The sequence below is a fragment of the Lacerta agilis genome, chromosome 8, assembly GCF_009819535.1.
Source record: "Lacerta agilis isolate rLacAgi1 chromosome 8, rLacAgi1.pri, whole genome shotgun sequence".
NCBI classification, from domain to species: Eukaryota; Metazoa; Chordata; class Lepidosauria; order Squamata; family Lacertidae; genus Lacerta; species Lacerta agilis.
Window position 1 is genome coordinate 2,540,780 of NC_046319.1, and position 71,904 is coordinate 2,612,683.

The 71,904-nt window shown below is 46.6% G+C and overlaps 1 protein-coding gene and 1 pseudogene across 1 annotated transcript; both read right to left on the reverse strand.

Annotated features, from left to right (window-relative positions):
- Positions 1-28,010: 28,010 nt before the first annotated feature.
- On the reverse strand, positions 28,011-54,369 carry ARID5A (AT-rich interaction domain 5A). Its single transcript, XM_033159018.1, has 7 exons — positions 54,288-54,369; positions 43,216-43,373; positions 35,595-35,784; positions 34,850-34,902; positions 32,907-33,004; positions 31,231-31,393; positions 28,011-29,915 (listed from the first exon to the last, which is right to left on the reverse strand). Exons 1-7 carry the CDS (start codon positions 54,289-54,291, stop codon positions 28,392-28,394), a joined length of 2,190 nt encoding a protein of 729 aa, XP_033014909.1. The 5' UTR covers positions 54,292-54,369; the 3' UTR covers positions 28,011-28,391.
- Positions 54,370-63,746: 9,377 nt separating this feature from the next.
- Positions 63,747-65,207, reverse strand: LOC117050843 (annotated as a pseudogene).
- Between the last annotated feature and the right edge of the window lie 6,697 nt (positions 65,208-71,904).

Here is a 71,904-nt window from a genome sequence, read left to right on the forward strand (position 1 = left end):
GGTTTGAGTCATATCTATGGGTCTGGACAATTATTATTTCAATAGGAGTTCATTTTTATGCATCCAATTGCTTCGAGCTGTGCAATGTTAATATCTGCACTGCAGCTTAGATACGGATCCACCCTCCAGAAGTTGCAGAAGAAGATAAGAAAGGAGAGGCATCTGGAGGAGCAGACTAGAAGATGGCCTTGAAATTGATGACATGGAATGTTCGGGGATTGAACCAGAGACCGAAGAGACACAGAGTTTTTCATAGTTTGGAAAAGAAGAAATTGGATATTGTTTGTTTACAGGAGACCCATGTAGTCCGACAACACAGAAGGATTTTACAAAACAAAAAGCTAGGCCAGGAATTTATTTCATCGGATAAAGTCAAGAAGAGAGGAGTTGTAATTTATGTAAAAGAAAAATATAGTCCAAGACAGTTATTTAAAGATGAAGAAGGGAGATACATTGCTATTGAAATTAAGGTACAAGGCGAAAAAAATCCTAATTCTGGGACTTTATGCACCAAATGATGGAAAGTCAATTTTTTATAAAAAGATCCATGACTTGCTATTGGACTATTTGGATTACAAAATAGTTTGCCTCGGTGATTTCAATGGGGCAGTTTCAACATTAATGGACAGATCTCAAAGGACAAAAATTACAAATGATGGGGAACTGCCTAAAACTTTCTTTGAAATGGTGGACAATTTGAATTTGGTAGATGCTTGGAGATTGAGAAATCCAACTGAAACAGTGGCAACTTATTTCTCAGAATCTAAGAAGTCATGGTCGAGAATAGATTACATCTGGATTTCAATTGAATTGGCACCAAAAATACAAAAAGCAGAAATTGGTCCTAAGACTTGTTCGGATCATAATCCTGTACAATTGAATTTAAAAGTTATTTCCAAGGATTCTTTCAGATGGAGAATGGATGATGCATTGATGAGAGATGCCAAGCTGATAGAAAGAGCTACAAAAAAGATGAAAGAATATTTCCAAATTAATTTGAATACTGATGTGGAAAAAAGAATAGTATGGGACGCAAGTAAAGCGGTGATGAGAGGGTTCCTCATAAGTGAAAAAACAAAAAAGAAGAAACAGCAAAATGCTGAAATGGAAAGACTTTTGAGATTAATTAAAGGAAAAGGAAAAGAACTAAGAGGACACCCTAAAAGTCAAAAAATACAGAAAGAAATTAAATTCTTGCAGTCCCAATATGCTAAAATCTTGAATCAAGTACTTGAATGGAAGATAAAATTGATGAAACAGAGAACTTTTGATTCAGCAAATAAATGTGGAAAGTTGTTAGCTTGGCAGTTGAAAAAGAGGCAAAAAGCAAATACCATCAACAATTTGGTAGTTAACGGAAGAAGTGTGGAGAATCCAGAGGAAATTAGATGGTGTTTTCAAAGATTTTATAAACAATTGTATAAGGAAGATAAAATAGAAGAATTGGAGATAGACCAGTTTCTGGGGGAAAATGGATTACATAAGGTCCCAGAAGACAAAATAAATATGCTCAACCACCCGATTTCCACGCAAGAGATAGAAGATGCAATTAATAACATGAAGATAGGAAAGGCACCAGGACCAGATGGATTAACTGCAAAGTATTACAAATCATTAAAAGACTGGCTGTCACAGCCTTTGAAAGAAGTTTGCAATGATTTGCTAGAAGGAGGTAGGGCACCGGAGACATGGAAAGAGGCCTATATCACACTGATTTTGAAACCAGATTCTGACAAGACTTTGATGAAAAACTACCGTCCGATTTCGCTTTTAAATGTGGATTATAAAATATTTGCTAATGTCATGGCTATGAGATTAAGAAGAGTACTGAAGGATTATATTCATAAAGACCAAGCAGGTTTTTTATCAGGAAGACAAATAAATAATAATACGAGAATCATTGTGGATATTTTAGAGAAACTGGGAAAAAACATAAATACGGATGCAGCACTGATGTTTATTGATGCAGAAAAAGCTTTTGACAATATATCTTGGACTTTTATGAAGAGTTGGGCAGCGATTTCTTAATGGCATCAACGCCATTTATACTGAGCAAAAAGCAAAAATTAGAATTAACAGTGTGATATCGGAGGAAATTAGAGTTGAGAAAGGAACAAGGCAAGGGTGCCCTATCTCCCCTTTATTGTTTATCACGGTCCTGGAGGTCCTTTTGAATATGATAAGACTGGAAAAACAGATTAAAGGAATAAAGGTGGGTGAGAAGGAATATAAATTACGAGCCTATGCAGATGATTTGATGTTATCCCTACAAGAACCTGAAAGCAGTGTCCCCAAAGCCTTAGAAATAATTGAACTTTTTGGACGTGTAGCCGGCTTTAAATTAAATAAGGTGAAGACCAAAGTATTGACTAAAAATTTGAATCCGGTGCAGACGCAGAAATTACAGGATTGCACTGGCCTTAATTTCGTTAAAAAAGTAAAATATCTAGGAGTCAATTTAATTGTAAAAAATCTAAACCTGTTCAAGGATAATTATGAAAAAGTTTGGGCCGAGATAAAAAGAGACTTAGAGACATGGACAAGATTGAAACTGTCATTGATGGGCAGAATAGCTGCCATTAAGATGAATGTATTACCAAGGATGCTGTTTCTATTCCAAGTGATTCCAATATTAGATAAACTAGACTGTTTTAAGATATGGCAAAAGGACTTGACGAAGTTTATCTGGCAGGGGAAGAAACCAAGAATTAAATTTAAGATATTAACGGACTCTAAGGAGAGAGGAGGTTTCGCCCTGCCAGATTTAAGGATTTATTTCGAAGCGGCGGCCTTTTGCTGGTTGAAGGACTGGTTTAAACTAGATAATACTGACGTGTTAGACTTGGAAGGTTTTGATAACGTGTTTGGATGGCATGCGTATCTTTGGTATGATAAGGTAAAGGCCCACAAAGCTTTTAAGAACCATATAGTTAGAAAAGCCCTTTATCAGGTTTGGATGAGAAACAAAGACTTACTGGAGAAAAAGACTCCTAGATGGATTTCACCTGTGGAGGCCAAGGCGTATAAAAGACCCAATATGTCTGCGAGATGGCCAAGATATGTGGATATACTGCAGCAAGAAGGTGAGACTTTTAAGTTGAAAAGTTACGAACAAATGAAAGAAGAGGTCACCGACTGGCTGCAGTATCATCAAATTTATGAGACTTTTAGATTAGACAAAAAAATTGGTTTTCAAGTAGAAAAATCAAAGCTGGAAACAGAGTTAATTGAACCGAACTCCAAAAACCTTTCCAGGATGTATAATTTGTTGCTAGAGTGGCATACAAAAGATGAACTGGTTAAATCTGTAATGATAGACTGGGCAAAAGATGTTGGACATAATATTATGATGGATGACTGGGAGAAGTTGTGGAAGGAAGGTATCAAATTTACTGCTTGTAATGCATTAAGAGAAAATATTATGAAAATGATATATAGATGGTATTTGACACCAGTGAAGTTAGCTAAGATATATCATGCCTCAAGGTATATCTGTTGGAAATGTAAAACGGTGGAAGGTACCTTTTATCATATGTGGTGGACATGCCCAAAGGTTAAGGCTTTCTGGGAGAAGATTTATAATGAACTTAAGAAAGTAATGAAAATTACCTTTAGCAAGAAACCAGAGGCCTTCCTTTTGAGCATGACCAATCGTGAGATACCCAGTCAGGAAAGAGTGTTTTTTATGTATGCCACAACAGCTGCTAGAATCTTACTTGCAAGAAACTGGAAAGGTGAAGAGCTCCCGACAGTGGAAGAATGGCAGATGAAGCTGATGGACTCGCCGAACTGACCTCGAGACTCCGAGACCAGAGGGAGGAGAAGGTGCAACAGGATTGGAAGAAATTTAAGGACTATTTTAAAAAACGTGAAAAGTTAGATATTTGAAGCAGAATTGGCTTGTTTAAATGGCTTTTGCTAGTTGATGTTAGATGAAAATAGTATACGAGAAGTAATGTTATGAATGGTTTAGAATTTTAAAAAATGCTTAAGGATATGTTTTCTAAGTAATGAATTTATATGATTAGTTAGTATTTTAAAGATTATTAAGAATAATGGTGAATGTTAAGAAAATAGTTACAAAGTTACCAAAGTATATTAGTATTGAACGCAGCTGAGAGATCGGGGGAAGTCCCCCAAAGAAGATAAAAACTAGAATTAAACAATGATAATTGATTGTTCCAGTGTTTCTGTGTAGGTATGTATAAGTTTTCTTTTATTTTTTATCTTTTGTTATTTTTAATGTCTTTATTGTGTTCTTTTTTAAATTTGTATTTGTGTGATGTATTGTGTATTTGTTGTTTAATGTGGAAACTAATAAAATATTATAAAAAAAAAGATACGGATCCACCCTACTGATATTTCTAAAGAAATTCTATTGACTACCAATATGCCTTCAGAGCCAAATTTTAAGATGGAAAACATTCTTAAGCAACTCAGAGGCCCCTTTCTTTCCTCATTTTTGTATTGCTTCCAGAAAACCCTCCTCATCCTGGCTGCCTTGTGCGTCACCCTCAGCTTGGGTCATGGATTTTGCTTTATAGCACCACACAGACGAAAGATTGTCAATGGTAAGGTGAACAAGCAGACTGGTCATCTGGGCAAACAATTACGTTGTGCTCAGAAGCAGAAGGTAGAAAAGTGGCTTTCTATGTCCTACAAGGCATGAGGGATGAAGATACAAATGTTATCATCATTTTAAGAGAAAATTTCTAACATGCACATTTTGCATGCACACGGGGCTGTGCCCTGTTCTCTCTACTCACCCACTGAGAGCCCAGGCGGAGCCAAGCGCAGAACAGCCTCAGTGGCTGCAGTTCCAGCTCCTTCCTCTCCTCCTGCTGCTGCAGAGCGTAAGGATATGGATATGGAAGCAACTCCTGGCGATGGTGGTGGCAGGAGCAGGAGGTGCCTTGGCCATTGAAGCCATGCTCCCACTGCGCTCGGCCTCCTCGGGAGGAGCCGGGTTGGAGCTGAGTGTGGCGCAGCGCAGCTTCAATGGCTGCAGCTTCTCCTCCTTCTGCCACTGCCACCGGTCTGGGGCTACTTCCAGCCTCCTTCCCCTCCACTGCAGGCAGAGCAGAAGGAGACTGGCCTTCTTGGGAGGCCTTTGGACTTGGAGGGGGGGGCTTGGCAACCCTTCCCAAAAATATGGGGGGGGTGCAAAAAGGACTCAGCCCTTAGGAGATGGCGCCTCTGCTGCTTGATACAGGGTGTCCTCTCTGGGTGGCAGGGTGTTGCTGGTCCCAGCCCCAAGCAGACATTCACCACCTGCCGCCTGAGGGGCTGCCTTCCTTTATATACCGGTAACTGTGGGACCAGAACTGCTGGTTATTTTGAACGTCATTGAACTACATCCACTCCATTATGTTTCATTTCTCTGAACAGAGACGAGGTTTATTCTCATTTTATCTTAAAGAAAGAAACCACCGCATAATCTCAGGTTTCCCGGCATCCCCTTGACAGCAGCAATGCATTCGTTAACCAGTTGTTCATTTAATAGGGAAGCTTTCAATATTTGATTAATTATTGTGTTTTAATATTTTGCTGGAAGCTGCCCCGAGTGGCTGGGGAAACCCAGCCAGATGGGCAAGGTATAAAGCGGGGGTCTGCAACCTGCGGCTCCGGAGCCGCATGCGGCTCTTTTACACCTTTGCCGCGGCTCCGGGGCGGATACGCCTGTCCACTTCTCCAGCTGGCCAGCGGCAGCGGCCGCCCTCCAGCTGGCCGGTGGCCCGCCCTCCGGAGGCTGAGGGTGCTGCTGCTGTGCTGCTCTGCTCATGCGCCGTGCCTCATTTCTGCCAGCGCAGGCGCAGCAGCAGACAGCAGCAGTTTCCCTTCAGAGGTGTGGCTGCTGCTGCTGGTGTGGAGCTGCTGCTGGCTGCTGCATCGAGGCGACGACAAGGTAGGCAGCTGTGGGCTGGGCCAGGGGCGGCGGGTGGTGGGCGAGGGGGGAAGCCCTCCTTTTAAAAATGGTCGAGGAAGCTGCGCCTGTTTCCCTGCCGCTGCCTCCTTCACTCCTGGTTCCGCTCGCATCCTCAGACCGCGCTCACGCGTCTCTCTCCGCCCCGGAGCAAGGCCGGGACTCGCCCTTGCCCGGGACCCGCGTCTCAGGAGCCAATGGGTGCATGTGTCGCGAGGGGGCTTGGAGGCTCCTAGGAGCCCGAGCACGCACAGCAGGGACGTGGCTGCTTCAAAAGGCTGCATGGAGGAAAAGGCAGTTGTGCGTTCTTCCGCAGCAGCGTCGAGCGGAGCCGCCGCCGGACCTCACCAGGCAAGGTTAGTCACGTCGCCCCCGCCTTCCAGGGCGCAAAGCTGGGCTGGCTGGGCAGAAACCACCATCGAGCTCTCTGCCTGCCGCGGGCGGGAGGCTTTGCAACCCCCCAACGAGTCCCTTGGGGTGGGGGACTGGGGAGGGGGAGTCCTCTGCCGCTGCTTCCTCAGGTGTGTTGCTTAGGCTGCCGGGCGGAGCGCGGGAGCGCAAGTTGGCCGCCTGCGCCGCGCCCTCCGGCTGTGGCCTCTCCAAAGTGGCCTCTCCAAACGTGCGGCGCCTTGGCTTTGCCCCGGTTTGGTTGGAGGAGATCCGGGGGATTCCTCCTCGGTGGCTGAAAGAGGGGCTTGTTCTCCCACGCTTTCTTTTCTCCCAGTTCTAGGTCACTCGACCCACAATAGCACTTCTTTAGTCTCCTTGCCGCACGCGCTCTGGCAACTTTTCAGGCTCCGGCTTGCGTAAAAACTGGGAAAGCTTTCTCTCGCTTCCTTCCCCCCTCCCCTCTCATTTCCTTCCCCCCTCCCCCTCCGATGCTGCTCTCCAACCACCTACCTGCTTGTCACAAGTTTTGACCCCCCCCCCCACTCCTTGGAAGGGTTTCATTATTGGAGCTGAGCTTGTCCCCTGCTGAGGTAAATGACTTATTGCTCTGCTTCGACCGGGGTGGGTGGGTGTCCTGGTAAAGAAAACCAAACCTGAGTAACTTATGCAGAGGCAGAATTTACTAGGTGGGGGAGAAGCCCCTGTCGTGACTTCCAGGTGTTTGGAAGCACGGAAAGCCCACCAAAAAGAAAACTTGTGAAAATGCTTCCTTCGCGAGGGCAAGGAGTAATAGGGGTGGAGATGGGCCGAAAGTCCAAAGGAAATGATTTCTTGAAGGGGGAGGATGTACTACGGGAGGCAGAATAAAGGGCTGATTCTCACAGAGACATGGGTAGGAGAATGACGCCCCAAAAGGTTGCAGTTTTTCCTCTGTCCTGAGTGTGTGTTAGGGGAGCCTTGACAAAGCACTTGTTGGCGTGGAAGAGAGGAGTCCTAACTTGGATCTGTGTTCATGTGCAAAATCTATCGCCATTGTCATTAAGGGGGCAGGGAACTCCCCTAAAAAGGTTTGAACACTATGAACTACTACAGCCACCTGTATGCAAGTCAGCACAAACATCACAGGCTTCTCTGGTGCAATTCTGTGCTTTATTTAGCAAGAGAGGAGGTTGGAAGAGGTGAGCATAGCCTCTGGTCTGGAATATTAAGGGTAAAAGACACTAAGATTATTGTAAAAGCCAGCAGTCTTCAATTAGACATGGGACAAACATTTAACACAAGTGTGCAGTTGAGGACTCAAATTTTACAAAAAACAACAACAAATCAAATATTTGTATGCTGTTGCAACCCACCTTGGATCAGGCTGTGACCTGGTAGTGGTCCCCAGGTTGGATAAAAATGAATGTTTTTTTTTAAAAAAAAAATCAAAAAAATTGGTTTTTTTAAAATTTAAATCAGATTTTTTTAATTTAAATCGGATTTTTTTTTATTTAAACCAGATTTTTTTAAAGAAATGCAGTGTTATATTTGTTTTAAATGTCGCAGTGGTTTTGCGGCTCCCAGTTTCTTTTTTTTTCTTCAGAAACGGGTCCAAGTGGCTCTTTTTGTCTTAAAGGTTGCAGACCCCTGGTATAAAGAATAAATTAAATTAAATTATTATTAGAGCTGAATGTGGTCTCCATTAGCACTTTCAGATCAAAAAGCAAGAGTAAAATGGGATTGCTGGGTTCAGCCATACTGTTGTTTATTGTGGACAATAAGCTTCCTGTCCCTCTATTAACAGTTTTCTGCATGAGGTTCTCCAGATCTCAGCCTTCCTATGTTTTCCTCTCCCTCAGTTCAGATTTTCTCACATCCCTCTCCTTTTTGGAGTATCCATGGTATGAGGCCCATCAAACTGCAGGTGTTGGACAAATTTTCAGGGCATCAAAGAACATTTGACTATGAAACTCAGAGGGAAAGTTTTAGAAGCAGATATAATTTCATATCTGATGCGAAACATTTTGGCCCAAGACAGACAATGGCTTTTAGGAAAGCCAAAACCAGCCTGGCTGTCGTCTCTGCTCAAATAGTCTAAGAGTAGGTTTTGCTTTTTAAAACAATACAAAAACTTGCAAAAGCTGTTTACCAGGGAGGAAAGTAGAATTCGCATGCACTCCACAAGCAGTGATCCCTTTCAAATTAGTGTTACATCCCCTGGAAATATTTGGTCTTCAGTGCTTGTATTTCAACAATACTTTTGATAAGTAAGCACAACCCTTCCTGCAATAGCCTATTAGAACAATAATGTGACTCCTTAGCACATCAAGCATTACCTGCAACGTGCAAATTCTGCCATGTCCTTTTCCTAACTCTGCAGGAAGGAATGCAAACATAATTATATTAAAATTAATTCTAGAGCTTGGAAGCAACACATGTATTTACTTGCAGAATGTTGACACTGATAAGGTGCTGTGGTTTCTAAACCTCTTTCTCTTTTCACCAAACAATGCATCTAAGAATTAATTGCTGACCTTGTGTAACTTGAGGGTGAGGAGGAGCCTTGAGCCTGGGATTCTAGGTGGCCATCCAGGCCCTTTTATGTAGCCCTCAGGACCCCCCCCCCCCGGGCCACACACACCACCAACCCAGCTCTGCACCCTCTAGGGTGGAAGGATGGGGTGCATGCGTCCTCCTTGTCTTTTGCTTCCCTGGGTGGGAGATCTGTCTATAAAAAGCTCTGGATCTCGTTGGGCTGGAAGGTGGCCTGTCCAGTTTTGAACTCTGGTCCCACCCATTCTGGGCATGACTTTAGATAGCTGAAACACCAGCATAAGACACTAAAGCAAAGTGCCACTGAGAGAGGCAGTCCTCTTCTTCTCCTTCTTGCCCAGGCGTAGCCAGTCGCCATTATTGGAGGAGTTGGACCAGATGGCTCTTCCCTAAGAAGCTGTAATGCCATCGCTCACCATGAAACTGAATTGCTGACTTTAGGAAGACAAACTTGTTTGTTGATCTCTAGCCGAGCAGTGTTGGCACTGACTAGCAGGAGCTCTTCGAGGGCTGGGGCCAGGGTCGTCTTAAGCATATCTGGTGCCGTGGTGCAAAGCTCCCTCCAGTGCCGCACCCCCCCAACCCCGTTTCCCAGAGTTTTTTTTAGAGAGGACGTCGCTGCCGGCAGGGCTGGAGGAGGTGGGCAGCGACTGGAGGGCGGCTCTTCCGGTGGGGAAGAGGCGGAGGAGCTGGACGGGTGCCTCCCGGCTCAGCTGGCGACTTCGTGCCGCGGTGGCCACAGCAGACGGAGACTCTGGCCATGGCGCTGCTTCGGCAGTAGTCAGACTGGGGACTGGGGGCGGCTGCCGAGATCATATAACACCGGTCCTGAAAGACCTACATTGTCTCCCAATACGTTTCTGAGTACAATTCAAAGTGTTGGTGCTGACCTTTAAAGCCCTAAATCAGTGTTTTTCAACCACTGTTCCGCGGCACACTAGTGTGCCGCGAGATGTTGCCTGGTGTGCCGTGGGAAAAATTGAAAAATTCAAGATAATTACTTTATATATAGTCAATATAGGCACAGAGTTAATTTTTTTAACATTTTCTAATGGTGGTGTGCCTCGTGATTTTTTTCATGAAACAAGTGTGCCTTTGCCCAAAAAAGGTTGAAAAACACTGCCCTAAATGGCCTTGGTCCAGTATACCTGAAGGAGCGTCTCCACCCCCATCGTTCTGCCTGGACCTTGAGATCCAGCGCTGAGGGCCTTCTGGCGGTTCCCTCACTGCAAGACGCCAAGTTACAGGGAACCAGGCAGAGGGCCTTCTTGATAGTGGCCCCCGCCCTGTGGAACGCCCTCGCAGCAGATATCAAAGAGATAAACAACATCTGAAGGCAGCCCTGTTTAGGGAAGTTTTTAATGACTTATGTTTTAATGTACTTTCCATCTCTCTTGGAAGCCTCCCAGAGTGGCGGGGGAGGCCCAGCCAGATGGGCGGGGTACAAATAATAAATTGTTGTTGTTGTTGTTGATGATGATGTTGTTGTTAAAGCGTTTTGCATTACTTTCTACCTCAACAGCACCACCTTCTTAGTCTACAAATGAAATTGAATACAAACAAAATGCAACATAAAGCTGATTTAATTATATACTTTATTATAATAATGTAATAAATGAAGAACATACTGATGATCCACGTCAATTCCTGAAATGAAAGAAAAACTGTTAGTCAAGATCCTCTGGAAAGGGGATCCCTATCTCAACTAGGGCCAGGGCCTTCTCAGTATTGGCCCCGACTTGGTGGAACAGCCTATCACAAGGGACCAGGGCCCTGCGGGATTTGGCATCTTTCCGCAGGGCCTGCAAGACGGAGCTGTTCCACCTGGCCTTTGGGTTGGTTTCTGTTTAATATTTATGCTTCATCTTTTATTGGTGGGTTATTTTGAAATTGAGACCTGCAGTTTTAATAGAATTTTTAAATTTGTATTTTAATCTGTTATTTTAAATAGATCGTTTTTATGTTTTTTGCTGTGATTTTAATTGATGTTAGCCGCCGTGAGCCCAGTTTTCTGGCTGGGAAGGGCGGGGTATAAATAAAATTATTATTATTATTATTATTATTATTATTATTAATTTCAAGAACAGTCACCCACAACCTTCCCCTCTTTTGTCCACCCCAATTAAGAACGCAGAATGAACACGGACTTTCAACTTAGAGGGTGTTCTCCCCGCTGCATGCAACTTTCCCCTTCCTCTTACCTCTACTCTCTGGGTGGGGGTCTTGGCAGCAGCCGCAGCGGTGCCGCGAGATGTTCCTGCAAGAAAGAAGGAATCTTTGTCACAGACCAAACGCCAGGGACAGAGCTTCAGAAAAGCTCTGGCAGGAAGTCTGAGGTGGGCAAAGGGCTCTTGGGCTCTGGGAGAAGAGGAGGCTGGACCAGACGAGCCCTTGGCCTGATCCTGCAGGCCCTCCTTGTGTGTTTCCTAAGGCCCCCCTCCTTACCTCTGCGGCGAGAGGCCTTCGTCTCGGCCCCATTCCCTCCCGGGATGCGGCGGCTCCCAGCCTGATCCTTTGCCTTGCTGCAAAACAAACAAACAGAGACATCAGCAGGCGCCTGGCTCCCAGCCACGCTATAATAGCCCCAGTCTGGGCCAGGAGGGTGGGGGACCTGGCAAGGGGGCATTTCCTCCTACCTGATGTTATTAGTTGGCACAGGTTCTCCTCCACCTCCATACGGGCATCTCGCCTGTGTCCCGGCCAGCTTGGTGCAGAAGCAGCAGCCAAGGTCTCTGAAACGACTCTCGATGTACCTCTCATCGGGGGAAACCTTGGCTGCTGCTTCTGCACCAAGTAGGGCCGGGAAGGGGCCATGCCCGTATGGAGATGGGGGAGTGGGGAAACCCTGTGAGGGTCAGGGGCTGGGAACCGCCGGGATGGTCTTTCATTCTTCATCCCGGGAGCCGGAGATGGAGCCTCATCCCTGGAGGCGTGGCCCTGTGGAGGAAGCAGGACATCTTAGGAGAAGGGGCTGGGATGGACCCAAAACGACCACCCCATTTTTGATTTCACAAGGACCCCACCCTCCCTTCCTTCCTTCAGTCCCAGTACCTGATGTTCGCCACGTCGCTCCAGGGATTTGGCCAGAACGAAGTACCGGTGAACGTTGGGGAAAGGCTCCCTCTCTGGAAAGAAAAACGGAGGAATCAGCAAGCGCCTGGCTCCCAGCCATGCTAGCACCAGTCTGGCGCACAAGGGAGGGGGGACATGGGAAGGAAGCATTCCTAAAATATAGGACACTCAATTGGCATTGCCACTTACTTGAAGTGGGAGCCTTTCCCCCTTCGTTCTGGCCGGCCTCTCGCCTAAGGAAGAAACAGGCTCAGTTAGTCTGGTTGGCTGGAGGAGCCGATTTTGCGCCCCACCCCTCACCTGCGCCCCTGGCGGGGGCCCACCTCACCACTCCCTAGCTACGGTCCTGCCTGTAAAGGGACCCCTGACCATTAGGTCCAGTCGCGGACAACTCTGGGGTTGCGGCACTCATCTCGCTTTACTGACCGAGGGAGCCGGCGCACAGCTTCTGGGTTATGTGGCCAGCATGACTAAGCCACTTCTGGCGAAACCAGAGCAGCGCACGGAAATACCGTTTACCTTCCTGCCGGAGCGGTACCTATTTATCTACTTGCACTTTGATGTGCTTTCCAACTGCTAGGTTGGCAGGAGCTGGGACCAAGCAACGGGAGCTCACCCCGTCACAGGGATTTGAACCGCCGACCTTCTGATCAGCAAGCCCCAGGCTCTGTGGTTTAACCCACAGTGCCACCCGCATCCCTCCATAAAAGGATAGGGATATCTAAATCAGGCCTCCCTCCTCCAGCTAGCAAGATCCCTCGGAAACACTTCCCCTGCCACGGAAGATCACAGCTTACCTCCGCTTGTTGGCTGCACCGCTGGGCTGCTGCTGGGGGATCTTGTTTTTGTTTAAACTACGGCCCTGCGAAGGAAGAAGGACATTTTACTCTCTAGGGGACAGGGGTCCCATGGGGCGTCCTCAATTGTTTCCTTCTGGGGCACATCGCCCTCTATATTATCTGCCCCCCTCCTGTCTGCCTTCCAAGCTTCCTCCCTCTGCTGACATAGGGCCCCCGGGGGGAGAAGCCCCCAAACGTCTGCAGGGACAGCCTGAGCGCTGGCGAGGGTGCCTGGCCAGTTGACCCAGGGAAGGAGGGGGACAGAACAAGCACCCCTGCCAGGCTGCCCATGCCCACGTCACCACTGGCTGCCAATGGTTGCTGCTCCCGCCTGGCCTGACCCCTGGCTTGGAAGGAGGGGGGCGAGGGGCTGGGGCGAGACGGGCCTGCAAACCCCCCCTAACCACTCAGGTCAGCACCATGACCTCCCTGCACATGTGGGGGACAGATTCCCCATGGAATTCACCTACCACCACAGTCAGGGGCGATTCCTGGGGCCTTCGGAAAAATCTCTTGTGCTCTAGGAGACAGAAAGGGAAAAAAAACAGGAAGAGGTTAGAAGTGGGAAAACAGAGGAAGAAGTTAGAAGTGGGATGATTCGGGATCCACCCTGGACCTCAACCTTTCTCTTTTCCCTCCCTGTGTCAAAATATACTGTCCCCCACAAAGTCTGAGGGCCAGTGGACCGGCCCCCTGCTGAAAAAGTTTGCTGAGCCCTGAGCTAGAAGCCTTTCCCTTAAAACCAAAGGCTGTGTACACACCACCCCTTGGGGGCTCCTGCAGCATGAAAAGGGGCTAAGTCTGCAGAGCTGCATTGCTGAGAGGCAGGGACCTAGCAAGCTATCTACAGCTTTCAACAAGTCAAGCCAGGGAGCCAAGCCACATGCATCATCATCATCATAATTAATAATAATAAAAATAATAAAAATAATTATGATGATGATGATGCCACTCATCTCCTCTAGGCCTCTTACCTGCAGGATCCATTTTTGATTCTCTCTCTCTCTTGTATCTCTCTCTCTCTCTCCCCCTCGTCTCTTTCTCTCCTTTCTCTCTGTCATCTGACAGGCATCCCCCTTGCAGGGCATTATAAGGCTTGCCTGAAAAGCAGCACTTTGTGACATCAGCTGGCAAACAGGGGCCAGGCTGCTGGGTTGTCAGGCAGCTGAATCAAGAAAAATAAAATCAGGGGGGGGGTCAAAGTGTGCTGGGATGAGGCCGCCATGGGTCAGGCCAGATGGTCTCTTGCCCCAATTTCCTAGGAACCAGGAACGGGAAGCTCAAGTGCTGCTAACAGGGTGGCTTCACAGAGCAGGGTGGATAAAACATTGCTCCAAAAGTTGGGTCCCTCCCCTGGATGTACATTTCCAAAATATAAGATGAAAAACAAAATAAAACCTACATGAAGCAAGAGTGTTTTGTGTTGTGTAGGCTCCTGTTTGGTGTGAGCAAATGGCTTGAGATACCTATTAGGTCCGTCAATTACCATACAGCAACACAAAAAAACAGCGGCAATTTGTTGTTGACAAAGGACAGCTGGACATATAAAGGGCCCCGTTGCTTTCAGTTGCTTAGGGCTTCATCAAACTTAAATCCGGCTCTGCGTTGGACGTCCGGCTTCCAAAGAACGTTTGCAAACCAGAACACTCACTTCCGGGTTTGCGGCGTTTGGGAGCCAAAACGTTCGAGTCGCAAGGCGTTCGAGATCCAAGATACGACTATAGGTTCTTTTAAATATATATTTTTTAATGATTTCAGCATTAGGTTTTTCTGCGCTGAGTGAAATTGTCTTAAATAGATGCTCTTGAGCAGTTGTGGAAAGATTTTCAGTATTTCCAATAAACAAATGGCAGTGAGTTAAGCCATCAGACCAAAACACCCTGCAATACTCCCAAATGTTTGTCAGGATAATAGTACTTGCTAGGGCTGAGCCTTCAAATCTGCTGCAGTGCTAAACACATTGGCAATGAAATGTATTTTTAATAAATTCTATACAGGAAACCCCTTCATGGATCACTGCCTTGTCGTGGCGAAGGGGCTTGAATTACTCAGGGAAACTATGGACAGGTCAAGATGGACAGGTCATAGTGGAGAGTTTGGACCAAACGTGATCCACCTGGAGTAGGAACTGGCAAGCCACTCCAGTATCCCTGCCAAGAAAACTCCATGGACAAAGACAACAGGCATATAAAAGATATGACGCTGGAAGATGAGCCCCTCAGGTCGGAAGGTGTCCAACATGCTACTGGGGAAGAGCGGAGGACAAGTACAAGTAGATCCAGAGCTGATGAAGCGGCTGGGCCAAAGCCGAAAGGACGTTCAGTTGCGGATATGCCTGGAAGCGAAAGGAAAGTCCAATGCTGTAAAGAAAAGTATTGCATAGGAACCTGGAATGTAAGAACCATGAACCTCGGAAAGCTGGATGTGGTAAAAAATGAGATGGCAAGAATAAACATTGACATCCTAGGCATCAGTGAACTAAAATGGACAGGAATGGGCGAATTCAGTTCGGATGACTATCATATCTACTACTGTGGGCAGGAATCCCGTAAAAGAAATGGAGTGGCCCTCATAGTCAACAAAAGAGTGGCGAAAGCTGTACTGGGATGCAATTTCAAAAATGATAGAATGATCTCGATACGAATCCAAGGCAGACCTTTTAACATCACAGTAATCCAAATTTATGCGCCAACTACCAGTGCTGAAGAAACTGAAATTGATCAATTCTATGAAGACCTACAACACCTTATAGAAATGACACCAAAGAAGGATGTTCTTCTCATTATAGGGGATTGGAATGCTAAAGTAGGGAGTCAAGAGATAAAAGGAACAACTGGCAAGTTTGGCCTTGGAGATCAAAATGAAGCAGGGCAAAGGCTAATAGAGTTCTGTCAAGAGAACAAGCTAGTCATCACAAACACTCTTTTCCAACAACACAAGAGACGACTCTACACGTGGACATCACCAGATGGGCAACATCGAAATCAGATTGATTATATTCTCTGCAGCCAAAGATGGAGAAGCTCTATACACTTAGCAAAAACAAGACCTGGAGCTGACTGTGGCTCAGATCATCAGCTTCTTATAGCAAAATTCCAGCTTAAACTGAAGAAAGTAGGAAAAACCACTGGGCCAGTAAGATACAATCTAAATCAAATTCCTTATGAATACACAGTTGAAGTGAAGAACAGGTTTAAGGATTTAGATTTGGTGGATAGAGTGCCTGAAGAACTGTGGATGGAGGCTCGTAACATTATACAGGAGACAGCAACAAAAACCATCCCAATGAAAAAGAAATGCAAGAAAGCAAAGTGGCTGTCCAATGAGGCCTTAAAAATAGCGGGGGAGAGAAGGCAAGCAAAATGTGAGGGAGATTGTGAAAGATACAGGAAATTGAATGCAGATTTCCAAAGAATAGCAAGGAGAGACAAGAGGGCCTTTCTAAAGGAGCAATGCAAAGAAATAGAGGAAAATAACAGAATGGGAAAAACCAGAGATTTGTTCAAGAAAATTGGAGATATGAAAGGAACATTTCGTACAAAGATTACCACAATTAAGGACAAAAGTGGAAAGGACCTAACAGAAGCAGAAGACATCAAGAAGAGGTGGCAAGAATACACAGAGGAATTATACCAGAAAGATATGGAGGTCTCATACACCCCAGGTAGTGTGGTTGCTGACCTTGAGCCAGACATCCTGGAGAGTGAAGTCAAATGGGCCTTAGAAAGCCTTGCTAACAACAAGGCCAGTGGAAGTGATGATATTCCAGCTGAACTATTTAAAATTTTAAAAGATGATGCTGTTAAGGTGCTACACTCAATATGCCAGCAAGTTTGGAAAACTCAGCAGTGGCCAGAGGATTGGAGAAGATCAGTCTACATCCCAATCCCAAAGAAGGGCAGTGCCAAAGAATGCTCCAACTACCGCACAATTGCACTCACTTCACACGCTAGCAAGGTTATGCTTAAAATTCTACAAGGCAGGCTTAAGCAATATGTGGACCGAGAACTCCCAGAAGTGCAAGCTGGATTTCGAAGGGGCAGAGGAACCAGAGACCAAATTGCAAACATGCGCTGGATTATGGAGAAAGCTAGAGAGTTCCAGAAAAACATCTACTTCTGCTTCATTGACTACGCCAAAGCATTTGACTGTGTCGACCACAGCAAACTATGGCAAGTTCTTAAAGAAATGGGAGTGCCTGATCACCTCATTTGTCTCCTGAGAAATCTCTATGTGGGACAAGAAGCTACAGTTAGAACTGGATATGGAACAACTGATTGGTTCAAAATTGGGAAAGGAGTACGACAAGGCTGTATATTGTCTCCCTGCTTATTTAACCTATATGCAGAATTCATCATGCGAAAGGCTGCACTGGATGAATCCCAAACAGGAATTAAGATTGCCGGAAAAAATATCAACAACCTCAGATACGCTGATGATACTACCTTGATGGCAGAATATGAGGAGGAATTAAAGAACCTTTTAATGAGGGTGAAAGAGGAGAGCGCAAAATATGGTCTGAAGCTCAACATCAAAAAAACTAAGATCATGGCCACTGGTCCCATCACCTCCTGGCAAATAGAAGGGGAAGAAATGGAGGCAGTGAGAGATTTCACTTTCTTGGGTTCCATGATCACTGCAGATGGTGACAGCAGTCACGAAATTAGAAGACGCCTGCTTCTTGGGAGAAAAGCAATGACAAACATAGACAGCATCTTAAAAAGCAAAGACATCACCTTGCCGACAAAGGTCCGTATAGTTAAAGCTATGGTTTTCCCAGTAGTAATGTACGGAAGTGAGAGCTGGATCATCAAGAAGGCTGATCGCCGAAGAATTGATGCTTTTGAATTATGGTGCTGGAGGAGACTCTTGAGAGTCCCATGGACTGCAAGAAGATCAAACCTATCCATTCTCAAAGAAATCAGCCCTGAGTGCTCACTAGAAGGACAGATCCTGAAGTTGAGGCTCCAGTACTTTGGCCACCTCATGAGAAGAGAAGACTCCCTAGAAAAGACCCTGATGCTGGGAAAGATGGAGGGCACAAGGAGAAGGGGACGACAGAGGATGAGATGGTTGGACAGTGTTCTCGAAGCGACTGGCATGAGTTTGGCCAAACTGCGGGAGGCAGTGGAGGATAGGCGTGCCTGGCGTGCTCTGGTCCATGGGGTCACGAAGAGTCGGACACGACTGAACGACTGAACAACAACAACAACATACAGGAAAACCCCCAATAATGAGCCCACCCATTCCCACCACCTGGAACTAAGGACCTGGGTTTTCAGATCAGAAAACAGCATCTTCAGGTGTTCCAGTTCCTGACTGTGGTCCTACCCTGTCTTTTATCTCCCCCCCCCTTAGCACATATATGCTCAGCGAAGGAACCAGCTTCATGAGTCACGATTATAAGCCTATTTATTACAAAACTGACTAATTTGTTTTTGAAACAAAGATCTCTGCTTGGGGCAGAGAAAGGTCTTTTGCAGCCTTTTTAGCTTATACCTAGGAGCTTTTGCCTGTGCTTCGCCAATGAGCTGCTCCATGCAATCTTAAAAAGGTAAAGGTAAAGGACCCCTGACAGTTAAGTCCAGTCGCAGAAGACTCTTGGGTTCCGGCGCTCATCTCACTTTACAGGCCGAGGAAGCTAGCATTTGTCCAGTTTTTCCGGGTCATGTGGCCAGCATGACTAAGCCACTTCTGCTGCAATGGAACACCGAGACCAGAGCAGCACACGGAAACGCCGTTCACCTTCCAGCCGGAGTGGTACCTATTTATCTGCTTGCACTGGCGTGCTTTCCAACTGCTAGGTTGGCAGGAGCTGGGACCGAGCAACAGGACCTCACCCCGTCACAGGGATTCGAACCACCGACCTTCTGATCAACAAACCCAAGAGGCTCAGTGGTTTAGACCACAGCGCCACCCGCGTCTCCCATGCAATCCTTTGTTGTTGTTGTTGTTCAGTCGTTCAGTCGTGTCCGACTCTTCGTGACCCCATGGACCAGAGCACGCCAGGCACGCCTATCCTTCACTGCCTCTCGCAGTTTGGCCAAACTCATGTTAGTAGCTTCGAGAACACTGTCCAACCATCTCATCCTCTGTCGTCCCCTTCTCCTTGTGCCCTCCATCTTTCCCAACATCAGGGTCTTTTCCAGGGCTCTTCTCATGAGGTGGCCAAAGTACTGGAGCCTCAACTTCAGGATCTGTCCTTCTAGTGAGCACTCGGGGCTGATTTCTTTGAGAATGGATAGGTTTGATCTTCTTGCAGTCCATGGGACTCTCAAGAGTCTCCTCCAGCACCATAATTCAAAAGCATCAACTCTTCGGCGATCAGCCTTCTTGATGGTCCAGCTCTCACTTCCGTACATTACTACTGGGAAAACCATAGCTTTAACTATACGGACCTTTGTCGGCAAGGTGATGTCTTTGCTTTTTAAGATGCTGTCTAGGTTTGTCATTGCTTTTCTCCCAAGAAGCAGACGTCTTCTAATTTCGTGACTGCTGTCACCATCTGCAGTGATCATGGAACCCAAGAAAGTGAAATCTCTCACTGCTTCCATTTCTTCCCCTTCTATTTGCCAGGAGGTGATGGGACCAGTGGCCATGATCTTAGTTTTTTTGATGTTGAGCTTCAGACCATATTTTGCGCTCTCCTCTTTCACCCTCATTAAAAGGTTCTTTAATTCCTCCTCACTTTCTGCCATCAAGGTAGTGTCATCAGCGTATCTGAGGTTGTTGATATTTTTTCCGGCAATCTTAATTCCAGTTTGGGATTCATCCAGTGCAGCCTTTCGCATGATGAATTCTGCATATAGGTTAAATAAGCAGGGAGACAATATACAGCCTTGTCGTACTCCTTTCCCAATTTTGAACCAATCAGTTGTTCCATATCCAGTTCTAACTGTAGCTTCTTGTCCCACATAGAGATTTCTCAGGAGACAAATTAGGTGATCCGGCACTCCCATTTCTTTAAGAACTTGCCATAGTTTGTTGTGGTCGACACAGTCAAAATCTTTTGCGTAGTCAATGAAGCAGAAGTAGATGTTTTTCTGGAACTCTCTAGCTTTCTCCATAATCCATCGCATGTTTGCAATTTGGTCTCTGGTTCCTCTGCCCCTTCGAAATCCAGCTTGCACTTCTGGGAGTTCTCGGTCCACATACTGCTTAAGCCTGCCTTGTAGAATTTTAAGCATAACCTTGCTAGCGTGTGAAATGAGTGCAATTGTGCGGTAGTTAGAGCATTCTTTGGCACTGCCCTTCTTTGGGATTGGGATGTAGACTGATCTTCTCCAATCCTCTGGCCACTGTTGTCCATGGAGTTTTCTTGGCAGGGATACTGGAGTGGCTTGCCAGTTCCTTCTCCAGGTGGATCACGTTTGGTCCAAACTCTCCACTATGACCTGTCCATCTTGACCTGTCCATAGCTTCCCTGAGTAATTCAAGCCCCTTCGCCACGACAAGGCAGTGATCCATGAAGGGGCACTATGCAATCCTACAGGGCACTATTTCCATGTGAAAGCCCAATGAAGGCCTGGGAGCCCTGAAGGTACCCTGAGCTTTTATAGCTCCTATTCTTTTCAGTGGGGTTTGCACAGGAAAGCGTCCCAAAAGATTGTTCTCCATTAGTGCAAAAGGTTTGCCAGAACCAGGCCTTGTTCATGCCCTACCCTCAGTTTTCTCTCTCCTGGCTCTATTGCATCAGTACTGTAGTTTGAAAACAGCTACTGAAAAATGAAAGCAGCCTCTGTTCCCAGAGTCTCTAACCACACTGCCATCGTGTGGTGAATGTGACACTACGCAACAAAAACAGGAATATGCTGAGATACCTGTCCACAATGTTAAGTTAGTAGGATGCAGGAGATGGGGGGGCTCCTGTGTCCAGGGGTCAGACGATGCTTGCAGAGGCAAACCCTCTGCAGGAGCCAGTGGGGTGGAGCAGTTCATATCGGATGAGGATTAGGGGGATCAGAGTTCAAATCTTCTGCTCAGCCAATGAAGCTTACCGGGTGATTGGGAGCAAACGGTGGACATTATTTCTTAGCCTGACCTACCTTACTGGGCTGTTTTGAGATGATAAAATGGGAGAAAAGGTTGGGCTATACATCAAATAAAAACGAATGAACAGATGACCAGTGACAACATGATGCCCATTCTGTAAGAAACAAGGACTCATTTACAGCCACAAGGAGTAAATGGAGCTAATATTTCTAGCACAGGGGAAGAATGGTTCAGGGTGCCTTTTGGACCTTCAGAGGAAATGGTCAGATATGGGTAACTAATGAGACAAATTGTTTCCTTTAGAGTTTATGCATCATGACTTGTGCCTAAGCTGTTACTGTATTCTGAAATGACTGAAGGGACCGGTTTGTTGTGGAATGAAGGGGGCATGTGCCACAAAGAGAGAGCCAGGGTGAGTCCAGCCTACCTAGTCGTTTGAAAGGGGAGGGCAGTATACCTAGCTGTATCTTGATTTCCGAGCATTTAAATGTTTTGTCTGTATTAAACAGTAAACACTAGAAGGTTCTATAAAAGTATTATATGTTTGTGGGGTGCCTGGATTCCCCTTCTAATTTCGGAGTGCCAGACACAGAATTTATCGTGATAAAATATAAGCAAAGTTTTAAAAAAAAAACAAAAACAGGCCGGGCTGGCTTCCTGATGAGGTAATTGCGTGAAGAGATGGGGGGTGCCCCCCAAGGAAGCCCACAACAAGGCAAACTCTCTGGCTGCCAGACTCAGAGTGGTAGAAAGCCACCCTGGGTAATTAGTAAAAGACAATGCAGAGTTGGGAGGGGGGAGTTTCAGCATTGCAGTGGGCTGAAGTAAGCAGAGGGGAAATAGTGAAGTTTTAGGAAGCAGTTGGGGAGCTGGAGAAAAAGGGGGGAGGGTCGGAGCCCCATGGGGGCAGGCAGTTTGGAGCCAATATTGCAGCCATGAGAGAGATGGAACCCGCTTTGAGTGTAATGCTAGGGACTCCTCCACATTAAGGGAAGGTAGCTTATCTGTGTAAATAAACCATATATCATGAAGACACCAGAGTCTCCGTTGTGCCTCATTTCCAAAGGAAACACCTGCAATTCCTGGATCCTCCAACTGCTGCGGAGATTGGGGTGGCGTGTAACAAAACTGAGCTTGTTCAATTTTATAATTGAACAAGTTCAGTTTTGTTATATATATATATATATAAAACACACAAATATATAGAAAGACACACTGCACTGAGTTGGTGTGGGCTGGCCCATTAGTGTGTAGGGTGCATTCCCCCCCCCCACCTCAGCCTGTCTTCAGCCCTGGTGGAACTCAGCAACCAGGAGGCCAAAACTCAAAGTTGGCTCTGCCTGTCATAGGCTCTGGTGCCACTTACTGTTGGGCTACCTGCCTTTCACCCAATGGGAATTAGCCATGCCTACTTTTAAGTAGCCATTTGTGGAATGCTTTCCCCGAGAGAAAAAGCCAGTGGAACATCATTGTCTGTTTTCATGCACCCAGCCAAAATATTTGTATTGACTCAGGCCTCTGGTAGCTAAGCTGGCCTCACCCTATAATGAGGCGGGGGGGAGTCTCCTTTTACTGGGTGTGCATCTTAGGCATTTTGTGTTGTGCATTGTTTTAAATTTTCTAGGTGTTAACTGCTTTTGTTCTTTTTAATTCGCTTTGCGACTCTTTTTGTAGAAAGCATCTAGCAAGTGTTAATAATAATTATATATATATATATATATATATATATATATATATGTTCGCATTGTGTGCGCATCCGGCCCCACCTTGCTCCGTAACACTGGACCAAATCACATCAACTTTAGGACAAAGCGTAACATGACCATGGAGGAAGGATCTGGCATAATAAAAATTCAAAAAAACCACACCTATCATGCCTAAAATATAGAATAAAGGCCAAAAAATGGCGTGCCTATTATACCTCACCAGCAAAAGGAATGAAGACTCCAACAGCATCCAATAGAAAGGCAGATTGTCTGCTGACATCATCAGACCTGGCCAGAGCAACAATGCCTTTGCCCTCACCTAAAATGGCCGCCGCAGCTTCGCATGTGCCAAGAGAAAAAAAAACACGGAGCAGGAGGCATGCCTGAGAGGTCGCACTGAGTAAGACCAGCTCTGAGGGGATTGTTTCGCTGGGGTGCGTGATTTTGGGACTGGGTAAATTTGGGACTGGGGTGGGGGAGAATGCTCTTTAAGGTCGCCATTGCCCTCACATAAAATGGCCGCCGCAGCTTCTCATACCTGGTGTTTTTACATTAGTAGAATGTGTTCTTTTATGTAAAATGCATCTCTGGGTTATTTGTGGGACATAGGAATTAATTAATTCATCTCCCCCCCCCCCAAAAAAATATAGTCCGGCCTAGCACATGGTCTGAGGGAAAGTGGACTGGCCCAAGGCTGGAAAAGGTTGCTGACCCCTGCTCTAAAGGGACAGGGTAGAATGAAAACAGGAGCTTCCAGAATACTCTCGGGGTCAGGAGAATAATAATAAAAAAACCCCACAGCAATGCGTGGCCGGGCCAGCTAGTAGTAGTAGTAGTAGTAATAATAATAATAATAATAATAATAATAATAATAATAATAGACTACAGCAGGTGGCAGCATGCCTCCATCCTTTGGTTGTAGGTCTACGAGTCGCCTCTTGACTTGTATGCCTAACAATGAACATCATCCTTTGATCCATGAAGCGAAAGGTGGTGTGATGCATGAGGTTTCCAGGCCTTCTCTCTTCCAGGCAGCTTCATCCAAGCTGCTGCATTGCACACCTTCAGACCATGTTCCTGGCAGTTTGGGCCAGTCCTACCATTAGGCAGAGTGAGACAACTGCCTTAGGTGGCATGCGCTGGGAGGCAGTGGTGCCCCTCAGTGCTTCCTCCTGAGCTCCCTGGCCATGTCCTTCTAGAACCATCCTGCTGATCTTCACTAGTAGTGAAGTAGGATTCACGGGGGGGGGGGGGTTGCCATTTTGTTATTGGCCTCAGGGAGCAAAATGTGTTGGGCTGCCCTTGCCAGTTTGGTAGAACCTAGTGGTTCTTGAAAAGCTGGACCCAGCCCTGCGGGGTCAAAGCTAAGGTTGCTCTAATCCAGCACACTCTTTCCAACAGCCAACAGTTTTGTTCTCCATTAAATTTGCCCAGTCCTCTTCAAATTTCTCACTCAAATCTATTTTGAGCAAAATTGGGGAAAATCCAGACAGAACAAAAATTACCCAAACTGTCATATCCAGCTTACCTTCTCTCACTGGCTCAGCTCCCCGGCTTAGGGGAAAAGATTTTCCTCACAGCTGTCTAAGGATATGTAACTGGGAAATTGGAAGGTAGCCATGTTGGTCAAAACAAAATAAAATAAAACATTCCTTCCAGTAGCACCTTAGAGAAGTGTGCATGCACACGAAAGCTCATACCAAGAACAAACTTAGTTGGTCTCTAAGGTGCTATTGGAAGGAATTTTTTATTTTATTTTGTTTTGGGAAATTGGAAGGGGGGTAACAGACCACCACCCCCACCCTCCCACCTTGCTTCTCCACACCACAAGGCAAAGCCAAAAGTTTCAGCTGCGGACCAGAGATATTTCCCTGCCTTTCACACCACAAACCAAATCCTCCAGTGTCAAGAGAAAATAACAGCAGCCTATCTGCAAAGGCATTGCATCTGCAAGGGGAGCTCAATTCAGGATCCTGCAACTCCCCGCTGAGCCCCTGGCCTCCAACAAAGGAAAACAGGGAAAGTGTCAATACCAAATGTAGCAATTCACTGATAAATGGCTCTATAGGAAAACTTTAGAAATTCCTAATAAATCACTTGCTTGTTGTATCAATCTTGTCCGTTCCAATGGCATTTAGGACCCAGGGAAGCGAGTTACAAGGTATGGGGTGAGTGAGCCCGCTATAATCCCCAAGATGTAGTCAGGTCTGCAGGGCCTTCCACGGAGTCATGACTGGTGATATCCTGCCCCAAGAGTGTCAGGCAGATAACCATCTCAATCACAATGCCTACCCGCTCCATAGTGGGATGAAGCCCGGACAAGACAAAGGGGTGTATTTGACTTGACTGGACCAGGGAGCTCTAAGTGCTTTCCTTTGTACTGTGCTGGAGTAAATGTGAAAGACTGAATTTGAGTGACAGGGGCATGCCTGGATCTCAGGTTCCACCTGAGACCACACCTTTTCTGTGACATCTCTATGATGTCTTGATGATGCACCCTGAGATGTATTATGGGAAACTTTAAAATACTGATGTAACCATTGATCGGGGCTTCTGGCTGCTTCACCTTTGTGGTAGTGGGAAGTCTTGTTGTAACAATAAAGATCCGGCCTACTGGCTGCTGTTTTGCTTCTATCTCCTGGCTGAAGTCTCTTGCTTGTGACCCTATGGGAGCCAAGGCTAGGCGCTTGTGGGGTGCTCCAAGGACTCTCTGTTGCAGGATACCCTTCTGCTGTGAGAAAGGAATTACTTTCACTTGCTTACAGAAGAGCAATTGCACCAGACTGCTGTACAATTTTAAATAAAACTCTCTATATTAGGGCAATCCAACTTTCATAATTTTTAAATAATTTTTTTAATTTTTTTATTTCAACTTTCATAAGGTAATGCTAAGATGAATGACTCCCTGGAAGGTTAAGTCCAGCCAAAGGAGACTATGGGGTGCAGCGTTCATCTCACTTTCAGGCCAAGGGAGCTGTCATTTGTTCAGACAGCTTTTCAGGTCACGTGGCCAGCATGACTAAACTGCTTCTGGCGCAATGGAACACCATGACGGAAGCCAGAGCGCACAGAAACACTGTTTACCTTCCCGCTGCAGCGATACCCATTTATTTACTTGCACTGGTGTGCTTTCGAACTGCTAGGTTGGCAGAAGCTTGGACAGAGCAACAGCTCATGTCGTTGTGTGGATTCAAACCGCAGACCTTCCAACTGGCAAGCTCAAGAGGCTCAGCGGTTTAGACCACAGCGCCACCCACATCCCTTTTCATACCATGTAGGCCACAAGAGGACTTTGACATGGAACTCACAGGTCCTTGTTGCTTGAGGCCAACATTTGACACACAGACCAGCCCTCCCACTGCCTACCAAAGCTGGCTAAGCCCTCCCACCCTCTCTGCAAAGCTGCTTCGATGGCAAAGCCATGCAGCCCATCGCTCTGAGGTTGAGGGAGGGCTACATGCACAGCTGAATGGAAGCCTTGCAGCTGCCTCTGGCCTCGTTGACCACAGTGTAGCACACACAACTGAGTGGAGAAAGGCCATCCAGCATCCCTGGGACACACTGGCAGGGCCTGCCCATGGGATTTATCTTAGGGGGGCAGGTTTTTTGCTAGGAGGGCAGAAACGACTTATCGGTCATGCAATTATTTAAGTATTTTTATTTATTTACTTGATTTAGGGGAGCAACTTTCCCCCCTTGCCCACGCCCAGGGGCATGCCTGTCCCTGAGGTGCACTGAGGCAATCGCCCCATGCACCCGCTGCTCTCCAGCCTCCTTTTACTTCTCACGTCACTTCCAGGTGGCTGTGGAAGAGGAGGCAGCAACGGTGGAAGCAGGTGGCATTTTCAGTTTGGCCTGGAGCTGCAAAATGCCCTGGGCAGCCCCACACACTAGACAGCAGCAACAGGTGAGCTGCCGCTTCTCAGTTTAGTTTTGCATTCCTCCCAAACAAGAGCAGTCTGTCTGATCTTTGCGGACCTTAGTGGTCCACAGCTATTTTAAATTTGCGCTAGTGTCAGATCTTGGGGAAACTGGCAATCCGTCACAAGCATAGAAAAATACACGGGTTAACTGCCACTGCCACCGTGTAGAATCATGGAATTGTAGAGTTGGAAGAGACCCTGAGGTTCAAACTCTGCAATGGAGAAATCTCATCTAGGTCCTACATGACAGGCACCCATCCAACCTCTCAGAAACCTCCACTGAAGGAGAGTCCACAACCTCCCAAGGGAGTCCATTCCACTGTCGAACAGCTCTTACCATCAAAGATCTTCCCAGTGTCAGAATCTCCTTTTTTGTAACTTGAAGCCACTGGTTCTGGAGCAGGAGAAAACCAGCTTGCTCCATCTTCCATGTGACAGCCCTTAGGATATTTGAAAGTGGCTCTCATAATTCCTCTGTCTCCTCTTATCCGGGCTAAACACACCCATTGCAAAGTAAGTACACACAGGCTTACAACTTCAGGGCGTTTGCAAGTATTTTTAAATTCTGCCCATTTCTCTTAGCAGAGGGCTGAATCGTCTTCCATTTTTAATCTCAAAACACGCCCTTCTCCAGAAGTTGCTGCACCTCCAGGAGTTAAATTCTCTGGCCATCCACCCCTTTCAAGAAGCCTTGTCAGTCACAAATGAGCCAGTCAATCACAGCCAGCACAACACAAAGGCTCTCTTAGCTGCGCTGGCTGGCAGGAGGGAGGACACCTGCTGCAACTCTGTAAGAATTACCACTCGGGGCTTTTAATTCTGATGCATTGGGCACAACTAGACCCTTCAGCTGCTGTCAATGGGGAGAATGATCTGAAGTGGGATGATGGCTGTTCTTTTCCTAGGAGTCATCCTGAAAACTCTCCCCTAATTCAAATCCAGAGAGGCATAATCACAGCTGCAATTCACTCAAGACACACGAGGACAAAGACTTGTTTGCATTTACACACCCAGAATGTAAACCTTTTTGGCTGACAGGTGAAAGGTGCATCTAGTTTATTTCCACGTTGGGCTGTGAGGAGAAAAATGTATTTAGGGAATAGTGTACCTGTCTCACATCAACACCCCACCACCACCACCACAATTTCCCATTCCTGGCAATGGAAATGGAAGGGTGGGGTAAGCCCCACTGAATGGATGTAGGGCAGCCTTTCTCTTTGGCAGATGCTGCAGAACTAACCTGAGCAAGGAGACTAGAGGCGCTTCGGGGGTGAAAAGGAGACTTGAAAGAGGAGACATTTTACAGGTTGCAGCGCTGAGAGCTGCAGCCAACCCTGGCATTCCCCAGAAAGGGGGGGGGGGTCACAGATGCACACCTGAGCCTCTCTTCCACCCTCCACAACTCCCAGGCCCCATGGTGCAGTGTACTTGCACTCAACTGGGCATGGATCCCATTGATTGGCTGGGATTCTTTTCTTCCCACGCCTGCAGAGAGGATTCTGTTCACGCACAGAGTGCTGTTTGCTGGCCAGTAAGCTCCCCTCCCCTCTGAGCAGGCTCAGGGCACCTCTCTGCAGAAAGGAAGCCACCCTCAGCCCCTCCCAGACAGCCAAGCTCAAACAGAGACCTTGAGGACTAGGCACTTGTGTTTATAATGTATGAAAGAATCGGAATGGAATTGCGCCCAGCATTACCACAGATATAAATCTCTCTTTATAGGAGCTTTGTTCCCTAATGGTGGTTGTTGTTCTTTTGCGCACATCATTTGCATATCATACCAGATACAAATACATTTCAAAGTTCAAGAGTTTTGCGGGTGAGTGGGAGTGTTTGGTTTTTGTTTAAAAACGAAAATTACACGGTCCTGACAGTTGCATCCCTGCTGCTTTTCCAAGGAAGAGCCTTCAAAGATCGGCAGTCCCAAATGCTGGCAACGCAGCGCAGCTGCAGATTCCAACTTGTGGCGTGCCTGGTCCAAAAACCCTGCATCCCCCTGGGGGTTCCCGGCTGGTGGCTACAGCTTGGTGTTCCGGTGGAAGGCTGACACATGGGGGGAGGCATAAGCTGGCTGGCTGTGCCACGTTGAAACCGGGTAGAGACGATGGCGGAGCACACTGTCGTAAGAGGTGGGGTAGTGGGCCAGCGGCTGGCACAGGTCAGATGGCTGAACGGAAGCAGTTAGTAACGGGGTGGGGAACGCCGGGATAATGAATGGACTGATGGACAAGGAAGGGATCAGTGAGGCCGACTGCCCTTTTAAGTGCTCCCCCGGGGTGCTAAAGTTCACAGGAAGCCTCAACATCGTCCCTTTGTACATATCCTGAACCTGAGGCACGGGAGCAACTGGGAAACCTGAACTCGGCACAGCAGCCTTGGGCTTTGCCACCTGCTGGCCGCTTGGGGAAGGGCCACGCTCCAGCCCATTGCTGGACTGCACCTCCTTGACGAAAGGGGTGACAGCCTTGAGCCTCTTGCCATTCAGGAACAGCTCCTCTTCCATGGCTCGCTTCTTCTGAGCCAAACTGCTGGCCTGCGCTTGAGAAACTGAATGGCCTCCGTTCTTAAGGGCTTGCGGGCTGACCTTGGCCAGGCTGGCCACCGGGGGCGCCCACGAGGGCTTGGCGTGGGGAAAGGGGGAGGAGCCTCTCTTGCCCCCGGGGCTGCTCACCTGGAAGGGGGAGGTTTGCTGCTGACCATCCCCTCTCCAGGAGGGCAGAGGCTGGCTCGGCTTCCGGCGGAGATCTTCTGGCTGGTCCTCGGGGCCTTCTTGCTTTTTCTGAGGCAGGCGACTCAACAGCACATCGCTGCCAGGCTGCTGATAGGCAGAAGCTGCTGCCACCTCCGGGAAATTCTTAAAGCCACCATAATACTCCACTGGTCCTCGAAGAGGATGGCAACTTACGGGTTTCATGACCTCACCTCGGGATGTGTGGAAGTAGCCCCTGACGAGAGGTAGACCAGGCGATGGGTGGCCCCCACAGCAAGCATCATCTGCTTTCTGAGGCAGGTGGCCCTCCGTGAGGCTCGGGGACGCTTTCAACTCCCCTTCACTGGCTTTCGAGGGCTGAGAGGAACCAGCTGAGCCAATGGACCCGTCCACTTCCCGCACTGGAGTTTGCCCCTCTTTCGGAGGGAGGCTGGTGGCCAGCGGATTCTTGGGACCAGCCTCTGTGTCCGAGCCAGGGATCTCTCGGATCCTGGCCTTCTTGTACTCTGGGCAGTGGCTGAGGTGCTTCTGGTGACAATACAGGGACTCATCCTTGCTCACCTGAGCCAGGAGCTTCTTCTTGGCTAAGGGAGACATGATGCCGTGGTTCCCTTTGAAGTAGAAGCTGGAGAAGAGCCGCTTGTAGGCCTCGGAGCAGCCATGGGCACGGCAGTTGCCATGGCAGGCGTCAGGGGCCTGGCTCTCAGAGGCCTCGCGGCCGTTTGGAAGAGAGAGGCACCCCTCGGGCTGCTCGAGCAGTCGGCTCTGCTCGGGTTCGCTGGTAGGCTTGGCGGCAGAGGCAGCATCAGGGGTCGGCTTCTCTGGCAAGATCTGCAACCAAAAGAGAGACATTTACGGTACAGGTGGAGATTGGGAGCTGTCAGGAACAGGGAAGGCAACTTGGGGTACAGGAAATGTTTCCATCCATTGGTTGGCGAATGGAGCGCATAGTGGTGCAGCCCCAGGTAATATCATAGCTGTACTGTTAATTGGTCGCTGCAGCTGTTTCGCTTCCAAGGAATCCTTGTCTGTTCCTTCTGCGCTTGCCAGTTCAGAACTGCACTTCTTGCCTTTAATAACATGGACTGTGGTTAAGCCAGTGAACTGGGTGCCCTCTGGCTGCCTTGGACTGCAACTTGCCTCAGCCCCAGCCAGCATGCCAACCCCCACCCTGCTGATGTTTTCACCCCACAAGATACAGCAGAGGGTGCAAATAATATTCCTTGCTACTACTCTCTTTACAGCTCAGAAACTCAGGGCTGTGAGTTCTCTGCACTTGAAACAAGAAAATGAACTAAATCAACCCAAACTCCTGTTGCAACCTGAATTAAATGATGCAAATAAAAATGCTTTTGCACATTATTTTCTACGTGGTGCCTCAAAACCCTGCCTTTTGGCAGACGGAAATCTTCAGACTTCCGAGATTCCAGAAGGCACTTCCTGTTCACTTCAGGGAAAGAAAGGCTTGAAACTTACATTTTAAAAACCATTATCAGGAACCAGAGTTCTGATCCAATGCCAAACACTGCAGAATACACAGCAACCCAGCTAAACCGGATATGGGGAAACTTTAGTCCTCTGGATGGTGCTGAACCACAACTCCCATCATTCCTGACCACCATCACTCCTTGCAGGGGTTTATGGGAGCTGTAGTTCAGCAACATCGGGAGTCCCACAAGGTTCCAGCCAACTGTGCTACACGCTTCTAAGATTTACCAGTTTCCAAGCCAAAGGCCATTGCTGCCTGCCCTGCCAATCCTGCTCCTCCACCCCCCACATCTGCGAATCTTCCTGCTCAGCCTCCTAGACCAGTGACAGCACCTCTGACCCACAAGGCCATTTCCTCCAAACCACCCCTGAAGTCCTATGAGGTGTCAGGTGCTGGGCAGGTACACACGCCAATTTACCCAGGCCTTTGACACCTGAGGAGAATTAACAGGCAAAGCAAATCAGATGAAGGTGGTTATTCCTGACTGACCGCTAGAGGGCAGTCAAGCTCCAAAAATGTTCCAAGCCAAAGGGATTGGTGGTATTTATTAGCCCAGAAACAGACCAGGGGGAGGGAGGCATACGGTCCCCCCACAATTACACTGCCCCAATGTTTTAGCGCCTGAACCCCACAAGCTCTGGGAGAGCCCTGCTTTACCTGGTCCCTCAGCTTCTCCTTCTTGGCCCTCTTCTTCTCTGCAGGTCCATTCCCTTTGGCCCCCTTTGGCTCTCTGGACACCTTGTACTGCTTTCGGGGCTTGGCAGGGGGCAGGGGTTTGTCGTCTTCACCTTTCAGGTGCCGGACGTACGGGAGGACCAGCCTGAGAAGCAGATGCAAGCCAATGAGAAGAACATCATGACATGGGGGGGGAGGCCATCGGCCGGCCAGCCACACCCCACTATTGAAGTTCCTCAGCCCCACAGCCAATCCACACATGCAGAATTTCCCACAGATTGTGCCAAATGCAGCAATTTTTGACTCCTAAGAATCTCAGCTGTCGTTTTAAAACTTTAAAGAAAGCGTCTAGTCCTCATGGTTGTGAGTGTGTTTGAAATACACAGGCAGTATCTCCAGCCAGTATCTGGCAGTGAAAACTCAGTTTTAGAATAATTACCTGCCCGTTCTCCATTAAGCTACTCCTTGCCAAAATTATATATATGGAGCAAAAGATGCTAAAGCATTGATAAGCCCAAGTTACGAGCTTTGACTATGTATACTTTACTGCAAAGCCATAAACGGCTTTAAACTTAGCAGTTAGTTACAGCCAGCAGAGCATGCTCACACCCCGCCCAGGGAGAAAGTATGCACCCTCGCCAGGGGGCAGTGAGCAGAGGGCAAAGGAGCCCCCTGCGCCTGGCCAGCCCCTGCCACCAAAGTGACACAAGTTGTTGGAGAGACACCGGTGGAGGGCGGCTCAGGGAGGGCAGTGTGAGCAGCACCCCCCCCCATGTGCCCGGGGCAGTCACCCCAGAAGCCCCCCCCCCATGCTATTCCCCTGGTGAGTTACATTTAAATAAAAGCCAGCACATCACACCATGAGGTGCCTTTTGAAGATACCGAAGGAAGTGCAAAATAGTTCTGATTATTAAGCCAGAGGTTTTTGATTCTTAGAAGGAACTGGCATAGATACTTAGAAAGGAACAGAAAGTGAGCTTTTCCTTCCCTATTACTGGAACACACCAAAAGCAAAATAGTCCAAAAAATTAAAAGAGCACGAAACTAAAGTTGTGGTTGATTGATCTCTTGACTTATAAATGTACAGTCATACCTCGGGTTACAGATGCTTCGGTTTGCATGTTTTCGGGTTGCGCACCGCGCCGAACCCGGAAGTACCGGAATGGGTTACTTCTGGGTTTCGGCGCGTGCACAGACGTGGCGCTGCGGGTTGCGAACGTGCCTCCCGCACGGATCACATTCACAACCCAGGCATCCACTGTATTTTACTGAAGGCCTTGCTTATTTGCAGTTCAGTTCAAGTGCAAAATCCAACAGAGACTTTTTGGGTGCAACATTTAGATCCACTGTCTTGCCTGGGGAGCTGAAGTGGGGTCCTCCAGATGTTATGGCTGGACTACAACACCCAGCCATGCTGGATGAGGCTGGCAGGAGTTGGAGTCCCTCTGCATCTGGAGGGAACCCCACTGTCTGCCCCCTGGCCTTGTTTGTGCCTCCTGGGCAGGAGCAGGCAGGTCACGCAACCTCTGGCAGCCTGGCCCCTCCAGACATTATTGGACTACAACTCCCATCAGACCCAGCCAGCACAGTCCAGCAACATCTGGAGGGTGCCAGGATGGCAAAGGCTAGTGAAAAGAGAAGCAGCAGCAGTCCAATACCTCTCGTAATGCCTCCGTGTGCAAGTAGCGGCGCTGGTGCTCCCTGGGCTGCCCCCCAACATGTCATACACGTTCTTCCAAAGACGCCTCCCAGTGACCTACAATGGGAAGCAATCGAGTGAAGCCCCGAGATGCCAACAGGGGGTGAAGGGCAAGTCGGTACGGTATTACGAACACACAAACATTCACAATTCACAAGAAAAGATAAACCATCCCTTGGCGGGATGGGGGTAAGGAGGATGCCAGTTGCTTTGGAAGAACACAATTTTGAGAGTGCTCCTGCCCTGCAGTCCTGCTTGTGGGCTTAGCCATTCTGACCACAGGCTACAGGATGCTGGAGTAAATGAGCATTTGGGTGATCCAGCAGGCAGCTTCTTCTTAGCCTCTCCCAGCTTCAAGATTCAAAATGTAGTTTTCAATAATGAGGTTGCCCTAAAGAAGTTGCCCTAATTTACAGCAGCAGCAGCAGCAGCAGCAACAGGAGCAGCATTTCACTAGTGCCCTATCTGCACTATGCACTTAAAGCAGTACCACACCACTTTAACCAGTCATGGCTTCCCAGGAAGTGCAGTTTGCTAAGGGTGCTGCTGGGAGACCACAATTCCCCTCACAGAGATGCCGTTCCCACAAGGGTTGAACAATCAATCCCTCTTCCCAGGGAACTCTGGGAATCTTAGCACCCTTAGCAAGTGACATTTCCCATGATTCTTTGGGGGGATTCCATGACTATTTAAAGTGGTACGATAGTGTGTTAAATGTGTGCTGCAGCTGTTACCTTGCTTGAGGTGAGGGTTTGTTTCACAAACAATGTTTTTATTTGTATTTGCTGAAAATGGCACCCCACTCTGATCCCCCCTGCCTCACACCCAACTCCTATGCTGGGCTTAAGAGTCCCCTTTTGCTCAGCAGAGATAGCTGGCCTCTCTCTTCCCCCCCCCCCCCACTTGCTCTTCACACAGCTGTGAACATCAGGAACATCAATGACTCATTGATATGTTTTCATAAACTGCTTTTTCTCCACTGTTGCCTTGCCAATGTATTTTGATAACAAGAGGTGCCTGTCATGAGCTGCTTTGAGCACACTTTGCTGTGGAAAGGTAGCATATAAACAAACTAAATCAATCAATCAAATCAAATCCATCAATCAATCAATGGGCCATTTTAGCTCACTGGAGATTTGGTTCAAACTTACAAAGTATCCCAAGCAAACAGGCTGTCGGTGGCCAGCTATGTCCCCATCTCACCAAAAACTGGAATAATATTTTCATGCCAACAGTGTTAGTTGTAGTATGTCCTTTCTTACTGCTTATAGAAACTGGTGGCTGTTATGGTATATTTGTATGGTGATAATTCAGTGGTACCTCGGTTTACGAACTTAATCCATTCTGAAGTCTGTTCTTAAACCAAAGCCATTCTTAAACCGAGGCGTGCTTTCCCTAATGAGGCCTCCCGCTGCCAGTGCCCTTCCACCGTTCAGCTTCCGTTCGTAGACCGAGGTAAAGTTCGCAAACCGAAACACTACTTCCGGTTTTGCGGAGTTCGTATACCGAACAGTTCGTAAACAGGGTTGTTCTTAAACCGAGGTACCACTGTAAACGAATATGAAAATAGTGTTGTTTAGCTTTATGTTCTGTTGCTTGCTGCTATGGGTACGTTTTGTACAACCATGGGACACAAATAAGGCACCCACGGCACTGGATAGAGCAGCCTTAGCTAACCTGCTAGGGTTAGGGTTAGGGTTCTGGACTACGACTTGCACCAATAATAATTATAAATTTATTTATACCATGGCTTTTTCCTTGTCAGAATCAAGGCAGCTTACAGATAAAAACAACTGCTAAAAACATTTTTAAAACCAATCATTAAAATGCAGCAAAACATTGATAGAATTAAAACGATGGATAGAAAGATGATGGACAGATAGATTTATAATTTCTTCTTACCAGTTCATAGGCTCCCAGCTTTTCCACAACTTTGTAGATCTTAAACAGGTTAACTAGAAGAAGAAGGAAAAACACATCCAGGAATCAGCATAGCAAGAGATAACAACAGACTGCAGTTCCTTAGAAGTGCAGAAAACCTCCTTCCTGAAGATCAAAGGTTTCATTTAAGCAAGCCTCTAGTCCTCAAGGCTGCAAAGTTGTGCTTGAAAGGTTGAGCCTAATGAAATCAAAGGGCCTGATCAACTATTACATGGGCTTTAAAAAAATGAGGCAAGGGGCAGGGGAGGTTAAGCTTTCCCTCCAGAGCCATGAGCTCAGGTTAAAAAACGAAAACACACCACACACAGAGCAATTAGCACTGGAACCAATATGAGGAGGTTTTGGGTTTTTTTTTTTTTAATGATCATTGACACATGGGGTAGTGGGGGTTACCAAGATCAAGGCTGGAGTGGAAAGGCTAAAACCTCCCCCACGCCTGGTTTATTTATTTATTTTTTAGAACCGCTACATGATGTTAACATTTGCCACTCCTCCAGCTTTGGAGGGACTATGTCCAAATTCCAGTGGCTGAGCTGAGGGCTCCTTGGACCTTCCTAGGGCACCAGAAGAATCGGAATAATACATACCGGCACCTTTTTTAAGGTAAGATAAAATTATGGAAATATCTGCAGAAATGTGGAGAACTGAATTTGACACTGGAAAATGGGGAACGGAGGGAAACCAAAATGGACGGCAAGAGACGTACTCTGCTTGAAGCCGAGGTGAGGCACCCTCTCGATGGGCGTGTGGCGGTCCTTCATGAACTTGTAGAGGCTGACAAGGAAAGCTTGCTCCTCTTCCTTCTCGCTGCTGGGCACCTGCTCATCTCCAGAGTCCTCTGCTGGGCTCTTCTCACCCGTTTCCAAAGCCCCATCTGCCTTGGTTTCAGGAGACCCCTGAGGTGTGAGGACGACATACAAATCTAAGCATTCACCAACTGCAATGGAGAAATCAAGGAGGAAGAGGAGGAGCACAAGACCAGCAAAGACCCAGAGAGCTGAACTGAAAACACATCCCAGCAGATGTCCAAGATTGTGATTCTTTTTGTTGTATTTTTATCCTTTATTACATTTATGCTCCACCTTTTCTCCAAGGACCTCAAGGTGGTGCACACGCTGTGCCGAAGAAATGTTTCACGTTCCGCTTCCCCTCCCAAAAACAATTTGAGAAAAGGAATTGACCTTGGAAATTACCAATGGGGGAAGAATACTGATGACTTGGGTGCAAGGCTTTTGCCATGTTTAGTTTACTTCTGAGGCGGCATGAGGGTCCTTTCTTCATTCCACAAATCACCTCATAAGTGGTCTGTACATGTACTCTGAAGCCTTCCCGGGTGCCCATGCGGGGAAGCATCATGAGGGAACCCCTCCCACGTGGCTTGTTCAGGTCAGGAAGGATGAGCAGCTGGGGAGGCTGCAGATATCTAGAGAAATGTTCACTGGAAAGATAACAGACACCTACACCAACCCTTGGCCACCTCACAACGGCCACATTCACACCATACATTGAAAGTACTATGATCAGGACGGGCCTACGCACAAGGCAGAGGGAAGCAGCCCTCCTCGGGTGGCAGAATCCTTCGGGGAGGTGTCCCCACAGGCACCCCACCCACCACCGCCATGTAAGCCCAGAAAGTGAGGCTGTGGGGCGGGGGGTGCACTCAGCACCTTCCCAATTTTGCCTCAGGCAGCAAAACAAGACAAGCCACCCCTGACCATGATACCACTGTAAACAGTTATAGCTTCACCCACAGAATTCTGGGAGCTGTAGTTTGTTAAGGGTGCTGAGAGTTGTTAGGAGACCCCGATTCCCCTCACAGAGCTACAATTCCCAGAGTTCCCTGGGAAGAGCGACAGACTGTTAAGCCAGTCTAGGAATGGTATCTCGATGAGGAGAACAGGGCGTTGAGAGTGGCATCACAGTGCTATGGCTGCATGGTGTGAATGTAGTCTATGACAGAGGAAGAGCAAAACCCCCGTGCCCAACAGAATTCTACAGAGCCCTGACAGGGGAAATACAGGGGAAATACAGGTTTCTGCACAGCACTGACGGGCAGCAGCTCTGCAGGGTTTCAGGGGCCTGCCTGGAGACAAAAGTCTTCAGCTCTTAGAAATCCTCAAAGATCATCATGCAAAAATAATACTATATGCTGCCCTTTAGTTGTACGAAATTTCATCTGCTGAGTGACTCTGTCTTGGCCCAGCCTGCCTCTAAGTTAAGGTTACCAGATTTTTTTCAGTGAATCCGGGGACACTTTTCAACTTCCTACTAAATAGGCGGATTTTGTCAGGGGACTTATTTATAAATCCAGGGACTGTCCACAGAAAACAGGGACATCTGGTAACCTTACTCTAAGTCAGCCTTTGCCAACCTGATGCCCTCTAAGCATTTTGGAGTACAACTCCCATCAGCCCCAGCCAGCACAGGCAGATGGGAGCCGTAGTCTAAAACATCTGGAAGGCCCCAGATTGCTAAAGACTGCTCTAACTGTTGGACAGCACAACCCTTGGCCCCCAGATGAGGGCTCAAAATGCAGCCACAAGGTTGCCTGGATTTCCATTCCCAGCCTGTTGTGATTTTGCTGTGTATACTTTAAACCAGTTTCTAATTTTAAAAAGCAGGCGGGTGAGGGGAATGTCTTCTTATGGGGCCAAAATCATTAGCTCTTGAAGAAACAGAAAACAGATGGGACTCTGTTTTGGTTTTGAACAGCTGCATAAGCCAGAGCTCTGGAACTCATGACCTGCAACCCCGGACTCACTTAGCAGGGGAAGGGAATAACAAGGAGCCTGTTTTCCCGAGAGTGAGCAGAAGCTGAACGAAGTCCACAAGCAGCGCTCCCTTCTCGCTCCACCTCCAGCGCATGCAGACTATGTTGCCTCCTGAGGAAGGGCCGGCGGCAACTTGCTTGGCATGCAGAAGGTCCCCCCAGCCTCTCCAGGTAGGGCTGCTGGGAAAAGACCCTTGCCTTGCATGGAACCCCAGAGAGCTGCTGCCAGTCAGGTCAATACTGAGCTAAATGGAACAGCCGCCCCCTTAGGTAGAAGGCAGCTTCCTATGTTCCAAGATCACAGACTTCAGAGCGGGACACAAAGAATAAAAATTGTTGGCTGCGCAGATCGCAGGAAGCACCTCCGTGGCCCAAAACATGGCGCCACAAATGAGTAAAGCTGCAAGGTGGCTTGGGGGAGAGAGGAAGAGGAAGCCTGCTAAATCCCAATTCTCAGCTGAAACAGCTTCTTTACTTGACACCAACCGCATCTTTCAGGGCATAACCCCGCTCAAGGTAGCTTACAAAAAGAGGGGAAACAATCAAACATAGGGAGATTTAGAATGCACTTAAAACCACCCCGACTAAATAAACACCTGTATATAAAAAGGACCCAGCTGTGCTCCCTTACTAGCTTGCATAAAAAGCCAATTAAGTGCAGAGTGAAATGAAAACAGCTTTCCAGGTCTGCTTGAGGGCAGCTTACTAAAGAGGTCAGATGTACTGCCAAGCTCGGCCTTATTTCGATATTGTTTTAATTGTCGGGTTTCTAGGACACCTCCAGGGTTTTTAAACAAGGGGGGGGGGTGAGAAATAGCCATGTAGAATTTTTCTTTAAACAAACCTCCTGCTTGCAAGGCAGAGCTGCGCGTGTGCCATGGAAATGCCAGAATGCTTACACAGATTGGATCAGTCTCGTTTCCCCCGCCCCACTTTCCGCACACAAAGCGCGGCTGTTCAATCCCATCAAGAGCTGTTTTTGTGGTCGGAGGCAATTTATTAGCTCCGAAGAGTCACCAGCTTGTTCAGCTTAGAGAGAGAGAGAGAGAGAGAGAGAGAGAGAGAGAGAGAGAGATGTCTGAGTGTATTATATGCCTGGGATCGGGCAGGCTGCCAACTTGGTCAGAGTGCTGGGATGTGTGAGAACACAAGGGACTGTTTCCAGGAAAACAGAACGGCACAAATTCTCACTCTCACACACCCTCCCGCCCTCGGCTCAAAAAACGTTTCTTGCATTTTGTTTTCTTGGTTTTTTTGTTCTAAATTTTCCGGAGTTATAAAACTTGTTGCTATTTTTGGTCAAGGCAGCTGCTCAGCACTCAACACTTCTGCTCCTTTCTATTCTTCTCCCCGCTCACGATAGACATGTTATTTTAGCTGTGGGGCTATTTATGGGGCTGCTTCTTTTTTCAAATGCATCTAATTTTGAACTGGACGGAGAGCCAAGCTGACGGTGTTTGCAAAATGCTCTCCCCCCCCCCCACACACAAAGTGGTGGGTGCAGGGCTACCTAGATCCTGCCAAAAGAAAATTTAGAGTCTACAAGTCTGAAGAGATTGTGCAATTTAGGAAGGGTTGCCTGCATTCAAGCTGAAGATAGAACACTGTATCTTCGCATGGGCCACTCCCCACCCCCAATATTGCAGGTAACATGATACAAGCATGCTTTCCCCTACAGTGTGCACATTCATTCCACCATCATATCCAGTCAAACAGGTGTTGTGGGCATTCATACAGTTTCCAAAACCTGTTGGACTGCCGATTATGGCAGGACAAAAGAAATGTGTTCATGTTTGCGTGTGGCAAATATCCCTGCACCATGCTTACTTTACACTCTTGTAAAATTATTGTCCGTCTCCAGCCTTACTTTACCTGGCATTATGCGCTATGCTAATCAATTGCACTCCAGGTCATGCAGAGGACAAAAGTGTTGAATGGGACCCAACTCCTGCTCATGGATGAAATTCACTGGGTAGCCCTAAGTCAGTCTCTCTCTCTCTCTCCCCCTGTCTCACACACACACAGACAACCTAACCTCCCTCACAGGATTGTTGTGAGGATAAAGCAGGAGTCTCACATGCATGCATGGAAGGCAATATGCAAGTGTGATGAGACAATGCCTTGAAATGAGAAGTTAGGGAGTGCTGAGCTATAAAAGGTCAGCCCTCATCCGCCCCATTCCAAAGTGGTCCAAATTCTGCACAATGTATTTCGTGCAAAAATTATTTTCAGAGACTGAAAGGGAAGAGAAGGATACCCCACCACCACCCAACTACTTCTTAGCAACAGAGAGCTCACTTCAGAAGTTCACACAGGTTTCTTCTCCCCCAACATACACGGCACTTGCATTTTCTGTTTCTCTCTTTTGACGCTAAAACCTCTGGTTTCGAAATGTTGATGTTCTCCTCCATTTCTTGTTTAAACCCTGCCCACAACCCTAGGCAAAAGTGAGCTACTCAACTGCCATCACTGAAGCGTCTATGTGCCATAGTGGTGGTGGAGAGAGAGAGAAGCGGATGAACCCCCAAACTTACTAGGGGTTGCAGACTCCAAGTTGCTTTTAACTTTTATATTTTGGGTTGACAAGTCAAGATATTAGCATGCATTTGCTGCCTCCCACCCTTTGCACGAGCCATAATTTTAACCAAGAAGTCACTAATGAACTATAGTTTCCTATTTCATCAAAACTAGGGAACTAAGGGCTACCCGCCCTTGGTTTAAGATCCTGGCTTGTTCCAAAGCTGGCAACCCATCGTTTCCTTGTTTCTATGAAACAGTAAACTATGGTCAATAAAATATTTCCTACTTTAAATACAACTTGCATGAAGGGCAAAATGCATGCTCATTTCTTGGCTTGTGAAACCAAAATAATGGGCAACTGGGAGTAGGCTTCAACATATGCTTTGCTCTCCCTCCCCTTTCAAGTCTAAACTATAGTTCACCAATACATCTGCTCCAATGCTAACTGTGGGTGATGCTAATCAGGATTCCTATCTTACCTGAGGTTTACAAACCCTGGTCAAGATAGCAGCTCTGGTGGGAATCAACCACAGTTTGCAGATCTATTGCAAAACTGTGGTCAATGCAAACATGGGAAGAAATTGGGGGGGGGGGAGCAGGGGAAAGGGAAGGTGCATGCATCCCCAAGGCTGGCTCCCCATTTTCGCATTTTGATTTGAAGGAAACCAGCATTTCTGGGCCAATTGTAACTTTTTGCCAATTCAGGAGGTCAGTGTTCTGCATGGGTCACAGCCTGACTCCAGGTAGATGACACTAGTGGTGCTGCCATCATTTTTATATCTACACACACACACACACACACACACACACACACAGCAGCCTTTCTGAGCTTCTGTCAAAGAGGTGACATGAGAATTGTAGGGGCAGAAATAGAAAAGGCATCATTGGCCAGTCGGCACCAGGCACTCCAAGAATCCAAATTCCAATCATGCTTGGAAGGATTGTTTTGAGGTGCAGATTTTTCATCAGAGCTCCTGGGTCCTAATACCCATCAATTTTATATGATTCTACAGAACCTTTCATTTTGCACCCCTTGTAACAAAACTTTTCCATTTTTAAGTGATAAGCAATCCACTTGTTTTACTGAGCCTATACGAGAAGGGGTCAACCCTGAAGCACCCCAAGAAGGAAAGATTTTGTTCTCTATCTTATTCAAAGCTGAAACAAAATATAAACAAGATTCTAAGACATATCTCAGATTTAAGCTGGCATATGCAAATTGGGAATTTTGGGAAGTCATTTTTTTTTCTTTGCTCCAATTCCACTTTTATCGCCACTAAATTGCAAGTACTACAGGCACACCCCATTCCATTTAAAGCCTAGGGACACGGGTGACACTGTGGTCTAAACCACTGAGCCTTTTGGGCTTCCTGATCAGAAAGTCAGCAGTTCAAATCCCTGCAACTGATTGAGCTCACGTTGCTCTGTCCCAGCTCCTGCCAACCTAGCAGTTCAAAAGCACATAAAAGTGCGAGCAGATAAATAGGTTCTGCTGTGGCAGGAAGGTAAACGGTGTTTCCATGCGCTCTGGTTTCTGTCACGGTGTTCCGTTGTGCCAGAAGCGGTTCAGTCCTGCTGGCCACATGACCCGGAAAGCTGTCTGTGGACAAACCCCAGCTCCCTCTGCCTGAAAGCGAGATGAGCACCGCAACCCCATAATCGCCTTCAACTGGACTTAACCGTCCAGGGATCCTTTACCTTTACCTTTTATTCTATTTAAAGAAGAAAGCCTTGGGGTGATAGAACATAAAACCATGGATTGCTTTGATGTTTGAACCTGAGCCTGCCCACAGACAGTTGCTTGTTTAGGACTGACAAACTAGCACCTGAAAGCATAGTTTGAACCTGATTTTCAAACCAGATTCAGATAACTGGGGTTCGCTGCTATTTCTGAATTTACAGACCACTGACAAACCACATTCTGGGCCACTCCTCCACTTCAAGATGTGAGTGCAGAACACATGGAAAAAACGAAACAGACAAGCAGGTCTAACCCACTGTACATCTGGGAGATCAAAGTATGGTTAGCCCAAACCATGGTTCCACAATATGTCAAAATACAGCCTCTATATTGCGCCTCCTCACTCAATTATTTCAAAGCCCACAGAGCCTTTGCTTACTGTTTTACTCCTTGTCCCAAAACAAAATGAAGCCTAAACACCTGAAACTTAAGAGTGTGACAGAGTTAAGCTGCATCTAGTATTATGAAGATAAGCCTAAACAAGTCTTCTATGCCTTCTTGCAGTTTGTTGTAATATCCAACACTGGACAAACTGTGCCTGATCCAACCTATGATTTGTTGAAACAAGCCAACTTCAAATGGTAGGTTATGAAACTAGCTTGTTTCAACAAACCATAGGTAAGAGTTTATGGTTTGGCTGGAACACCAAACAATGGTTAATCTAGAATGGAAGCAGAGGCTTTCTACCTCCCACTTACAGCCAAGCTGGAGGTGTGTAAACATAAGGCTTGCTGAGGCTCATCCTTGCATGAGTGCTGCCAAAGAGTGTTCAATCTAGACCAGGAAGAGGCAGGTTCAAAGCCCCAACCAACCACTAAGCTCATTGGGTGATGCTGGACCAATCACTAATCTTTCTCCCAGGATTCAAGCAAGGATAAAATAGGACTCTGCCCAGAGATTCTTAGAGGAAGAATGGGATAAATATGTTGTTCCCTAGCTACACCAGAACTTGTCATGTCTCTGTCATGTCTGCTGTTGAAAATTTAGGTCGCAGGTTGCTGTATGTTTAGTGTATCATGGCCATTCATGGCACCTGTTAAATAATTAAACACATCCAAATCTAGAGTTATTTATGCCAATGCCAGCAAGTTGCCTTCCAGGTGTTTTGGACTACCATTCCCATCAGCCCCAGCCCCAGCCCAAAAGGCTCTGGGGGGCTACAGGTTGGCAAAAGGTTGGTCTGGCTGTGATTTGCAAAGGCCAAGGTCTAAAGGTTTTGAAAGAATATCATCACAGATGTGTTAGGATTCAATTCTTGGCTTTTGTGATGCAATTATTATAACGATTTTCACTCACCACTTCTTCTTCCAGATTCTCTGGAGTCTTTCGATGCTCTTCAGCAGCCGGACTTCCCTCTGCGGTCTCTTCTGCCAGGCACAGCACCAGAGCATTCTGGGATTCACTCTCAGCCATGGGAATGGTCTTCTTTTTCCGCTTGCCTTTAAGGCTGGGTGCTGCGACAATGGAGAAGAGTTGAGAAGCCATTAAGAACCCAAGACCCATTCCCCTCAAATCAAGAGGCCTTGAGTGACAGGGACCCCTACCCTAAATCCCAGCAATATCCAAACCCACCTCAGGAAGACCAAGGAGGAAACACCCCCGAAGACATTTGAGGCAGAGGAGAGGCTGCCAGCAGATGGGGCTGGGATCTTTTAGCCATAGGCCTACCGCCACCTGCTCCTCTGGGGTAGGGGCACAGTTCAGAGGTGCTTTGTACGAAGGCAAAATCAGATTTGATTCTGGAATCTCCAGTTAAGAAAAAGGGATCAGTCAGCAGACGTGAAACTGAGCAACACAAACAACGTGACAAAGTGTTTGGTAGTGTTTTGAAAGCAGACGTGAAACAGCACTGCCCAAAACGCCGAGGAGCAACCTCAAGTCAGCATTTGGCCACCTGCTGCCTTTTCTCCTCCACCGCCAACTTAGCCAGTCACCATAAGGCCACATTCACTCCATACATTTAAGTGCCATGCTACCAATTTACACCGCCATGGCTTCCTCAGAAGCATCCTGGAAAGTGCCATTTGCTAAGGGCTGAGAGTTGCTAGGAGGCCCCTATTTTCCTCACAGAGGTACAATTCTCAGAGTCCACTTTGAGAACTATTGCTCTGTGAGGGGAAACCCTCATCGCCCTTAACAAACTGCAGCTCCCATAATCCCTTGAGGAAAGCCATGGCTATTTAAAGTGATGTTGCACTGCTTAAAATGTCTGGTACAAATGTGGCATAAATCTCAACCTCTGCCCACAGGCCCTACGTGGCCCATGGATTAGCTCTCTCCATCTCCTGCTGCTCTGCCTCAACAGCACCCAGAATCTATGACTCCTCCACGGTCTGCCTCCGACAAGAAATTCTGGGCAGGAGACAGCGATGCTTGGCTCTAAGGAGGGGCCCCAGCTGAGACTCCGCTGCCCTGGCAACGGGAGTGGTTTTCTTAGAAGAGATGTCTCCTTTGAAGCATACAACTCAATGGTTTCCTGCTTGGAGGTGCAACTGCACATGAGCAAGTGTGAATACGGCAGGCGGGCAGAGTTTCCACTTTCGCTTTCAAGGTGGTTTCCTGAATGGTGTTCGCCTCGACCCCACCAGCCACATCCTTCCCTCCCAGACGCTAGTCAACCAACTGCCACAAGCAAGCCCTCCAAAGTCCACTCTCCATGCAAAAATCGCCTCCCTTTTGCATGTGGAGATGCAGGGAGCCTCTTGCGCAGTCAGGGGTTTACTGAATGGACCCATCATTTCTACCCGACAGTGCAGCTGAGGGAGGATGAAGCCAAGATGGGCTGCAGGTAGCAAAACAACTCACCTGATACTTGGGAAAGTGAAAAGGCCTCACTCTTGAAGCTTTCATCCAAGTCAGGGAATATCACCTTTTTGGCTGCATGATCTAACCATTTTATGTTAAAAGGTAAAGGTAAAGGTAAAGGTACCCCTGACCATTAAGTCCAGTCATGGATGACTCTGGGTTTGCAGCGCTCATCTCGCTCTATAGGCCGAAGGAGCCAGCGTTTGTCCGCAGACAGCTTCTGGGTCATGTGGCCGGCATGACTAAGCTGCTTCTGGTGAACCAGAGCAGCGCATGGAAACGCCATTTACCTTCCCACCAGAGCGGTACCTATTTATCTACTTGCACTGCCGTGCTTTCAAACTGCTAGGTTGTCAGGAGCAGGGAATGAACAATGGGAGCTCACCCCGTCACGGGGATTTGAACCGCCAACCTTCTGATCGGCAAGCCCTAGGCTCTGTGGTTTAGACCACAGCGCCACCTGCCTTGTTTTATGTTAATCTGTGCTTAATCCTGCCAAAATGATTAAAATGGAGCAAGAGTAAAATGAGTGTCCACAAATATTTGAACCTTCTATGACTCACTTTGCACCAAAGCGATTTACAGGATAAAAAATTTGCAAAAATTTACATAATTAAAGAACTTTCAAAAACTACATAATTAAAAGTGACGATTCAGAAATACTAGTTAAGAAAGCATTTTTAGGAAGGCACCTTATACAGAGTAAGGCCACCAATCCCTCCAGCTCCATACAGTATTGTCTACAATAACTGACGGTGGCTCTTCAGTTTCGGACAGTGGACACTCCCTGCCCCACCTGGGAGATGCCGAAGATTGAACCTGGGACCTTCTGCATGCAAAGCAGATGATGCTCTAAGCACTGAGTTACGGTCCTTCCCTCATCCATTTGCCAAAGCATTATCACCACAAAGTCAACAGAATGCTCTCAAGAATTCACCCGTCTTCAATTTCACCATTCAACATGAAATTCAGAAACAGAGAGAAATTTTACCTCAAAATTCAAGTGTTTTCAGACTTTTCAGTATCTTGTCTGGTTTCTGGCAAGCGTCAACTGTCAACTGCTAAATCCCACTGAACGTTATCAGTCAAATATTACCGCCTGCCAACACTCAAAACCACCGTTTCATGTCTGTTATGAAATACTGCCAAATGCCAAGAAAGAAACAGTGAAATCAAAATATTGCCACATGTCAAAACAACTACTGAATACTCAGTGAATATTAAACATTCAGGGAGTACCTGGAGAACATTCGGTACATAAAATTCACAGAGGACAGAATCTGGTTCAGATCTCACCACATCCACACTCTCTCTGTCGCCTGAGGTGACCCACACTCCATGATCCTGAGCTTTCCATCTGCAATACAGTGGCAATTCTGGCAGATTTATTGTAAGATTTACTGCGGTAATATTTCTGAGGGACACTCAGAACGTGTCCATCATCCTCTCTCACTAGCCCAAACAAAGCAGCACTTGACAATATTTTGGGAAGTCTTCTGCATCCTTGGGCAGCCTTAACTTTACTTGAATCCTGTCCAAGAAAACCAAATTGGTGTTTCTTTCAGAGAGCATCCCAGGGAGAATGGTGGTTATTGCGGCTTCCCAGGAACAAGCTACCATACTTCCAGCTGATGGTGGCACATGTCATCATTTGGCAGAGCTGCATCAGGGCTTTTTTGTGGAAGGTTGTGACGTGGGAAGAAGCTGACAAAGTGCGCCGGAAGATAAACCAAGAGGTGCTCTTATTTATTGGAAGGGCCTAGAAAATACTACTTGCATACAGTCATCAGGAATGGTAACTCACAGAGATGATGATGACGACGATACTTATATGCCGCCCATCTGAATTGCCCCAGCCTCTCCAGGTGGCTCCCAACAAAATGATAAAAACACACTAAGATAACCATCAGAAACTTCCCTGTCCAGGGCTGCCTTCACATCTCTTCTAAAAGTCACAGAGTTCTTTATCTGCTTGACATCTGATGGGAAGGCATTGCACATGGCGGCCACATAAGCAGGGCCCTGCCCCCACAAATTTACAATCCTCTCAGGTAAAGAAAAGGCCCATTTCTAAAAAGAGGCAAAGCAGATGGGGTGGGGGGGGGTGGAAAGAGGCTGGGAGTGCCAAACGTTTTATCCACCTCACTCCCCCCCCCCCGGTCATATTTCTGGCCACTTTTGTCCCTTTCGCAAACATTTCACCCTTCCATGCAAGCCAACTGCACACTATTCACCACCACATGTCAATGGACAGAGCTTTAACTTAAAAACTTATGAACAATTGAAAGACCAAGTTGTAAATTGGTTACAATATCATCAGATTAATGAAACATTCAAAGCAGACAAGAAAATTGGTTTTCAGATAGGAAAATCCAAGTTGGAGACAGAATTATTAGAACCGAAAAGCAAAAATCTTTCCAGAATGTACAATTTGTTATTGGGGTGGCATACACAAGATGAGTTGGTGAAATCAACAATGATTGACTGGGCAAAAGACCTAGGGCACAACATTATGATGGAGGATTGGGAGAGACTGTGGAATCAAAGTATCAAATTCACAGCGTGCAGTTTACTTAGGGAGAACTTTATGAAGATGATTTACAGGTGGTATTTGACCCCTGTTAAATTGGCAAAAATGCATCATGGTTTAAGTAACAAGTGTTGGAGATGTAAGCAATCTGAAGGAACGTTCTTTCATATGTGGTGGGTGTGCCCTAAGGTGAAGGACTTTTGGGAAAAGGTTTACAATGAATTGAAAAAAATCCTCAGATACACTTTTAAGAAAAAGCCTGAAGCCTTTCTGTTAGGTATTTTAGGTAAAGACATTTTGAAATGTGATAGAAATTTAGTGTTGTATGCCACAACAGCAGCAAGAGTTGTAATAGCAAAGAATTGGAAATTGGAAGAGCTACCTACTATTGAACAATGGCAGATGAAGATGTTGGAGTATATGGAGCCGGCAGAGATGACCGGGAGAATCCGTAACCAGAGAGACGACGCGGTGGAGAAAGAATGGGGAAAATTCAAATTGTATTTAAAAAAGTATTGTAATATTTAAAAGTAAATTTATCATTGCAAAAGAAGGATAGGCTGTCAAATGCACAATTCGAAGTAAATAATGAAAATTTTAGAAAAATATAGATTATAGAAATAGATTTTGAAAATGTTTTAGATATAAATAGCTATAGATTTAAAGTGTTTTATTTTTAAGATTGAATAGTAGGTATAAAATATGTGAGAAAGTTAAAATTGGAAGTTACGTGAAATATTCTAAAGGGACGCAAATAAGGGGAAATAGGAGGAAGTCCGTAAAAGATGGTAAGAAAATGGAGATTTTTAGTATGATGATGTATTTTGTGTGTGTGTGTGGCTATTTTTGGATGTTTTTCTTTTTGTTGTTGTGTTATTTTATGTTTTATTTTTTGTCTGTGTTTGTATTTGTTGTTGATTTTATTTTGGAAAATACAATAAATATTATTTGGGGGGGGGAATGGAGGGGAGGGGGAGACTAGCAATGGGGCGCAGAAGGAGGCTTAGTCATGCTGGCCACGTGACCCAGAAGCTGTATGCCGGCTCCCTTGGCCAGTAACGAGAGATGAGCGCCACAACCCCAGAGTCAGACAAGACTGGACCTTACGGTCAGGAGTCCCTTTACCTTTATTCCATGTTTTATTTTTATGTATGTTGTCTCCACACTTGCTGTAAAGCCATTTCTCCTTTGCCTCTGTTGACCTGTGGTCATCTATGTATAAACCTTCTCCGTTTTGGAAAACTTTAATCCGCTTCAGTGACTGGGCTCCTAGCACATGACACTGCAATAGCTGTTTAAGAAATCAACAAAAAGTACTTTGGGCACACAAAAACTCCAAACCCAGGAGCAGAGGTAGAGGCAGGCTGCTCTCACTCTCGCTCTCTCTCTCTCTCTGGAGGAAAACAGAAGGCCAAGAGTTTTGAGCCCTTTCCAGTCCTCTGCCCCCTCATCCATTTCCAGCTCATGTTTGCTAAAACAGTTTGTACGTTACCCTCCCTCTCAGACCCCCTGCAGGAGTCAGTGAGTTCACCCCAAACACTCACATACTGTACAATGAGGCGGGGGGGGGGGAGGGAGAGAGAGAGAGAGAGAGAGAAAGAGAATTATAAAAAGGAGGGGGGAGCCTTCCAGTTTAATGTTCTCTGGAAATGAGATCATAGCCCACGACAGCCAAAACAAGTCCAGCTTCTGAGAGGATTACTGGACATGATGACAACTTTGGGAAACAAAAAAAAGAAAAAGGAAAAAGGAAAGGGTGGGGGGAGAGAAACCAGCTTAGCCCCCCTTTAAGCTTTCAGAAGGAATTAAGGGAGGCATGGGGAGCTGGCACTGGTAACCCCCCCCCCAACTCAGTGCCAAGGTGAACATCTTTTATTTAAAAAATGTGGGTGGGATTTGGGGGGGGGCAGGGGGTGTAAAATACCCATGAAACCCAAACAAGTTAAATTGGAAGCAGAGTTGAAGGCTTTGACAGGAGGGAGGAAACAACACAGGATGGTCCCATTTCTCTCCTCTGCAAACCCCCCCCCCCACACACACACACACACAAATGCCCTTCATTCACTTCAGAAAAAGTAGTCTGGTTTGGACTGGGGGTGCTATCTAATGATGCTTGGTTGGTATTAGGAACAAAAGCCAAAACGGCTGATTTTCTTCTACCCGCTACCTCCAAAATGATTTATCTAGGAAAGCCACCTGAACCCCCTTGCCACCATTTAAGGGTTGGGGGGGCAAGAGGTGAATTGGCTGCTTCTGCCACCGCAAAATCACCACACCAGGTTCCTGTTCATGAGACAGCCCACTCCAAGCTCAGAGCAACATCCATGCAAGTGGGAATAGCAATGCACTTGCTGCAGAAAGGCCCCCCCTCCACTCCATATGGTTTATGACCTCCTGTGAATTGGAAGAGAAGCAGAGGGAACTGATCTTTCTGCCCAACTCCCCCCACCTAAAATGGTTTTAAATCTGAAGCCACAGCTCTGCATTTCAGTTTCCTCTGACAATCCTAAAACCACCTGTTTTTTTTTTAATTCCCTCCCAGCCCCCACCATACAAAACAGCTGCTTGTGGGACCCTGTGTGGCTTCAATAAAAACAATTGTTTTCTATCCACAGTTGTGGAATTGACGCATGGATGGGAGAGGGGCGCACAGCAGCTCCACAGTCTGTAACCTCAGCAGAGAGGGAGACAAAGAGAGAGAGAGGGGAATGTGCTGACCTCAACCCAATTATTTGTCCTTCCATCTGGGGCAGATTTAAGGCTTTTGAAGTGATGTGCTCCATCCCAGTGCATGCCCCAAGTGGGGTAGCAGAATCAAACCCATTTTACAGATAAGGAAACAGAATAAGGAAGTAAAATAATGTCATGCCTGGGGGGGGGGGTGTCAAGACGGTGTCCTCCCTTCCAGAAATACTGAGGGGGAATTAATTGCTTTGTCAAACAATGGCAGGTTAATTTATGGAACTCTCTGCCACAAGTGGTAAGACTTGCTCACATAGGTCATATATATATATATATATATATATATATATATATATATATATATATATAAATGGAATAGACTTAGGGTTGTAACCAATGCTAGTCCTGCTCAGAGAACACCCACTGAAGTTGATAGACATGTCTAACTTGGGTTTGTTCCTTTCAATTGGCGTACTTTGAACTTAGTTGGATACAACCCGTGGAGGCCAAGTCAATGGCTCATAATGACAAAGACTAATGGAACCTCCATCTTCAGGGCCACTCTACCTTTGGCTACCAGATGCCAGGGAACAACAACATGGGGAGGCCAGTCTCTTGAGGCCCTGCTGATGGGCCTCCCAGAGGCATCAGGTTGGCTTAGTAAAAAAACAGAATGATGGGTTCAATGGACCTTTGGCCTGATCCAGCCATGGCAAATCTTATAAAGCAAGTTGCCCAAGGAGAGATCTCAAAACAGCCATTTCAGAGTTGCTATTTGCAGCCTCTTTCCAGAGAAAGCAACTTAAAAAAAAAAAAACACAACCCAGCAATAAAAACCTCAAACACAATGACAAAACATCAGGGAATGAAATGGGGAAATAAGATTGTCAGTGCCAGTAAGTTAAAAAAAAAAAAGTACAGTTAAAGAGAAGAACCACAGATCAGTTTCAAAACTTCAGGGTGAATCATAGAAATCAGACGCAGCTTAAAGGCTATGAGCTCATTGTGTTTGTTGTTCTCAGAGTTGGAGGGGCAGGAAGGAGGGGTGGTCTCTGCCTAAGCCATTCTGTAGAGCAGGGGTGGGGAATCTGTAGCCCCCCACAGAATCACAGAATTGTACAGTTGGAAGGGACTCTGAGGATCATCTAGTCCAACCCCCGGCAATGCAGGAATCCATGACCGGTGGGCATCCAACCTCTGCTTAAAACCTCCAGTGATGGAGACTCGCCCACCATCCTCCGAGGAAGACCGTTCCACTGCCAGATGGATGTTTAGTCCTGATGTTTAGTCGGAATCTCCTTTCTTGTAATTTGAAGCCATTGGTTTGAATCCTACCCTCCAGAGCAGGAGAAAACAAGCTTGCGCCATCTTCCATGTGCCAGTGCCCTTGTTCAATTCCAGTTCACCGGTGACCAGGCTAACTGGGGCTGATTAGTGTTGGGAGCCCAGAAATGTGAGGAAGAGCATGGGTTCCTCAGCACTGCTCCAGAAACACATGAAGCTGACTTGGAATGAATTGGGCAACTGGTCCATCTAGCTCAGTACTGTCCACACTGACCAGCAGCTGCTCTCCAGGGTGTCAGGCACAGCAAGGGTCTTTTCCCCTAGCCCTACCTAGAGATGCTTTTGGGGACTGAACCTGGGAGCTTCTGCATCTCTGCCACTGAACAACGCCCCTTTCACAATGCTATCTGGCCTCCTACCAAAATTTAATCAAGGTATAGCTTTTAAGAAAGCAGCATTAATCACTGTTTCGCTCGTAAGGAAGTGAAGCAACGAGACTGTCAGTCTGCATTTCATCTCAACGGCATCATGACACGCAGTCTGAGAAGGCAGAAGACCAGCAGGCCACTCCATCTCCAGAGGGAATTTCCCGCAAAGCACATTGATCTCTCAGCATCACCAACAAATGACCTCATGCTATGTGTGGGCTGTTCCTTATATAGCACGTGGAAGATCAGGGAACATCAGGAGAGCCAGTTGTGGATCTCCTGCATAACATGTAGGTTGACCCCAAGCGTCCACACCTGTGTGGCCCATAATATGCCCAGCGCCAGGAGAGAGACATGATTCCACAGGAGCACAGAAAAACCGAAGAAAGTGGTAGTGGGTCCAGAAACCAGCAGCACACTCCCTTTTTAAAAAATAAATACGTGCCCACCTCAGCTCCCAAGGCTGCAGCAATATCCTTGAAAGCATGCAGACAACTGCTTCCGGCCTCTCAGAGAAATATTTTCAGTGGTGGGAGGTGGGACTTCAGAACATTTATCCCTCCCAGGAAGAACAGATTATGCCAATGAGAAACAAAAAGCAAAAAAAAAAGTTGGAATAAAATTATGCAAAAGTAAGAGAAGATCCGCCAATGCGCTCCGCTAGTGGGATTTTATACAGGCTGCATAATTCAGTTATTCTCAGTTTCTCAGTGCAGGATTTGGAATGGATGAATGTAACACGTGAAAATGGGGGTGCAGAACCGCTGGCCTTCCAGATGTTTTGCCAGACCCCACACTTCCAATTGCCTCTGACCATTGGACAAGCCGGCTGGGACAGATGGGAGTGAAAAGTTCAACAGCATCTGGCCTAAAGGAAGTGGAGCGTGTGTACATGTGAACGAGGGTAATTTCTTAAAGAACACCCCACTCCACGATTGCAACACCATTCTGAACTGGAAGAGCTGTGAGGCCACCGGCATTTCAAAATTCCCTGGCTCCTGGTCAGCTCTTGCTTTGCCAATGATGCCAGTATGCGGTTTTATTTTGCAGCGACTTGAGTCTCTCTTTCTCACAGGGTCAACGATTTCTTCCACTCCTAGGTACGCCAAGCAGCCGATGAAAGAAAGGAGACTGCCGGCTCAGTCCTTCCACAAGCAGATGCGCTATTCATTCAATGAAAAAAAAATGTTCTTGGGAAAATGAGAAAGGTCAACAACCTAGAAAAACATTTCTGTGCTGATGCGGAAGCAGCAGCCGAAAGCCGTTAGCATCTTCAAAGAATGTAGATCAAGCCACTTTCAGGAAATGACAGAGTACAATACACCCAGGACTGCGTGTGCACACTTCATTCAATAGATCACTTTTTTTAACTCTTTAGGGGCCGTGAGATTGGAAGGGCGGGAGTGTGGTGGGACGGGGAGGCCTCTTCTGGGAATGCGGGGGAGAGGGGGTGGCGTTTGCTCACAGCTGACACAATAAATTAGCTGAGAACAGCAAGAGATTAAAAACCACAACAGGAAAAGGAATGGCCAAATATGAGAAGGCAGTGCTGAAATTGACTAAGTTTTTTTTGGGGGGGGAGAACTGAAATCAAAAGTCCAGGAAGGACTTTTAAAAATCCGGGGGGGGGGGGGGACCGGTAGGTTGAAATCTCCTTATAAGTACTGGGAAAACACAGAAGAAAACTTCAGACAAAGTTTATGCTGTGTTTCTTTTTTTAAGGATCCAATCACGTGGACGGAGTTGGCACGCACCATGTTCCGAATACCAAGTGTGTGGCGGTGGCGGAGCGGGGGGAGCTTGTTTTGTTTTAACAGCAAACTAAGACGATTTCCAACAAGAAAACTGGCTGGGTTGGCAGAACGCGTTCCCCCTGCCTCCCGCAACCCGCCCTCTGTTCTTTTCTCCACCTGCTCAGAAATGCAAACTCAGTGACTTTTGCAACTTAATCGCCGCCAATTATTATATGCTGAGCCGCGCAAAACGGGGAAGAGGATTTGCATAGAGACCGGTCCGATGGTTCTCCCGGGCAGAAAAATAACAACGTCAGTCGCACATCGCTTAGACAACCCCCCCCCCCCCGCTCCAAAGCGGACACAACTGAAAACAACCCGTCCCTAAGAATAAGACAAGCTCCGCCCGGCGCCCCTTCCTCGCTTTCCCTAGGGAAGGCGATGGGGGGAAAGTCGGGTCTTCGCGGATAAACGGAATCCAGGAGAATTTTTCCATGCGGGTCAAAGAAAGGAAGCCTCTGACGGGAAGCGGATTCGTTTTACTGCAACCTGTACTCCCTAGAAGCAGTTCTCCGGAAACAACTATTTGTTATAATTGATCTCCGAGGAGGGAAAAGGCGTGTCCCCCCCCCCACTACAAACACCCAAAGTTTCCCCACCTCCACACTGATCAGAAGTCTCCACTCCAGTATAGGTCCCTAAATGCAAACAAGACTTTAAATAAGAGCAGGGGGTCGAAAGCGACTCTGCCCTATTGCCCCCCCCATGCCCCATCCCTCACTTCCCCGGCGATCGCTTCTCCGCCAGCGAAAAGGAACAAGTTGCTAGTCCTCAGCGCGCCCCAGCCGCCCGCGTCCCAAAGCGCCCGGCTCCGACCTCGAGCCGCTCCTTCGCTCGCCCGCTCACCCATCGCCCGGAGCGCAGATCCTCCCCGGCTCCGCACCCGCCGCAGCTCCCATGTGATGCTCAGTCCGCACCACAACTGATACAGCAGCGCTTTCTCTCCGCGAAACGCTACTCGCCGGGCGCCTCATCCTGCGTGCTGATAGGGCGCCGCCGAGCGCCCGCCTCAGCCGATTAGGGAGACGGGCCGTCACTCAGGCGAAAGGGACCCGCCTGCTCAGTCCTAGTGGATTCTGGGAAGTGTGGTCCTGAGAGAAGAAAACTTCTGCACCGTTAATAAAAAAGGAGTTTATTGCGGTGTTTTTCAATCATTCCCAGTGGGATAGCCACCCTTGTTTGCTGTGGTGAAAATAACAATCTTCCCTCGGATCCAGGTGTGCTCTGAATGCTTCAGTTGACATCTTGGGACTGATGGGAGCTGTCCGAATCATCTGGAGGGCATCTGGCTGGGGATGGCTGCTTAGGGGTGCTGCCCTATACAGTAACTGAGGACCCAGGTCGAGGAAAGCCACAATGGAGATGGCAGAGGAATCCCTCACAGAGCCAGGGTGGCTCACCTGTGGCCCTCCAGAGGTCCTTGGCCCCCAGCTCCCTCCCATCAGCCACCCAATTAGCATGGCCATCAGTCAGGGATGAGGGTGGTCCTGCAACCTCTGAAGAGCACCTGGGTTTGCCCCACACACCCTCTTTTAAAGGCAGGACCCTCTGACATTGGCACGGCATCCTTGCCTCCAGAAGTCCAGATCATGGCATATCAGATCATGGCATATCAGCACTGGCGGGAGACTTGTGGCCTTTAAATGAGCGGTCAGCGATCAAACAAAGATTCTTATTATTAATATTATTATTAGGCTACAAATTTGATTCCCTGCCCATCCTTCACTATATGCTCTCAAGGTGGGTTACGGCAATGTAAAAATACAATACAGTATTGGAATCCATTGAAACAATTGGCGAAAGAATAACAAATGCAACTGCAAGCGCATTCTGAACACCTTCAGAAATAGTATCTTGCTCATCCTTACAACAGCCCTATAAGGTAGGCAGTAAGTATTATGACTTGCATGTTTTATTCTGTCAGTCTGTCAGTTTATAACCCTGTCCTTTGCCAAACAGCTCCAGGACTGGCTACATGCAAATAGGAAACGCTGCTTACAAAATAGGTTAGGTGAAAATTTACAAAAACACAAATAAACAGCAACTGATCACAACATAGAACCACTGCATTCTAGCTCTGGGCAAACAGGTGCTTCATTGCCAAAGTAAACAGTGTTGGCACCAGATGCACCTCAGAGGGGAGGGCATTGCTATCCTGTGCCCCCTCCCCTCCCCTCCCCATGGACTTCATTTAGACTGCAAGAAGGACCTCATCCCTTGTTGATTATAACACACAAGCAAGTCAACACAGGTGAAAGCATCCCCTTGGGAAACCAAAATATTCTGGACTTTACAATTATGAACTTTCAAAATCAATAGCAGAACCAGCTTGCTAGAGAAAGAAGGGAGATCAGTTTATGTTTTCGTGTAAGAATGCAGCCAGATCAATCAGGTATATGTGCTGAGCATCTTTTATCACCACGATGCCCTCCATATGTTTTGGTCTACAGCCATGGCAGCTGGGGCTGATGGGAGCCATAGTCCATCTGGAGAGCACCAGGTTGGCAAAGGTTGTGGCAGCTGATTAGGGGATGTGGCTGGCAAGGTAAGATTTAGTGATTGGGCTAAGATCACCAGTTCCTAGTTGCCACTCCTTGCCATGACATAAACTCAGAGAGAACTTTCGCATCTCTTCCAAAGCAAAATAAATTTTCAGCTGAGCCAGTTCATAGATTTCTTATACAGAGAGATTATTTGCATGTCGGGAAGCACACACAAACAACAACCACATGTTTTCTTCAGTCTCAAAAAGGCACGTATTGTGAGGTTTTAGTAATATGGAAATATATAAATCAATTCACAGATAGTGAAGCAGCAAACAGCTGATCACCTAAACATTCTTTAACCAGTTGACAGCACCACCTGCTGTCACTGCCATACAGAAGGTTGGCAACAAACATGGAGGGGTTATTATTATTATTTTATTATTTATGCCATGCCCATCTGGCTGGGATAGTATGGTGTAGTGATTGGAATAAGACTTACTGGGCGACCTTGGGCCACTCACTGTCTCCCAGCCTAGCCTACTTCACAGGGTTGTGGTGAGGATAGAATGGAGATGGGAAGAACCATGTATGCCACCTTGAGCTCCTTGAAGGAAGGGTGGAATATACATATATTCAAACAAATTGCAAGTGGGGGGAGAAAGAGAGAGACCTCAGTCCTAAAACATCTGCTTTGCATGCAGAAGGTCCAGGTTCAATCCCAGGCAGCTCCAAATAGAGCTGGAAAGATATAATTTCAAACACTGCAGAGCTGCTACCAATTCTTACTGAGCTAAATATTCCCATAATTTTGGCTTTGTCTTGTTCCCATTAAGGCCCACCTTTCCACTTCCTTGTAATTGAGTCACTGCTGCCATGCTGGTGTCTTCATTTGACGGACCTGTAGTCCACTGTTAAGACCGTGTTCATGAAAGACAATCTTGCAAGTGAACGCCAAAGAAGAGTCCTCTTCTCTAGCCAGCATTCCCGATGGTGCAGAGAGAAGAGAATCAGTGCCCATCCTTTAAGCCCCACCAGACCAGAAAACAAGCAGAGGGTGCACCAATGCAGCTAACAATAAACAACAAAATCATAAGGTTAACGCTCTTGGCAGAGACATTGCATGCTGATCTTCTGGTGTTTGTCATTGCAATGCCGCAGATACACTATAACATTGGACTGAAAGGAACCTGATTTTTTATATATGTGTAAGGGATAAAGTTGTGTCTTGCTCCTTTTGCAGGACAGTTGCCCAGGACCATCTATGTGCAAAATGTGTGCCTCGGGCCTGAGAAACATCTATATTGGGTTACAGGTGGGTAGCCGTGCTGGTCTGCCATAGTCGAAACAAAATAGAAAATTCTTTCTGAAGAAGTATTCTGAAGAAGTATTCTGAAAGAAGTGTGCATGCACACGAAAGCTCATACCAAGAACAAACTCAGCTGATCTATATTGGGTGACTTTCTTCCTTTCCAAGAACATTTCTGAATCACCTTTTGACAAGAAAAGTGCCCAAGGCTTAGTGAGCATTTGGCTTCCGTTGTAAAGAAACAGGAAGTCCACTTCTTAGAAACACTCTGCTGTCTTATCAGCAGGGACGGTTCTGTCCTGCCATACCAGTTTCTTTATCACTTTTGACAGCTTTTCCTGCCCTTTGGCTTTTCTGCCTCAGGAGTCTCTGCCTCGAACGCAAACAGAACTACGTCTCCCAGAATGCAATGCCACATCACAGGGAGGGTTGAGGCTTTGAAAAACACATGAGCGTAAATTTCTCGGATTAAAAAAACAAAAAAGCAACAACCCAAAGAGGCTGGAGAGGAATCAAAGCCTCGAGCGTCATGTCTAGGAATAGAAACGGGAGTGCTGCCAAGTTATTACAGAAGATGAGTAATCCACTTAAGTCATTCCTCTAAACACCATTCCTTGTAAGAGAATTAAAATATCAGCTTACATCACCAAATGCAGCTCAGAGGCTGGACGAAATCTGTGCAGGCATTACGCTTGGATTGCAAGCATGAGTAAGATCTGGAGGGCAAATGAACAGACTGTTCAGGACTCAGATTCCAGAGGAGGAGGAGGAGGAGGAGGAAAGTGAGGCGTGCAAGATTTTAGTCCTTTCCAAGCAAGAAGCGGTCGTAAAAACGCTGTCAGGAGATCTCGGCGAGAAATTAGAAGTAGGATAATTTATAAGGAGACCAGGGAGGAGAAAAGACCACTGTATATTTTCAGCACTGTCCCATCAACATCTCTAGAGCAGAGCATCTCAAGCATCTGACACCAAGGCACCTTTAAATAACCCCCGCAAAAGCCTGGCTGCAAACAGGCAGCTCACTGAATTGATAAAAGCCTGAAAAAATGTTTACTTTTAGAAGTGAAACTATAACGTCACTTGGGAGATTGGAGGATGTTATATCGCAACGTTTTTCTTAAAACTTTAAAGAAATTGTGTATATTCCCTGATCTAAATTGCCCTCCAGATATTGCTCTTATCATCCTCCAGGGTGTAGCGGAAGAGACAAGTCCAATATGGGAACCTGGCTTTTCTCCAGCAGGTTCAATTGTTCCAGAGGGCAATACTGGTCAGGGAGATGGTGTGAGTAGGGGAAATAGCTCCCCCCCTTCCCCCAGTGCTCTAAAGTAAATAAAAAGTCAGGAGATTTGTGTGTCCTTTCACCGTTAGGGGCACAATCTATCTATTTAGTTTATTTAACATAATTGATATGCCTCTTAATCATGGGGGTGGGGTGGAACACTTTACACAATCTAGCCAAAGTGATGCAATTTTTTATCATCCTTGTTGTAGCAGCATGGGGATAGTGATTCAGCAAGTGGTTTCAGCTCTCTGGCATAGCAGGCAGGAGACAGCTTCTTCATGTAACACTTTTTATTCAAGTAAACAAGACTGGGGAACTGAGGAAAGGGGTGCTACATTTATAGGGAGAGAAGACTGGCTAGAAAGGATACATTTTGGAGGGAACAATATCAAGCAATCACAAAGCTGCCTTTTGGTGGGAACCAATAAGACTGAGGATCCAAATGCAGCAACTTGAATGAACCAATAGTAGCTGTTCCTTCTGGAACAGGAAGGCAGTTACTTTCCCCTAATGTGAATACAGACAATAGTAATACAGATATGATAACCCTTGAATCAATACACAACAATCGTTGTTGTTGTTGTTAAATTTATCTCTCTACTGCTCTTCCTCCCAAGCAGCAGCCCACGACCGAGTGCAGCCCCATTAAACTACAGTGAGGCTAGAAGATGAAACCAGTAAAAACAAACTGCCGACAGCAGAGCCAAACTTAAACATGCTGGTGCGCACTACATCTGATAGGACCCTGAGGCATTTACCTTCCAAGAGCCCAGTTGAACACGTATATCTTCAGGTTGATGCCTGAAGACCACAAGCAGATTTCCACAGAGAGAGAATTCTATAATTGGGGGGCTGCTACCAGGAAGGCCCTGCCTCATGGAATCACACGTATGCACTGGGCCAACCCCACTGGCAAGAAGAGAAGCAGGTCTTCCTCGCCAGGGCATGAGCCAAAAGGAACTGAGAGAGGTTTTTATGCCTTTATATGTCAGTATGGGTGGGCAACTCTGTCCATTTCAGGTCCTCACAGTTTCCCATTTATCAGATCTTCAGTTCAGTTCTAGACATTTCCGCATCAGTTTGAGAATTATTTTATATATGAAAAAAAATCCTCATGAAAATTCATCAGCATTTTAGTAAAATTTTCTCCTAATATACACATTTTTGTATGCAATTTGGCCTAATATATGCATTTTTGCCAACCGTTTCCCCCCTAATATATTGCATGCATGTATGCTATTTTCACAAATACATGCATTTTTACACATATTTACCCCAGCATATGCATTTTTGTACTCACTACTTGACGGGTGAACTGCATTGCAAACTTAGTAGTGCAAATTTCACAGGATGGCTGTGCTTCAATCAGCATATTGTTTCAGCAAGTATGAATTAGGTAGGTTCATCTTTAAGTGCAAACTGAATCAAATGTCACCTGGTAGTTCACAGGCAGTCAGTGCAGTGTATTAAGAATTAGTGACATACAATCCCAGCATGTTGCCCCAGGTAATAGCCCTGATGCAAATTGTGTCCCCAACACACACACACACACACACACACACCATGGACCTCCTGCTCCCTGTGTCATTTAGTCATAAGATCAACTCCTTGCCCTAGAAATGCCCAAAGTTCCCTGAATAATTTGTCTGACCCTGAGACATGACAATTCTACTTATGAATGGGAGGAAGTCATCTTGGAGCAAAAACTTGTGTGAGAAACTCCCCTGAGGGTGGGCAGCTGTACTGAGTCCACGCGGCCCTGAGGAAATGATCCAATCAGGACAATTTGGAATTGTTGCATGGAAAGAGGCAGTGCCAATGAGGCAGACCTTGCTGAGATGCAGTGGACAACAATTTTTATTATTTAGTTAATAATTAGTAGTATACTGTAGTTCTGAACACGCACGAGCTGTTTTCTCATGGACACAGACTTGAAGGGCCCACCACCAAATGATCACATGACGGTCCACTCTCTTCTTGTGACACTGCAGTGACAACATCACCACCACTTGCCACCACCCCTGCCAGCCCCCAAGTGGCATTTTAGCACTGAATGCTAAATTGGCTTCCATTTGTGAAAGCTGCCCACCATTTTAATTTACCCAAAATGCAACACTTCAGCATTGACCTATAGCATTGACCCACACTACTGGTCTGTTGGGCTTTATGAATTTTACAGGACCAGGACATTGCATTTTGGGGGGTAAATTAAGGTGATGGGTGACCAATGTGGTGGGAGCCAATTCAAAGGAAGGACCACCACTAGAACAGCCATCTATAGACCCTTCTGAGCTGACCAATTACTGACTTGGTATCAAGCCAAAATGGCACCCTAATGAGCTCTGATGCACAGTTTTAGGATTCTTGTTCTACTGTGGTAATCTATAAATCAACTCCTGATACTGGCATCCATCCATAAGTCATCAAAATGGTCGCCATCTTGTTTTCTACTCCTGCGCCTTTGACACAGAGATGTTAAACTGCCCCATCCCTCTTAACTCTGGGACAGGCAAAAGTTCACCTACAGAATTTCTGTAAGCTTCTGTTACCAGCTCAGGCACTGGCTTATGTTATTTTAAAAAGTTGGCAACTTTCGACTGCTGACTGTTACTCTGAAACTTCCCTTCCCTGGAGGTTCAAGCCTGAGCATCTTCTGTTGAGTATTCTGCACTTGCAGGGGGGGGGATCCAAATTCCTTTTCTGAATATCGGTTAGACTTCATCTCAGTTGTTCAGATGTTTCTGTCTGTTGTGGTGAAATGGGACAGGTTGCTATTTCAGCCACAAAACCATCTGTTAGACACCCACCAAGCTGGCCTCTGCATCTCTCCCCAATCCCCGCCCTGCCACATCCCTCCAGGTGTGCTGCTGGCCAACTGTTCAAATTCTTTCTTCCACTCCCTGCTAATTAACATGGGCAAGTGCAAACCAATTGGCCAGATGTACTGGGGGCAGCCCCAATTTTCTGTTCTCTCCTTTGGCCAACCACCAGTTCCTCTTTTGCCTTTGAGGGAGATTTGCAGGGACTGTGCCTTTGTCTTACTATGAGAGTGTGCACAAATTTCAGCTCCATCTCGGGGGCCTCTCACCAAGCAAGGAAACAGGGTCATCATCTTGACTCCTATGTGGGCCAATTTATCACCGCCACCTGCCCAGAAAGTAAGGGTTGTCACCAATGACCTACTCAGAGTAGACCCATTGAAATTAATGGACCCAAATTAGTTGTGCCTATTAATTTCAATGGGTTTACTCCAAATAGGACTAGCACTGGCTGCAGTCCCATTGCACGCTTAATAGTGTGCTTGCACATTGGGCTACCTTTGAAGGTAACTCGGAAACTACAACTATTCCAGAAAGCAGCTGCCAGACCAGCGACTGGGTGTGGCCTCCAGGACCATCTAACAACGGTACTAAAGGATCCATACCCTCCAACATTTCTTCAATGAAAATAGGGATGTCCTATTCCATCTTACTGGGTTACCCCAGTCACTCTGGGCAGCTTCCAACAGACAGTGGTACCTCGACTTACGAGCGACTCAACTTCTGTATTTTTCAACTTCCGAATGACCTCTGCAAGCGGAAAAATGGCCGCCGCTTCCGAAATTTTCAACTTGCGAAGGGAAAGCGGCGGTACAATACCTCGACTTACGAAAATTTGAATGCACTTTTTTCGACTTCCGAATTTTTTCCCCGTTCCGAGATGGCGCCTTCGACTTACGAAGATTTCGACTTACGAGCGCGCCTTCGGAACGGATTAATTTCATAAGTCGAGATACCACTGTATATGAAAACATAATAAAACTATACAGGGCTGCCTTCAGGTGTCTTTTAAAGGTTGCATGGTTTTTTATCTGCTTGGCTCAGGGGTCGCATGACTCCACACCTTCCAACATTTCTCCGATAAAAATAGGGGTGTCCTAAGGAAAAGTGGGACATTCCGGGATCAAATCAGAAACTGGGACAGCTTCTGTAAATCTGGGACTGTCCCTGGAAAATAGGGACACTTGGAGGGCCTGAAGGATCTTCACTGGCTCCCAGGACGTTTCCGAGCACAATTCAAAGTGTGGGTGCTGAGATTTAAAGCCCCACAGACATAGAAAATGCCTGTGTTATTTTTCTCCATAACCACTCAGGTTAAAAGGCACGGTTACCAACTTACCAAGGAATTTTGCTCTGGGCTGCTCCCGTTCTTCGACAGCAGATGATCTAAGAAAAAAATTCAGCAGCTGAGGTTTCTCCAGGCATGGAGATAGGCTTCCTTGCACACTAATATCTGCAGATCAGGCTCCTGTTGAAAGCACTGAGGGAGCAGGGGCCAGTTGGGCGACCCTATGAAAATGGTGTTCCGTTAAAGAGGCTGTGATCAGTGCAAATTGAAGCTGCCCAAACTGTAACGAGATATTCTGAAGGGCTGGCTCAGTTTAACAGTTAAGGTCTAAAAATTTCAGTAGAAGCAACCTGTGGTTCGGTTGCATTCTTTCTAACCAGGGTCAAAGGGGTTGGGATATGACTCATGTTAATTTTTTTTACTTGTTCATTTTCAGAACGGCTTGGGCTTTCCGGAGCTGTATTAATTGTGGTTTTGAGGTGTCTGACCAAATGAGTGAGTCTACAGGGACTTTCCAATATCAGAATGAAAGGCCCAGCTTTGCAAGCAGCAGCAGAGCTCGCTCGCAAGGATAGATATCAGGGCTGCCTGCTCCATGAGAGTCCAAGAGCCATTTGCACAAGGGCACCTGAACATGTAAGGTTGCCACTTTTTTCACCAGTCTGGCTCCTGTGCCTTTAACAGCAACCTGGTGTGTCCAAAATTAAGCTCCCTCCTCCACCACTCCCATCACTTTAACGCCAAACTGGGAAAAGCTTTGGTTTGTTGAATTTCCGCATGGAAGGCACAGAAGCAGGGCTAGATCCATTTTGATCAAATTGGAGGGAAATAGTGGGGAGGCTGGGGTTTAACAGCCTCAAACATCTCACAGATGAAAACCAGGAAGTTATTGTGTGTTTCTAGCATGCACGCACACACACGCACACACGCACACACAGTGTGCCCTTGTGATCACCAGCACAACCACAATTCTTCTATATTATTGCACTTCCTTTTTGTGTTGTTGGGTTCTTCTGTTTTGCAACAGTCTGTCCTTCCTTGATTTAAAAGCCAAGAGAGTGTTTGTTCTTTCAACTCAATACAAGAGATTTTCGTAATGTCACCTAATAGTGAGCAATCTTTCAAGTTCTCCAGAACTCTTCATCAGGCTGCAGGTTAAGCCAAACACAGCGGGAGAAAAAGCTGCCTTGATGATGAAGCCACAACATCTTCAGATTGAAACAGTTGTAAGAGCATCTGGTGCAGCATCCTGTTCTCCCAGTGATGAATAAGATGCCTACGAGAAGCCTCAGAGCAGGACCTGAGCACCATTGCACTCTCCCCTTTGGACAGTGGAGGCAGAACACGGCCATCATGGCTGGTAGCCAAGGACAGCTTTATCCTCCAAAGGATGGCTTCCAGGAGCCATAATGCAGAGCAGACTGAATTTTTCAGATAACATCACGGCTTTTTTCAGGTTGCACCGATCTCATCTGCACTGGCAGGCAATTAGTTTCTAAGCCCATATTTGAAGCTGCATGGACTCTGAGATCAGAATCTTGTTGGTGGAAAGGAATATATATACCCTTCTAAGTTAATTCCAAAGGTTTTTTTGTTTTGTTTTTTACAAAAACACAATGGTCACATTTATTGGTCCATGCGCTTTCTCACAAAACGGAATGGAACACCCATTGCCCCCCCCCCAGCCCTCAAAGCTATTTGGATGACCAGTGGCTGATGGAATGAGTTGTGACAAGATTGGAGCCCCCCCACCCACCCTGAAGAGTGTGGCTGGGGGGAAGGGCAGGCAGAAAGAGAGCAGCAGTGGAGGCAGGTCACCTGCTGGGGGGGCGATGCGAGGCCTCCGTGAGTGTGTAGCCCCCTCGCAGCCCTTTGCAAGCCAGAGTCTGGTCCTCCGGCAGCCACTCAGTTCTTCTTTGGCAATGGCAAAGGGCTTTGCCACCTCGATGGTGTTGCAGTCAGCAATGGTGATGTCTTTCAGGGGTTTGTCCCGACTGTCTTAGCGTTCTCCACTTTTCTCACTACATCCATCCCTTACAGGACTTTGCCGAAGACAACATGCTTGCCATCCACCCATGACATCTTGAAAGTGGTGATGAAGAACTGAGAGCCACTGGTGTCCTTGCTGGCGTTGGTGATGCTCACCCTGCCAGGCCCATAGTGCTTCAGCTTGAAGTTCTCATCAGGGAAACGGTCCCCGTCAATGCTTCTACCTCCTGTTCCATCTCCCCGAGTGAAGTCTCCCCCCTGGATCGTGAAGTCCTTGATCACACAGTGAAACTTGCTGCCTTTGTAGCCAAACCCTTTCTCTCCTGTAGACAAGGCGACAAAATTTTCAACCGTCCTCAGAACTGTCTTTCCAAAAAGGCCGATGACAACTCACCCCACGTCTTCATCCCCAATCTGCAGATGAGAATACACCTTGGCTGTGACATTGGGCCCCTTCTTGCGCTCCTCCACATGAGCAGCCGGGAAAAGCAGCAGCAGCAGAGAGCCGCCCAGACTGCCAGCAGCTTCATCTTCCGACGCTCGCAGCCCCAGCAGCACCAACCCAGCCACAGTGCCCGCCAAGCAGCCAGCATCCTCCCCCTTCCCCTCTCTCTTTAAGTTCATTCCAAATTTCCCCTTTTCCACTAACATAGAAAAAGATCATATATTTGGTTAAGTTAAAAATTGGTTTACTTACAAACTCTCCAAATATCAGGTTCATGTGCTTTTCCATACATCAATCAGAAAACACAGGCAGTAAAGCTTGCCTTAGTTACAGTGGTGAAAGTTCCTAAATTATTGGTATATGGGCACAAGAAAGACTTGTTAAAGCCATGCAATCTGAGCTTGGAGCTCAGGCCTCTTTACATGCTGAGCTTCTCAGGTGAACAATAGGCTTGGTTACTTTCCTCTCAAGGAGCGGGTAATGTGGCAGGTCAGCTTATGGCATTAATCTGTCCATGCATTAATTAGACGTAAGCATTTTGGTTATAGGAGGCTGGTTATGAGGCCCTTCTCTTTGTGTCGCATCTGAGAGATATTCAGAAGTTGGCAATGAGAGAAACAGCCTTTTCTGCAGTTGCCTCCCACTTAAAAAAGATTCCTGTGGAATGCTTTCCCCAAGAAAGCCTGCCTTTGACATCTTTCCAGCACCAGGCAAAGAAGTTTTAGTTCTCGTGGACATTTGGACAGCACTGATTGTCAAGCACCTGGTGATTACTAGTGTTCATCCTGTGTGGAATTTTACTATTTTATATTATATTTCTTCGAATGAACACTTGTAGTAGTCTGCATTGATATTTTATTACAGTGGTACCTTGGTTCTGATAGTAACATTCATGTTAAAATTCTGGAATGGATTGATTTATTTTGCATTACTTTCTATGGGAAAGTGTGCCTTGGTTTTGGAACGCTTTGGTTTTGGAACGGACTTCTGGAATGGATTAAGTCTGAGAACCAAGGTAACACTGTACTGTAAATCACCTCTGGATACCTCTGGATGCATGACATTATATGTAAATACAATAAACTCTCTGTGGTGCAGTGAGTTAGTGCATCTGGCTGTTAACCAGAAAGCTGGTGGTTTGAACCCACTCAGGGACAGCTGTGGGCAGGATCCCTGCACTGCAGGGGGTTGGACTAGATGACCCTCAGGGTCCTTTCCAACTCTATAATTCTACAATTCTGATTCTAACTAAACCATTGGGGCAAAGAAACAAAAATAGCAGGATTTTTTTAAAAAAATAATATATCCAGCCATAATTGGATTTCTCAGGTCCCTTGAGAGGCAGAGAGCAGAAGTAAAGAGAAACATGGCAGTGGCGGCGGCAGTGGCAGCCGTTAAGAGGAGTAAAGTTGGGACTTTATTTTAAGAAGCCAAGAGGGATGAATGAATCTGTAAGTTTCTGTTTCTCTTCTCATTTGTTCCAATCTTACCTTCTGTTCTCCACATTTCTGCATCAGTTTGCATTTTCTTTTTTTTAAAAAAAGATTCATCATGAAAATTCATCAGCATTTAGATGCAAATTTCTCCTAAAGTACCTATTTATGTATGCATTTCCCCATCTTGCAAGAAATTTCTTGTAATATTATGCATTTGTGTATGTTGTTTTTACTAACATATGCATTATGTACACAATTTTCCCAATGTACATGTTTTTGTATGTTTGCAAGAACTGCACTGCTCTACAAAATGTGGATAAGTGCGAATTTTAAAGGACACCTGCTCTTCAGTTTGCACATGGTTTTGGGAAGTGCGAATTAGGTGAGGCTTGCCAGTGTTGAACTCCTCCTTCATTTCTAAAGCAACATCAGTGAGTTCTCCTCCTCCTCCCTCTCTTCCACCCAAAGAGGTCCTTCTGGGAAACACAGCCCAGAATAAGTAAGGAGGTAATACAAGAATACTTGGCTAGTTTAGATGTATTCAAGTCTCCAGGGCCAGATGAACTACATCCAAGAGTATTAAAAGAACTGGCAGAGGTGATTTCAGAACCACTGGCAGTAATCTTTGAGAATTCCTGGAGAACTGGCGAAGTACCGGCAGACTGGAGGAGGGCAAATGTTGTCCCTATTTTCAAAAAGGGGGAAAGAGAAGACCCAAACAATTACCGCCCAGTCAGCCTGACATCAATACCAGGAAAGATTCTAGAGCAGATCATTAAGCAAACGGTCTGTGAGCACCTAGAAAGGAACGCTGTGATCACTAAAAGTCAGCATGGGTTTCTGAAAAATAAGTCATGTCAGACCAATCTGATCTCATTTTTTGACAGAATTACAAGCCTGGTAGATGAAGGGAATGCTGTGGATGTAGCCTATCTTGATTTCAGCAAGGCCTTTGACAAGGTGCCCCATGATGTTTCTTGTAAAGAAGCTGGTAAAATGCGGACTAGACAATGCTACCATTCAGTGGATTTGTAACTGGCTGACTGACCGAACCCAAAGGGTACTCATTAATGGCTCCTCTTCATCCTGGAGAGAAGTGACTAGTGGGGTGCCACAGGGTTCTGTCTTGGGCCCAGTCTTATTCAACATCTTCATCAATGACTTGGATGATGGGCTTGAGGGTATCCTGATCAAGTTTGCAGATGACACCAAATTAGGAGGGGTGGCTAATACCCCAGAGGACAGGATCACACTTCAAAATGACCTTAACAGACTAGAGAACTGGGCCAAAGCAAACAAGATGAATTTTAACAGGGAGAAATGTAAAGTACTACACTTGGGCAAAAAAAATGAAAGACACAAATACAGGATGGGTGACACCTGGCTTGAGAGCAGTACATGTGAAAAGGATCTAGGAGTCTTGGTAGACCATAAACTTGACATGAGTCAACAGTGTGATGCAGCAGCTAAAAAAGCCAATGCAATTCTGGGCTGCATCAATAGGAGTATAGCATCTAGATCAAGGGAAGTAATAGTACCACTATATTCTGCTCTGGTCAGACCTCACCTGGAATACTGTGTCCAGTTCTGGGCACCACAGTTCAAGAAGGATACGGACAAGCTGGAACGTGTCCAGAGGAGGGCAACCAAAATGGTCAAAGGCCTGGAAACGATGCCTTATGAGGAACGGCTTAGGGAGCTGGGTATGTTTAGCCTGGAGAAGAGAAGGTTAAGGGGTGATCTGATAGCCATGTTCAAATATATAAAAGGATGTCATATAGAGGAGGGCGAAAGGTTGTTTTCTGCTGCTCCAGAGAAGCGGACACGGGGCAATGGATTCAAACTACAAGAAAGAAGATTCCACCTAAACATTAGGAAGAACTTCCTGACAGTAAGAGCTGTTCGACAGTGGAATTTGCTGCCAAGGAGTGTGGTGGAGTCTCCTTCTTTGGAGGTCTTTAAGCAGAGGCTTGACAGCCATCTGTCAGGCATGCTTTGATGGTGTTTCCTGCTTGGCAGGGGGTTGGACTGGATGGCCCTTGTGGTCTCTTCCAACTCTATGATTCTATGATTCTTCAGAGCAAGGCATTTGGACCACAAGGGTGTCTGTGCTGCTGCTGCCGCCACCTCCGCTCTGCCACAGCAGCCCCCTCGCCTTTTCAGAGAGGGGAGCAGGGAGGAAATCCGTAGGTAAAGGGACCCCTGACCGTTAGATCCAGTCGCCGATGACTCTGAGGTTGTGGTGCTCATCTCGTGTTACTGGCCGAGGGAGCCGGCGTACAGCTTCTGGGTAATGTGGCCAGCATGACTAAGCCGCTTCTGGCGAACCAGAGCAGCGCTCGGAAACGCCGTTTACCTTCCCACCAGAGCGGTACCTATTTATCTACTTGCACTTTGACATGCTTTTGAACTGCTAGCTTGGCAGGTGCAGGGACAGAGCAACAGGAGCTCACCCCGTCGCGGGGATTCGAACCACTGACCTTCTGATCGCCAATCCCTAGGCTCTGTGGTTTAGACCACAGTGCCACCCGCGTCCCTGCAGAGGGCCTAAAGTAGGAGCAGTACTTGAAGCAACTCAAGCTGGAAGGGCTTCCCACAACTTCTGTGTCCCTGCCAGGGTCCTGGTGCTTCAATGGTCACTTACGCATTGCCAAAAGGGAGGGCAAAAAAGGATGCTGATTTGCATACACTCATGCTTATGTATAGGTACACAGTTAGAAATAAATTACTATTATTTAACTAGAAACCCAATTCACCTTGGGATGGCTCTGGCCAGTTGACTGTCATGCCTGCCTGCTCAGTCAGGTGTCAGGGTGCGGCTAAGTGTGGAAGGGACTTGGCATGGGCAGCCCTTCAACCAAAGGACAGTCCTCTGTCAAGTAGGGTGCACAGCCACTCTCACGAGGAGACCGGTGGGAGTCCCAGGCAAGCCCCTCAGCTTCCTAAGCAAAGAACAGGAAAGAAGTGTGAGAGACTGTTATATGTTGTAGATATTATATGTTAACCAACCAAAGCATGAGTTGATTAACCCATCAGAGGCCAGTTTTCATTTCTGTATTTTGAAACCCGTTCCATTTAGCTGATCTGGTGGGAACCATGCTATTATATTGAGAGAACACTATTCTCTTTATACTAAGAATCCCCTTTATAGTCTAACCACGTTTAAAACGGTTTTTAAAAATCCCCACTTTGTGACTCAAACAAAGCCAGCAAAAACATCAAATGGGCTTGTTAAAAAACAGTTTTATGAAAGGCAGCATAAACAGGTAAGAAATGACTGATCAAAGCTGCCAGATTCTGAGCTGCAGCAATGGAAGCAAAATGGGGGGTGGAAGAACCTGGGTTAATGTTAGGTCACACGACTCCATCTGACATCCTTCCAAGTGCTACAAGCTATTGATTCCCATCATGCAAAGACAGAGTTTAATATCCATGGGAGAATTTCACATCTCACGAATCTCTATTCTGTCCAGGGCATATGCCAGATTTAAGGCTGCCAATACACCAGGAAAAAATATCTGTTCTGTTCCTGTGCTTTTAATAACAGATTGACTTCCAGAATCATCAGGTGATATGTTTAGCCTGGAGAAGAGGAGACTGAGAGGAGATTTGATAGTCATTTCAAATATCTTAAGGGCTGTCACATGGAAGATGGAGCAAGCTTGTTTCCTCCTGCTCTGGAGCGTAGGACTCAAGGCAATGGCTTCAAGTTACAAGAAAGGAGATTCTGACTAAACATCAGGAAGAACTTTCTGACAGTAAGAGCTGTTTGACCATGGAGTGGTCTTCCTTGGGAGCTTGTGGACTCTCCTTCCATGGAGGTTTTTAAGCAGAGGTTGGGTTGCCATGGATGCTTTAGCTGAGTTTCCTGCACTGCAGGGGGTTGGACTAGATGACCCTTGGGGGTCCCTTCCAACTCGACAATTCTATGATTCCATGACAGAAGAGCCTGGTTTCTGGTTCAGGCCAACGGTCCTTGAAGCTCAGCATCCTCTTCTCACAGTGACCACCCAGATGCCTTCGAGAAGATCGCAAGCCACACCTTAGTGTAACAGCAGCACTCTCTCCCCACTTGGGATCCCCAGCAACTGGGATTCAGAGGCACACTGTGGGCAGCCAGGACAAGGAGGCGGCAGTCCATTCTTGCTAAATTTTGGGGGAGACTAATTCTGAAGATGGAGGGTAATGTTTAGTGGGCAGGTGTGGAAACGTTAATCAACTGGATACTTTTCCTGGTATGGAAATTAAGTTATTGGGCAAGAGGCCAGCTGCACCTGCTGAATGTTGTCATTTCTGGTGGCAGTTAAAGGCCAGGAGCTGGTCCAAATAAGAAAAGGTGGCAACCCACAGCAGAGAATGTGCAATGCTCAAGACTTAGCAACCCATAGAAGGTCAGATTTATTGTCACAAGCAATCCATGGGGACGTTCTCCTGCACAAGCCTAACTGAAATGAACAAGAACTACACAGGAGCCTTCCCTGATTTTAATTTGCTTCCCTAAATTGCTATTAAAAATGAATACATCTAAGAATAGATTGCCAAATGGCCAGGAAAAAAGGTCTGAGTCGCTTCTATGCCTTGAGCTGCAGAAATCAGTGAGTGAAGCTTTCTCCAGAATGAAGATAAGTATTACTGCCTGTTACATGAATGCAGCTTAAATTACTGTTAAAGTAACAGAAGAAGGGGGCTTGTAAAAAAAGAGAAAGTTGGTAACCCTGTACGCATTTGCACCAAGAGTTGCTGCCTTTTTTCTTGACTCCGGCCATCTTCTACTTCTGACACCCAGAGATTTAAGAGGTGGAACTTTCCGTTTTCTCATGATCTCCTAGCAAATTAAAGCTTACCAAACTAATGTATGAAAGGCACCGGAACAAGGATCATAGTATTGTAGTGTTGGAAGGGACCACAAGGGTCATCTAGCCCAGCCCCCAGAGTGCTGGGGCAATCCAATCAGATGGGTAGCATATAAATACGTTGTTGTTGTTGTTGTTGTTGTTGTTGTTGTTGTTGTTGTTGTTGTTGTTGCTGCTGCTGCTGCTGCTGCTGCTGCTGCTGCTGCTGCAGGAATCTTTTGTCCAATGTGGGGCTCGAACCCACAACCCTGAGATTGAGAGTCTCATACTCTACCAGCTGAGCAGAAGTCGTAAAAAAAGGTTGGCAACCCAATATGAGTGGTTTTTAAAGTAAGCAAAGGCAAGTGTGCACCACCTCCACACCCAGCCCCCTCCCAGTCTTGCCTTGGGCCTTTTGGGCCCATAACTGAAAGGAGAGCATCCATTTGACTCATCAGGAGTTTCAGAGAGGAACTTGCCCCTTTTGATACCAAAAACATGCTTTCTTCACACACTGTGGGGCTTGACTCAAATCAGAGTCCTAGTCAGAGTGAAAGAGAAATTTCATTTGCAAATA

Coding starts and splice junctions, on each gene's coding strand:
- ARID5A (XM_033159018.1), bottom strand. Junction 34,903..35,594: donor TCACCTCGGCTTCAAGCAGA/GTACGTCTCTTG, acceptor TTCTTCTTCTAG/TTAACCTGTTTAAGATCTAC. Junction 33,005..34,849: donor AGCTGGGAGCCTATGAACTG/GTAAGAAGAAAT, acceptor TTCCCATTGTAG/GTCACTGGGAGGCGTCTTTG.